The sequence below is a fragment of the Setaria viridis genome, chromosome 8 (assembly GCF_005286985.2).
Source record: "Setaria viridis chromosome 8, Setaria_viridis_v4.0, whole genome shotgun sequence".
NCBI lineage: Eukaryota > Viridiplantae > Streptophyta > Magnoliopsida > Poales > Poaceae > Setaria > Setaria viridis.
In genome coordinates, this window is record NC_048270.2 from 35,073,580 (window position 1) to 35,132,163 (window position 58,584).

General features: G+C 46.3%; 8 protein-coding genes and 1 pseudogene across 8 annotated transcripts; 7 read left to right on the forward strand and 2 right to left on the reverse strand.

Moving 5' to 3' along the window:
- The first annotated feature begins 637 nt into the window (after positions 1 to 637).
- Positions 638 to 1,264, forward strand: LOC117834581 (BTB/POZ and MATH domain-containing protein 2). The gene has a single exon (XM_034714129.1). The coding sequence runs from the start codon at positions 638 to 640 to the stop codon at positions 1,262 to 1,264; it is 627 nt and encodes a 208-aa protein (XP_034570020.1).
- A 2,331-nt stretch (positions 1,265 to 3,595) lies between these two features.
- Positions 3,596 to 4,750, forward strand: LOC117834582 (BTB/POZ and MATH domain-containing protein 2). Its single transcript, XM_034714130.2, has one exon. It carries the CDS (start codon positions 3,627 to 3,629, stop codon positions 4,716 to 4,718), a length of 1,092 nt encoding a protein of 363 aa, XP_034570021.1. The 5' UTR covers positions 3,596 to 3,626; the 3' UTR covers positions 4,719 to 4,750.
- A 12,717-nt stretch (positions 4,751 to 17,467) lies between these two features.
- Positions 17,468 to 18,359, forward strand: LOC117834583 (BTB/POZ and MATH domain-containing protein 2). Its single transcript, XM_034714131.2, has one exon. The coding sequence runs from the start codon at positions 17,763 to 17,765 to the stop codon at positions 18,357 to 18,359; it is 597 nt and encodes a 198-aa protein (XP_034570022.1). The 5' UTR covers positions 17,468 to 17,762.
- A 1,503-nt stretch (positions 18,360 to 19,862) lies between these two features.
- On the forward strand, positions 19,863 to 21,568 carry LOC117834585 (BTB/POZ and MATH domain-containing protein 3). Its single transcript, XM_072290318.1, has 4 exons — positions 19,863 to 20,036; positions 20,351 to 20,423; positions 20,510 to 20,653; positions 20,697 to 21,568. Exons 1-4 carry the CDS (start codon positions 19,863 to 19,865, stop codon positions 21,566 to 21,568), a joined length of 1,263 nt encoding a protein of 420 aa, XP_072146419.1.
- Positions 21,569 to 25,406: 3,838 nt separating this feature from the next.
- Positions 25,407 to 26,541, forward strand: LOC117834586 (BTB/POZ and MATH domain-containing protein 2). The gene has a single exon (XM_034714133.2). The coding sequence runs from the start codon at positions 25,435 to 25,437 to the stop codon at positions 26,539 to 26,541; it is 1,107 nt and encodes a 368-aa protein (XP_034570024.2). The 5' UTR covers positions 25,407 to 25,434.
- Positions 26,542 to 28,888: 2,347 nt separating this feature from the next.
- LOC117834587 (BTB/POZ and MATH domain-containing protein 3-like) lies at positions 28,889 to 29,767 on the forward strand (annotated as a pseudogene).
- Positions 29,768 to 30,859: 1,092 nt separating this feature from the next.
- On the forward strand, positions 30,860 to 32,229 carry LOC117833905 (BTB/POZ and MATH domain-containing protein 1). The gene has a single exon (XM_034713501.2). The coding sequence runs from the start codon at positions 30,992 to 30,994 to the stop codon at positions 32,066 to 32,068; it is 1,077 nt and encodes a 358-aa protein (XP_034569392.1). The 5' UTR covers positions 30,860 to 30,991; the 3' UTR covers positions 32,069 to 32,229.
- A 6,695-nt stretch (positions 32,230 to 38,924) lies between these two features.
- Positions 38,925 to 42,500, reverse strand: LOC117866215 (mitochondrial ATP-independent inner membrane protease subunit 1a). The gene is made up of 4 exons (XM_034750372.2): positions 41,996 to 42,500; positions 40,389 to 40,499; positions 39,561 to 39,613; positions 38,925 to 39,457 (listed from the first exon to the last, which is right to left on the reverse strand). The coding sequence occupies exons 1-3, from the start codon at positions 42,356 to 42,358 to the stop codon at positions 39,563 to 39,565; spliced, it is 525 nt and encodes a 174-aa protein (XP_034606263.1). The 5' UTR covers positions 42,359 to 42,500; the 3' UTR covers positions 38,925 to 39,457; positions 39,561 to 39,562.
- A 6,362-nt stretch (positions 42,501 to 48,862) lies between these two features.
- On the reverse strand, positions 48,863 to 54,924 carry LOC117833483 (oligouridylate-binding protein 1B). The gene is made up of 12 exons (XM_034712991.2): positions 54,538 to 54,924; positions 53,176 to 53,237; positions 52,836 to 52,938; positions 51,280 to 51,356; positions 51,131 to 51,192; positions 50,901 to 50,988; positions 50,696 to 50,771; positions 50,572 to 50,602; positions 50,364 to 50,477; positions 49,983 to 50,068; positions 49,720 to 49,893; positions 48,863 to 49,440 (listed from the first exon to the last, which is right to left on the reverse strand). The coding sequence occupies exons 1-12, from the start codon at positions 54,712 to 54,714 to the stop codon at positions 49,141 to 49,143; spliced, it is 1,350 nt and encodes a 449-aa protein (XP_034568882.1). The 5' UTR covers positions 54,715 to 54,924; the 3' UTR covers positions 48,863 to 49,140.
- Between the last annotated feature and the right edge of the window lie 3,660 nt (positions 54,925 to 58,584).

Below are 58,584 nucleotides of genomic sequence, written 5' to 3' on the forward strand. Positions count from 1 at the left end.
CAAACGTATCTAATCTCGACATGTGTTGGTACAGATAGAGTCCTAGCGGTGCACACCAATTGCCTTCCGGATCCTTCTCCTCTGGCCAACAATATAGAGATGCTCTCCGGTTCATACCAATTGGATCCACCGCTGTTTTCTTGCTACATCAGCGCACCGGCGGTATGCCCTGCCCTAAACCTGCCGCCTCCGTCGTCGGCGCCGGTGATGGCGGTGGCACTGGCACGTCGATCGTGTCCGCCGAGACCGCCACCGGGTGGCACGTGATAAAGATCGAAGGATTCTCCAAATTGCTCAGAGGATACCATGTTGGCATGTCCACCCATTACGGTAATTTCAGCGTCGGAAGACATAGCTGGTCCATCGAATGCTATCCTGGAGGTTTCAAATGGAAAACTGCCGATTTTGTTTCCTTTGGTCTGTATCTCCATCGTCCTGCTAGTGCCACTGATGATGTTGACGTCAAGGCAGGATATAGGTTAAGCATACTCGACAAAGACGGTGAGCCAATGTACACAGAAAGTTGTATAGTGTCAGGACCTACTCGAGCAAAGGATCATCATGGGTTTTGACCGATTTTATCGAAAGGAAGGATTTGGTGTCGACTTATCTCCGTTCAACAAATGATAGCATCTGTATGAGGTGCGATGTCACCGTCGTTGAGGATATCTGCGAAGAGAGCGTGGTGCCGCAGTCAGACCTTCACCAGCATCTTGGTGACCTGCTAGGAAGCGAGGTTGGAGGGGACGTGACGTTTCAGGTCAGCGGCGAGGAACTCGTCGCGCACAAGTACTTGCTCGCAGCACGATCTTCAGTCTTCAAGGCGCAGTTCTTCGGCGGCCAGATGAAGGATAGGGCTGCAACTCGTGTTCGGATAGCGGACATTGAAGCGAGGGTGTTCAAGGCCATGCTACACTTCATCTACACCGACTCCCTGCCTGACGATGGAGAAGACAAGATAGTGATGGCTCAGCATCTGCTTGTGGCTGCCGACAGGTATAACATCGGGAGACTAAAATTGATCTGTGAGAACACGCTGCTCACGTTTATTAACACAAGTGTAGTGGCGACAACGCTTGTTCTAGCGGAGCAGCATGGATGCCATCGGCTTAAGGAGGCGTGCCTTAAGTTCCTCAAGTCTAATGACAATTTTAAAGAAGTGGGTGGTGATGACTACAAACATCTTATGAGAAGTTGCCCGTCTCTTTTCGACGAGCTGCTTGCTGAGCATGGCCTGTCAGATGAAGGCAACAAAAAAGATTAAAGCACTATCCTTATTGTAAGTACTTGCCATTTGTGTCCAGGTCAAGAACTCAAAGATTATATGTGGTTCAAGTTAATCTATGATTGTTATGTCTGCGTCTCGATTAAATTCATATTCACCCATTTATTGAATTGTCTTAATATGGGAATTATCTTCCTAGAGGGTTTTGGGTGCTTATGATGTTTCTTGGATGCGTGATCAGGCACTAGTGCATAACATGTACTTGAACATGCGTCAAGCTGGCCTGTGTGATATCTTCAAAAACCTAGAATTGGAGCAGCAAAATAGCTGAAGACCCTCATTTGTTCTTACAAAAATTCGACACGATATATGCATTCCTTTTAAACAAGTACTTTCATTTATCATTCTACTGTTATTGTCTACTTTGGGAACATCTATATGTCGAGATATTCTTCGTCGAGACCTCGGGCCGCTATTTATACTGGGTGCATGTTTTACTGGTAGTATCCACGGTTGAAGGCGCAATAGTGCTTAACAGATCCTGCATGTGGAAGCGCAAATAACTATACTATTTACGGAAACGAATGTTTTTATGTTGGTGTTTGATGAAATTATGTTTTTTCTCATTATAAACACAGACATAATCACCATGTTGCATTACGCCTACAAGATGTCAATACCAACGAGGTGTTTTTTACATAAGTTGGTGCGATTACATTCGTATTCAATTTCTCCAATTGTTTACATTCTGCTAAGTTTTGGTCCAGGAGGGTATGCCTCTGTATGAGTAACTGCACAATGCATTCATCTGTCCTCTTGTTTATCTCAAAGGTAGCAATTTTTAGATAATGCTCTCAAAAGGTATCTGGTGTGTGCAAGTACAGATGGTTACCTTTTCTAGCTGAAAACCAATTAATTTTCTCCCAGGAAGGCTCTGGCAACCAGGCGTGGTGCTTATCTTGTAGTAGCAGCAGCAGCAGCAGCAGCACTTGATGAAGCGCAGTAGTGCTTAACGGATGCTTTGCTTGTAGGACTGCAAAAAAAAGTTAGTAAAATAAGCAGAGACCAATGTTGATCCGAAAGCAAGAACTCATGCTTGTCAATAAGGGGGCATAACTGAAAAACGGTCAAATAATAAAGAAATAAACATTACTATGATAACCTATTTGATAGTCATGACATCAGACATGAAGTCGTGTTCTCTCCGATCGCAGAAAAAATAAAGGGTCATCTAAAATGTATCCCAAATTGCTTAAGGGAGTCCCCACAAACAATTTCAGCATATAGGGGACCATTGGTGCGGAAGATTTCCTAAACCCTAGACGAAACGAAATATTTATTATATTCTAATTAATTCCTATTATATTATAAAAAAGATACAGATAGACTAAAAAAAGGACTTCATTTAGATTTTCCAATTTGGAAAATCACATGTTCGTTTAATTCGTATGAACCTAAAAATACAATACAATGACTTAGAGAAGTTCCTACCACGCAACTTTGCATCCACGTATCTCTCCCAAAATATCGGATCCACCTGTCAGCGGGTCAATCTATTATTTTAGTTCTCCTTTCCCTAACCCTCTTTCTCGGCTCTCCACGAGTCCACTACACTGCGGGGGCCGGTGTTCGGGGCTAACCGGCGAGGAGCCATGGGTTTGGGGCGCGCATGAGGCAGACCAGTTTGGGTGGCGGTATGGGGTGCGCATGAGGCAGACTGGCTTTGGTGATGCCTGTGCTTTGAGGCGAGGGGCTGCACGAGGAGCAGCGCGTGCGCTCTTTTCCCAGTGTGGCTGGCATGGTGTCGAGCAGGCGACGACAGCCGCCTACACACGAGGAAGAAGCAAGGGTGCCTTGGAGAATATGGAACGATATGGCAGGTAGTCTCCCCGTTCTTGAGGAGAGAGGATTTCTTGAGGAGAGGAGGCTGTTTTTAAATCTCCCAAAAATGCTTGCAAAGGAGCTGCTATATGAGTTGTATTAGAGGCGCTGGCATGAATATTTGTGTTGGTGGTGCTAGCTAGCCTACTCGATGTAGAACTATACTAATGAAAAAGATCGACGGTAATGCAGCATGTACGAAACTACTTAAAGAAAGTGTGAATATTTCCTACCCAAATACAAACTGAGTGTTTCTTTGATTGGTTTAGGTTACCAAAATACAAACTGAGTGTTTCTCAAAGTAAAAACAAACTATGTATGTGCTGGATGGTAAAAAAGTTACGTATAAGCGTGTTCGGATCGGAATATGATTAGACATGTACGAAACAGAGGAGGATCGGAATACGAATTCGAACCGCAACAATCTCATCCAATCACCAACATATAAGTTGCCCGGCGCTCGATTCTCCTGTGCATCTCATTGCAAAAACAATACCGACTGCTGGCCACTTGACAACGCATGGAGCACGACGCGATGCCACCCTCTCCGCCGTGTTCCGCCGCGGCCGACGACGGCTACAGCGCGTCGATCGCCGAGACGGCGACCGGGTGGCACTTGCTCAAGGTCGTCGGCTACTCCCAATTCAAGGGCATCGGCGTCGCCAGGCGCATCAAATCATCAAGCTTCCTCGTCGGAGGGCACAGCTGGTGCGTCATCTTCTTCCCCGACGGTTCCAGCGAGGAGACCGCCGAATGGGTATCCCTGGGGCTCCGTCTCGAGCGTCTTGGCAGCACGGACGGCGGCGACGTCCTGGTACGGACCAAGTACAGCTTCCTCGACCGGGTCGGAGAGCCCATCCCGTCTTCCACGAGAACGGGCACCAGTTGGCTAACCTTCTCGAGGACGTCCCAGTCATGGGTCTACTCACAGTTCATCAAAAGGGAGGACATGGAGTCATCGTATGTCAAAAAGGACAAGTTCTGTATCAGGTGCGACGTCAGAGTCATTGAGAACTGCTGCCAATTGTCAGCCGCGGTACCACCATCGGAAATGCGCCGGCATTTCATGGACCTCCTAGCCAGCGGGGTTGGAGCCGATGTCGCATTCGATGTCGGCGGTGAGACGTTCGCGGCGCACAAGAACGTGCTCGCGGCACGGTCGTCTGTGTTCAAGGCGGAGTTCTTCGGCGGCACGATGAAGGAGAACGTGGCCACCCGTGTGAGGGTCGACGGCATCGAGCCGAGGGTGTTCAAGGCCATGCTCCACTTCGTCTACACCGACTCGTTGCCGAGGTTTGACCGCGGCGACGAGCTTGTGATGGCTCAGCATCTGCTCGTGGCGGCGGACAGGTATGACATGCAGAGGCTAGCGTCGATGTGCGAGTTTGCTCTCTGCTTGTTCATTGACACGAGCGTAGTGGTGAGTACGCTTGTGCTTGCTGAGCAGCATGGATGCCGTCGGCTCAAGGAGGCATGCTTCAAGTTCCTCAAGGATTCTGGGAAGTACAAGGAGGTTCTGATGGGGGATGACTTTGAACATCTGGCAAACAGTTGCCCCTCTCTTGTCGACGAGCTGTGTGAAAAGTTCGGTGTGTCACCTCTTGGAAACTGAAGCAGCAGAATAGTATTGGATCTTCTACCTGATTTTTTTTCTTTGTTTCTTTGGGCCCTTCCAATTATCGTACTGGGCTGTACACTGTACTCTATCTCTGCGTATCTTATGTTTGCTTACAGATATAAACTCCAACTCGAATTTTCTCAAATTTAAAGTTACATCAAACATCCATGCGTAACGTCCGTGAATTCTGTAGTTGCACATAGTACAATAAATCTCGAAACTACCGTCTCCTACCCATACACGTCGTCCTTGGGTTCCATTGTCACAAAACAAAACTCCTCGGCAGTCGGTAGTTTACTCCGTCTCCGGCGGCACCATGTCGACCGTTTCCGGCGAGGCGGTGGCGATGTGGTCGGGCGTGATCACGGTGGAGGGGTACTCCGATCCCAAACCAAGGGAGTCCTCGGCGTCGGCAACAGCTTCAACTCCAGAGCGTTCAGTGTCGGAGGACACGGCTGACGCATCGAATACTATCCCGACAGCTACACCCGGACGAACGCCGACTGGATAAGTTTCGGTCTCGGCCTTGATCGTCGACGAGGAGGACGTCGAGGCGCAGTTTGCGTTCAGCCTGCACGACCAGACCGGAGCGCCTGTGCCGGCGTGCACGGGAGCCAGCGCCGTGTGCACTTTCTCCAGCAGGGATCCGTCAAGGGGCTTCGAAAGGTTCATCGAGAGGAGGGAGCTGGAGTCGTCGCCGTGTCTCAGGGATGACAGTTTCAGCGTCAGGTGCTGTGTCACCGTCCACAAGCAAGGCCGAAGGTAAGGAACCCATGGTCACCGTCTCGGCGTTTCATGACCGGGCTACCGAGGTGGAAGAGGATGTGATGGTGATCGGGGTTGACAGGAAGATGATGGAGGAGCACGTGAGCACGCTCGTTGCAATGTCATTGGTGGCTATAGATGAGATCTACAGCTTGAGGGACTAGAAGGTACGACGATGGTTAGGGAGACGGATACGTGACAAGGAAGCTTAGAGTGTTCAAAAAATTTAGAATGATGTCAACAAATTTGCCTACATGCACTACCGGAAACAGTAAATTCACCGAGTGTAAAAATTTTGCCGAGTGCATTCCTTCGGGCACTCGGCAAACGGCCTTTTTGCCGAGTGTATTTAACTCGGCACTCGGCAAAATATTTACACTCGGCAATGAGGTCGTTTGCCGAGTGCCATAAATCCGACACTCGGCAAACCTCTCAGTGACACACGGCAACATTCCGACACTCGGCAAATCAACGGCGCGTGCATCGCACGTGCGCCGTCCGTCACCGGACTGGGGCGGCCGTTAGTTCTTTGCCGAGTGTTGGACTCCGACACTCGGCAAAGACAAGGTTCGCCGAGTGCCGCCCTCCGACACTCGGCAAATAGAGAATGTCGCCGAGTGGCAGCACAAGACACTCGGCAAAGGTATCCATTCGCCGAGTGCCTAGGCCTGGACACTCGGCAAACATAGTACTTCGCCGAGTGTAAAATTTTGGCACTCGGCGAACAAAAAAAAAAATCCTCCCCTAGCCTCCACACTTTTTCTACTCCCCACGTAGGACATTTTGTAATCCATAAGAAAAGTTGGTATATTTTGTGGTCTGTTTGCTATTTTTAATGAAATGATTGCATTAATAAGAATTTTTTTATTCATGTCAGATTTTAACTGCATGTACATGAAATGATGGTTTTTAATCAGTGGAAAAATTATATCCATATTATGGAGTCCGGATTGAGTTCTCAACCAGGAAATGAAAAGAAATTGTCAACATTGTTTTTAAAAAATGCGACCACGAACGTGTGGTTGAATGGTGGTTAAATTCTAAAAAAAGCAAACGAAATCTGAAAATCACAAGATTTGTCAAGATGTCATGATATTATGTAGGTTCGCCGAGTGCAATGTGAAAAACACTCGGCAAAGATTGTAGGTTCGCCGAGTGCAATGTGAAAAACACTCGGCAAAGATTGTAGGTTCGCCGAGTGCAATGTGAAAAAAACACTCGGCAAAGATTATAGGTTCGCCGAGTGTCTGCCGTCTGACACTCGGCAAAGGAGCCGTTACCGTCGCTGACCGTTAGCATCTTTTTGCCGAGTGTTATACTTTGCCGAGTGTATTGTGGCACTCGGCAAAGCGTTTGCCGAGTGCCCGATGATCGACACTCGGCAAACTCACTGTTTGCCGTAGGAAACTTTGCCGAGTAAACTTCGCCGAGTGTTACACTCGGCAAACCCTTTGCCGAGTGTAATTGGCCCTTCGCCGAGTGCCCCAGGCACTCGGCAAAGTTACTGTTTCCGGTAGTGATGGCATCTTATATACTGAAAATGAAACTAGCAATAGGACTGCCTTAAACATGTTGTGGTCGTTTTACTGATTCGTGGCTCTTGGGTGCTATGTGAATAGGTACTTCATTGTTGTAGATGATATATGGGAGACATCAACATGGGACGTACGGGATCAAAATCGCTTTCGTCGACATTAAACGTGGAAGTAGAATGATAAACAGCTACGCGTAATTCTCAAGTTTCGATGGAGATTGGTGATGTTTATACAATAAAACACCTTTCTGATGATAACTCAAGAAAACTATTCTATTCAAGAATATCCGGCGACAAAGGAAAGTGCCCTCGGAGTGACGAAATGGCTGAGGTATCTGAGGAAAATTATACAAGAACTTGGTGGTGTACCATTATCTATTGTTACAGTAGCTAGTTTGTTAGATACTAAACCAGTAGAGGACTGGCCCAAGGTCTATAACTCAATTGGTTTTGAGCATGAGAACAATAAAGTTGTGGATATGATGAAGATACTATCTTTTAGCTACTATATATGACTTACGTTCTTGTCTGAGGCCCTGCCTACTGTACCTGAGTATGTTTCCAGAAGATAATAATATAAGTGAAAAGGATTTAATACTAATGTGGATGGCTGAAGGTCTTATCGAAAAGGGAAAACAGAGATGTGTTTTTGATGCTGGAGATAGCTATTTCAATGAACTCATTAGTAGAAACATGATCATACCAGTAGAGGAGGAAAGATCAGGGATTATAAATGGTTGCCGTGTCCATGACATAGTACTTCGTCTCATGCGTGACTTCTCAGAGGTCACATGCACAGGGGCAATGTTCGTCGATTAGCTCTCCTAATGTTCAACAGAGATATTATTAAAATAGGAGAGAAGTCAGAGGTTTGTTATAAGGACATGTCAAGAGTGAGGTTATTTCATGCCACTTTACGCGAGACAAACATGATCCCACCAGTTTCTAGCTTTCATGTTTTGCGAGTGCTGGTTCTACAATTTTGTTTTGGTATGGAACATGTTCAACTTGAACATATTGAGAAGTTACTCCATCCAAGGTACCTTGAACTATCACATGTATCACACAAACGCACCGGTAAACTCCCGAAGAAAATTTGCCGTCTGAAGTTTCTACAGACATTGATATTGACAGACGCTGGGATATGATACAGGAACTGCCGGTGAGTGTGAGACTGCTTACGCAACTGTTGTGCCTACGTGTTGATGAGAATACCAGAGTGCGGAATTGCATCGGGAAGCTGACGTTTCTAGTGGAGCTAGAGATCTACCATAGAGCCAATGACAAGCACTCTACGAGGAGGTTTGTGAAGGAGTTGGGTAACCTCAGAGATCTCAAGATACTTAATACTAGGGTATATCTTCAGGATCAATGGCAGGGAAGAGATTTGTTACAGGCTCTAAGCAACCTGCACAATCTCCATTCTATAACTATTCAGCTTTGTTTCAGGGGGAGCATTTATATATATGGAAGATGTGAATATGGGACAAAGTTTCACCCTTTCATCAGGTCTCCGTATCCTGAAACTATCAGACCTGAACTTCCCGAGGCTGCCAGAATGGATTAATGCTCAAAATCTTTCCAACATCTGCGAGCTGTCTGGAGGAGCAGGATCTCGCAATCCTGGGGAGGTTCCAAGAGCTCCGTTGTCTCCAACTACAGTTTGTACAGGGGGCTATGCCATCGCTTGAACACATGAATTTCAGCGTCCCTGTCGTGAACCTGAATAGTGCTAACATTGGACACGACTTTCATCTCTTCGATCAGTGAAGGCCGGCATTACTTGTGCTAACGCCTCTTTGACGGAGGTTGACGAAGCGGAGGCGGCCCGGCCCTCAGCCGATGTCCATCCCAACCGTCCAACTCCTGAGCTGAGGAGAAGGGTCGATGAAGACAAAATGGGTCCAGTGGATGCACCTATAACGATCCTGCTTCGAAAATTTTATAAATGGATGCAGGATGAAGAATCTTAATTCCACACATGTGTAAGGTATGTATTGTAGTCCAGATTGCGTTAATCAATTATCGTCCACTGCTTACGTACATAGTTATCTTACTGTCTGTCTTAATACTCTGCAATGGTACAAGTTTTCAATGATTCAGCGTCTGTATATCTCAAGTTTGTGCATTCACTTTCTTCAATTCAAATTTCCTCCTATTCTAAGTTCAGGAGCTCGTTTGCATTAAGGAACTGAGGATGCTCACTGCAGTCTCCACACAATTTCGGTTCTTAATATTTCAAGGTTCCATCATGGTAAGCCGCTGGTTTTATTTTTCATCAAAATTAAAACGTCTCCCCTCGCCAACGCCCTGACAAGCAAAAGTGGCTGGAGAATGTGGAGACGAGATGATGATGGACAGAGGTGTGCTTTCATTGAGGTTGAGGAGAGGTGCCGAGTCCCCATGATATACTCACGTACATAACCATGTCTAATGATCTGTTGTTTCCTTTTCTATTATTCTAACTCAAGCAGGGAGATGACGAACAGAAATGGAGGTCTCACGGACTTGCAGTAATGATGCCGCCAAAGAGGACAAAGTTCTGGTGGCTCTTGAGCCGACGCAACTCTATCCCATTTTGAAAGTACGACTGCATCTCCTGCTCCGAATATGTTGTACTGTATGAGATTTGTTTCCGTCTGAGGCACAAATTTCACCCTAGCAAGTTACCTCTGCAACTATGGGTTTTTCTCGGTATGTATACCAAAGTTAAGAGCTAAGACCGTGAGGTCGTTTTCGAAAATTTCAATCTCCCCCAACTTCTAAACGCGATTTACATGCTCAATCACGTCAGCCCTACTTCTCTGATTCAGTAGCTGCATAAACTCTGTTTTTAGGCACCATCCCTCTCTGTTTCGAGCCGTTGGATCCACAATGCCTTGCGTTGCAACTTATCACAAACCATTCCAATTTGTTCTGTCTTATAAATTCCGATTTTGGCTTTCTCCTCCCCTGGAGTTACTGATGCAAGACAATTTCTGCAGGATCGGTGGCACAACTCGACGGCGCTTGGTTTTTTTTGGTAATCTTGTCTTGTGAGGCAGCCGTTGTATGCTTATGTTCACCAAAGCTTTTGGAATCTACCTGATCATAGTACCAGTGTACTACTGTTTCGGACCTGCAACATTTTTGTCCATGCTGAACTGCTAGTCTCTTCACTTTGCTGTAGAATGTTTGGGCAAGATGCGGACGGATTTATGTATGTTGACCTGAATTTGAGGAGGCATCCATATATGTTGTTTCGTGTTCGCCTCGTTTTTTTCCACATTTTCTGATGAAATTATTGCTCATTGTTTACCACATTCAGCTAGTTTATTTGAAGCATTATGTTTACAATTTAGATAGATGGACTCATGGACACCAACCCTGAAGCCAGACGACACCTGGTTTGCATGTTCCGGTTTGTTTGTTTTGCTCGGACATGAATAGAGAAACGACTTTCCATCCACCCCTTTTGTCCCGGTTTAAAGTTGGCCCGGGATAAAAGGTTCACCAACCGGGACTAAAACTCAGTCACTGGTGGGAGGCTCACCAACCGGAACCTTTTATCCCGGTTGCAAAGGCTAATGGGAAAAAAAGACTCTGAGAGGTCTTTTATCCCGGTTTGAAACACCAACCGGGATAAAAGACCCCCCCCTTTTATCCCGGTTGGTAACACCAACCGAGATAAAAGGGTCAAGAGCCTTTTATCCCGGTTGGAAACACCAACCGGGATAAAAGACCCCCTTTTATCCCGGTTGGTGTTTCAAACCGGGATAAAAGGGCCCCCAACGAGGTGACTGGAAGGTGACTGGAAGGGGATTAAATCGTGGGGACCCTTTTATCCCGGTTGGAAACACCAACCGGGATAAAAGGGGGTCTTTTATCCCGGTTGGTGTTTCCAACCGGGATAAAAGGGTCCCCCACGAGTTAATACAAAAGGATAGTATCCCCTACATAGTCAGATGTGGTGTGTAGGTGGGATGGCAAGGAAGCTACGCGCGAGGCTGGAGGTTGTGGGTTCGAATCCCACGAACCACGCACACAACCCTACCAACCGGGATTAAAGCTCACTTCTCTACCAGTGGGATCAGGGGATGAAATTAAGGATTAGTTGGTGTTTCCGATGTCAGTATGCAGCAACGGTCATCTTTTATACTCTTCGTTTCTCACCACATTTTTAGAAAATGGAAAAAGTTCCGGCCCTTGTGACTGTACACAATCAAGTTTACAGTATTTTCAGCTCAAGCTGATCATAAATAAAATGGTAAATAGTACGCAAGTGAAGGAAAAAATCAAAAACAAAGTCAATTATTGCTTCTTCATCCATTCTTAACAAATATGTCCAAAGCGACCATCTCCAGTACCTTGCTTGCTAAGAGGACAAGATCAAAATCACAACTAATATGCTCCCCTGGAGATAGCCCGCGTGAAAGAGGTAAACAGTTTCTTTCTCAAAAACCAAATCATTGCGCATACATCAAATTGCCCACATAAGAGCTGCCACACTCACAAAAATCAAAACGTCGATCTTTTTTCCTTATGCCTATTAACCAATTGCTAAGCATATGTGTTATAGACTTTGGTGGGGTTAACCCAATAGCTATATTAACAACTCTCCAAATGGTCTTAGCATGTTGACACTCAAAGAAGAGATGCTTAATTGTTCCATTACTATCACAAAAGCAACATTTTTGGCTCCCGGACCAATTTCTTTTAGCCAAATTAACCTTTGTTCAAATAACACCTCGTTCGAGGTACCAAAGGAATATCTTTATTTTCAGAGGTATTTTCAGCTTCATATAAATTTGTTGGTGAAGAAAAGGTACATATATAGATTGCACGGTGAAACTACCGTGTCTATGCAAGTCCCAGGTAAACTTGTCGCTTCCATCTGAAAGCTGGTACGAGGCTATTCTAGCTACCAAGTTATTCCAGGCAGTCAACTTATCCCCAATTAAATCTCTTCTAAAAGAAATGTGATTTGATTCATGACATTTGCCACTGTAACATGAGGATAGTAAACTATATTGTACAGGTTAGGGAATTGCTCTTTTAGTGGTTTAGAGTCTACCCAAATGTCCTCCCAAAATCTGGTTTGCGACCCATCCTTTATTTTGGAAGTTCCACAACCCAGAAAATCTTCCCTGACAGACCTTTCCAGAAATGCTAGTCTCCAGGTTTAATTTTTACCTGAGAAAGACACTTCGAGCTTAGATACTTATTTCTAAGTAAAGTATGACATGTACCATCTTCATTTAGCAGTTTAAATAACCACTTGCTAAGTAGACACTTGTTTTTAATCCAAAGGTCAGGTATTCCCAGACCACCTTGATCTTTAATTAGGGTGGCACAAGATATCCCATCTGGCTAGGCGGTACTTTTTTTATCATTGTTGCCTTGCCAAAAGAATCTGGATCGATAGAAATCAAGTTTTTTTAGAACACCTTTGGGAAGTTCAAAGAAGAACATCATGAACATCAGCAGGATGCTTGAGATAGAGTTTAATAAAACCAGTCGTCCCAATAAGATAAATATTTAGCCTTCTGGGTACTGAATCTTTCGTCAATAACACTCCAATTTGCATTGTGGAGTTTATTATGGTGCATCAGGATTCCTAAACACCTGAAAGGGTATGAGCCTAGTTCGCAACCAAACAATTCAATTCAGTACATTATTGCTCATATTGTTTGGCTTTACCATAGGAGAAGATCTCACTTTTGTGGAAGTTAATTTTTAAACCTAACAATTGTTCAAAAACACAAAGAAGTAGCTTCATATTTTTAGCTTGCTCTAAATCATGGTCTATGAATATGATTGTGTCATCTGCATATTGCAAAATAGACAATCCGTCTTCCACCAAATGCGGAATCACCCCACTAATTTGGCCATCATCCTTAGCCCTCTTTATTTTAGAGCATATCTGCCACAATATTAAAAAGAATAGGTGACATGGGATCTCCTTGTCTAAGATCCTTTTTGTCTGAAAGTAGTGTCCAATATTATCATTAATTTTGATGCCTACGCTGCCTCTCCAAAAACAAAATTTTCAACCCATGAACACCATTGCAGGAAAAATCCCTTCATTCGGAGTGTTTGTTGTAAAAAGGACCATTTTACTTTATCATAGGCCTTTCCAAAATCAATTTTGAGAATCACACCATTTAGTTTTTGGTGTGTAGTTCATGGATAGTTTCATGTAATATCACTACTCATTCCATAATATTTCGACCTAGCATGAATGTTGTTTGGGAAGGCTGGACTACTTTACTAGCCACTCCCATGAGCCTATTTGTGACCACCTTGGTGAAAAATTTGAAGCTCACATTTAGTAGGAAAATAGGTCTATATTTTTGTATTTTTGTTGCATCTTTTATCTTTGGGAGCAAGGTAATTACTCCAAAGTTAAGACTGTACCTCAGTACAGAGGTAGACGCTCATTATAAAACTTAGTTGTGTATACTTCCATGCATTTTCCCTCTAGTTCAAAGGTGTTATCTGCAGTTGTACACATGTACATCTTGCCTATTGAACTATGCAATAAATTCAGTTGCTCATTCATAACATGGTAATAGAGCCTAGGTTTTCTTGTGATCCCCGTTCTGCCATCACCGGCGAGACGCCGATGAGCCACTGCAGGTGACCGGTCCAGGCAGCTCCATGCCTCCATCTTCTTTCCCCCTCCCATTTCCATCCCTTTCCATCTTATGTGCGGCAGATCGACAAGGTGGCCACCACCCGCGGCGGCTGTGCCCCTGTGTATCTGTGTGCTAGTGCGGCCGCCTGCAAGCCTACATGCCCCTGCATCGCCGTGCTTGAAGCACGGCCCCATGCGGCTGCCCCCATGCCTACACATTTGCAGCCTTGTAGCACCGTCCCGCTCCTTGCATCCCTGTGAGCTCCTCAGTCCTCCCTTCCACCTGCTGCTGGCGTCGTGCTCTCTTTGCTGACCGGGTGCTATACCTGTCCCTCAGTATGCAGTTGTCTTCAATGGTACCAATTGAGGCAAGTTCGCTTTTCGCATGGAGGTTCACATGGGCGTGTAGCAGTGATTAGACTATCTCACAAGTGCCTGCATTTGCCCGCTGTGGCCCATCCTTCCTTCCTGAGAGAATTCTCTCAATGCCATTGAAAATTATACCACTTCCCTCGTTACCATTAAAATTCTTCAGTTCCCTTCACTGCCACTACTTCAATTTTCCATTCCCTTTATTGCCATTTCCGTTAATTGACCATTAAGTTGCTGTTATGTTGAGCAGAAAAGACAACTTTGCCCTCTCATCAGAAGCTTCCATTCAATCCTATCATTTACCACCCAGGGATGGCGGCGCGGAATGGTAGGGCTGGAGGGAGTGGGGTAGCATCGAGGTAATGGGGCGCGGGAGGGAGAGGGATGGGGCGGCACTAATGGAGAGAGTGGCGGCGAGGAAGGCAGGAAGCGGAGGGAGAGGGGCGGCGGTGTGGATGGATGCGTGGAGGGGAGGGCACGGGTGGAATTTGTGTCTGGTCCAACTAGGTGTGGGACCATGCTGTCGTAGGAAGAGGGGTAACCTAGGGACTGTAAACAGTAAGAAAAGCTCATTCCTATGGTGGGTCCGTCTGGTCAGCGAGACCAAATTTAACACTCGTCGATGGTAATGGGAGTCAAGGGATTGGAAAATTGATTAGTGGCAGTGAAGAGAATTGAAAAATTTTGATGGCAACGAGGGAAGTGGCATAATTTTCAGTGGTATTGAGGGAATTCTCTCTTCCTTTTCCACGGCATATGGGGGCATTGCTAATGATCCTGCAATGGCTCCTCTCCTTGAGAAGTTCTAGAGTGAGACAGAGAGCTACTTGGCTGCATCCTGCATGAGGAGGCCTGCGCCAAGGCCATCATGTTTGCCATCATGTCTCTTCACAGCCATGCCACCACACTACACCTCATGTGGCCTCACCTTTGTCATAATTAAAACATTCATAATGACGGCCTTGTGCATCTTGTGACCTCCAAAAATAAGAGAAATAGTAAATGATAGGAAGAAATCAAAAATAAAGTCTATTATTTTTCTTCATCCATTCTTAACAAATATATCTAAGGCGATGATCTCCAACACTTTGCTTGCTAAGAAGATAGTCTTCATTGCTCCCTCATGCTCTAATTGGGATCAATATTGTGGCCAATATGCTCCCTTAAAGATAGCCTGCATAAAAGAGGATATGCGCTAGTGACTTTGGCAGGGTTAACCCAGTAGCTATATTCATAACTCTCCAAATGATCTTAGCATGTTGACAATCAAAGAAGAGATGCTTTATTGTTTTATTACGATCACAAAAACAACATTTTCGACTCCTAAACCAGTTCATCTTAGCTAAGTTATTCTTGGCTAAAATAACACCTCGTTGAAGGTACCAGAGAAAAATCATTATCTTTAAAGAAATCTTTAACTTCCAAATAAATTTATTATTGAAGAGAATACCCTGGTTAATGAGATAATGGTACGTAGATTTTACAGTAAATTACCATGTCTGTGTAAGTTCTAGGTAAAATTATCCCTCCTATTAGAAAGAAAGCTGTTGAGTCCAAATTTAAGCTACAAGGTTATGCTATGCAATAAGTTTATCCTCAACTAAAGCTCTTCTAAAAGATATATTCGATGCCATTTGGTTCATGACATTAGCCGCTGTAGCATGAGGATAATATACTATATTGTAAAGACTAATCCTAGTTCACAGTCGAACAATGAGGTATATTCTTGCTCATGCAGCATATGTAATTATTTGTGTAAATAATTAACTTACCTGTATTATATTTGCTTGAGTTATTTTGCATTACTCTTAGATTTCAAGTTTTTTTATTTTTAATTCACAAACTTGCTAATGCAATTTCTAACTGGCACATATATGTGCTTATACGTGACGGTTGAAAAGTGTACTATCACGTATATGAGCACCTGCTCTATATAAGTGGGAGGGGAACCCTAACCCCTCTCCACCTCCACCCGTCGCAATCGCCCCTCCTACCTCCCCACACCGCACCTCTCCTCCCCCATCTCCACAGTTTGCCCCTCCTCCTCCCCCACCTCCTCGCCCCTCCTCACCCACCTCCCCGCACCGCCCCCTACTCCCCCACCTCCATACGCTGCCCTTCTCCACCCCCAACTCCCCGCACTGCCCCTCCTCGCCCACCTCCTTGCGACCCATTCTCCTCCTCCGCCTCCCCTTGCCATCCCTCTCCTCCCTTAACCTCCTCCTCCTCCTCATCCATTGTCGAAGAAGTAGCCACCGTGGGCACGGCGAGGGAAGTGATACTCCGCTTCTCCGTGAGGGTTGCTTCACGCGCCCTTGACGCGGTGGCCATAGCAAGTGGCAGGCGGCCATCAAGTCACGGGTGAGATACGGTGCTGCGGTGGCCTTCACCGCTGCGGCGAAGGCCAGTGCTTGTGATAATGACCTCCATCGCCGTGGTGGGGACGGTGGAGGTTCGCCCGGCTTCGTGATCGCAATGTAAGCGATAGAGGCGTTATGAACGAATTGCACTTTTGCCTGGTTAGGCTTTTTTGTTCAGCATTGTTATGTTCTTTTTGTTATCAAGATGAACTGCTATGTTTAGGTTGTGTTACTTTAATTCAGTAGTAGTTTCAGTTGTTGCTCATTTTTTGGTTACCTTGATAGTGTTCTAACCGGTAGTTATAGGTTAATAAATATGATGGTCTAATTAAGCACCGGTAGGAGTAGAACCCTCAGACTTAGGGCAAGTACATTGCTACATGTCAGCGGTCTCATAGGTCGTCTCATGCAGTGCCACGTAGGATTTTTGATGATGTGGAGGAGAGAGAAAGAGGTTGTTGCTTCGTGAAACAACCACCTCATGAGCTAAATTGTAGGACTACGAGACAACTTAACAACCATTGTACGAGTTATTGTTGCCATGCAACTCATAATATTTTATTTTTCTTATGCACAAATTAAGGAATTATATACCACTATCAGACAACTTATAGGACAACTCATTGTACGAGTTGTCTGTTGAATCGTCTCAAGATTACGTGTCAATGCATGAGACCGCCTATTAGACGACACCAATGTACTTGCCCTTAGCGGCACTAAATAAACACCGGTACAAAAGTAACGGCTCCTAACAAAAATCGATTGCAATTCGCACAGCACACGTTTATTTTTGCCGATTCCCTCATCGGCACGGACAACGTACTCTCATTCGCATCGGCTTCATGGTGCCAGGCCCTTCACCAGCACGAATGAGGATTTCGTGTTGACACGTGTGAGAGTCTCCGTAGTAGTAAAGAAAAAATACCGAAGGTGGTTGGTAGTACCGGTTTGCCAGTTTTCGGCCGTACCGGAATTTTTGGAATTTCGAAAACGGCCCAAATATTTTTCTAGAGATCGAACTGGTTACTGAAGGGTAGCAGAAGTCATTATTTGTCACAAATAACGAAAAAGGAGTATACGTGCATGTGGTGCAGTTCCGAGCACTTTCCAGCTAGGTTGCATTGGTGTCTTTCCGTGAACCCGTCCAAATTGTTGTTGTACACGACTGTTACGGGACCTTTCCTACGTAAGGTGAATGGAGACTTGTGCATGGATTTTGTAGGTGCACATAGGACCCTTGCCGTGCACGTCCCCATACGAAGCATGCATCGACAACTGCTACAAATACACGACCATTGCCTCTCCCTGAACGTCTGCCTCGTCTCCCGTTTGCCTTTCACCATTGCCTTTCCTTTTCTACGTAGTAGGGAAAGAGAGCACCAATAATCCACATGGCTTCCTACTCCAACGCCGCCGCTGGCGTCGACTGCAGCGAGTCGACGCTCTCCACCGAGACGGTGACCGGCTCTCACGTCCTCAAGATCAAGAGGTACTCCAAGACCAAGGAGGTCCTTGGCGTCGGCGAATGCATCAAGTCCAGCGTGTTCACCGTCGGCGGCCACCGCTGGTACATCGAGTTCTACCCACACGGCTACAACGAGGAGGAAGACGACTGCATATCCTTCGTCCTCTTCCTCGACCACCCTGATGATGACGTGACCAGCGTCAAGGCCAAGTTCTGGCTCACCTTGCTCGACCAGGCCGGAGAGCCGGTGCCGGGGTACTCGGCGGCGATGGGCCTGTGCACCTTCTCAGGCGCTGTGCCGTCGTACGGCTGCGAGCGGTTCATCGTGAGGGAGGAGCTGGAGGCGGCGCCCTACCTCAAGGACGACAGCTTCAGCCTCAGGTGCGACGTCACCGTCTTCAAGGAGATCCGCCATGTCACCGACTCCACGGAGCAACCAAGGAGAGCCCTCGTGCCTGTTGGACTCATCTTCTTCTTGATGTCATTGTTAGTTGCGTATTATTTGGTCACGATCATGTGTTAGCGTACGTGTTGCATGGATCGGAGTAGTCTGGAGTCAAGTTAGTTTTTTTTTCATTAATCGGTCTCGTGTGCTAATTTGTCTCCAGGGATGCTTGCAAGCATGCAGATGCCTTGGTGTTTAAATCCTCGTTCGTGCAATGAGTTAGAGATTAACCTAAAAGAGACTGTTTCTCTTCGTTTGCTTTGTGAGTCTGTGCTCCCTCGAGTTCATTGTGAAACATTGACGGTAAGATTTAGGGAACCAATCTGATTTAGCAAACAGGCTAGATACAAATTCCGTCGTCCAGGTAATTGTTTAACAAACATCCTCTAACGTTGACTTAAGATATAGGAAAATCTTCCTCGACGGTTTTTTATTCGTCAGCCGAATCGTTAACTCCACGTGTCCAATGCATGGCCGGGCTTTCAGATGGTGGGGGGGCTTTGTGGGGCTTTCAGATGAAGGCTCTATTTGGCTCCATATGCTTTGGCCGCAACGGTGAAGGCCTTGTTTGGTGCCATATCCTGAGATCCTCCACCCTCTACGGGTTCCGGTTGCAAAGCCTTGCGTCGCATCCGTATTCTTTTGTGTTTTTGTTGTAAAAATGTTTAAATCATCTTCTCAATCAATACAACTTATGCAGTTTTTCTTACCGCTAATAGATAAACACATATACGCTCAGACACGTACACCATGGACCATAGGACAAAATTATCGTATAAGAGAATTGCTAAGGTACTCCCAAATCACCATGGACCGTCCATTTAGTTAGATCTGAATAACTACTACCTCCTAGGAGGTAATAGATGAAATATATATTTATATATTATTTTATTTTAGAAAATAGGATAAATAGGAAAATACCTCTCTATTAGATGTCACGTGCATATATATACAAAATCTAACTTTCATACATGATTAACTTGACACGTCAGTAAGATGTAACAGGATGTAACATTTTAGAAGTGATCTAGACATAATTTATTACAACACTTTTGTTTACTGGAACGTGACAAAACAGACACTTACTCCTTTTGCAATGTGAAAAAACAGTGAGATCCCTAGCATGATTTTGTTGTAACGATATTTGTTGTAGACCATCCCTAATGTGATTTCTTGGGTAATATTTTTTATCATGAACAAAGGGAAAAGTGACATGTGCAACTACTTGGATAAAAAATATGTACGTGACCAAATAATGTTGAGCTTGCCCAATTAAGAAATATAAAATAACATGTCATTGATTGCAACCAAAAGGAAACAAATTGCATGTCCACCTGCATGCACATGCATGTCGTACTGCTCCTCCTAGATGCAAGGAAGAGGTGATAACCCGGTTGTTTCTTTCTTTTTTTCCTTTTTAATTATTTCATCTCTCCTATTTAGGGATTCAGTTTTAGCGAGCATCTCCAGCAATCTCCCAATAAATGTTTCCCAATCCAACTAATACGAGAGTCACAACTCCTCCTTTATTTAGGAAGAGTTAGGGTGAATTATTGCTGCACTTCATCTACACCGACACACATGGCCAAGGATCTACTTGTGGCGGCGGACAGGTATCGTATGCAGAAGCTGAAGTTGATTTGTGAGAACACGCTGCACGGCTACGTCCACGCGAGCACGGTTTTGGCTTTTTCGGGGTTAGCTGAGAAGTATGGTTGCAAGGGTCTCAAGGAGGCATGCTTCAAGTTCCTCAAGGTTCCTGGCAATCTGAGGAAATTCATAGAAAGTGATGGGTTTGAGTGTATGGCGACTGGCGAGGAGTTGCCCCTGTCTTCTTAAGGAATTATTACTACTCGGCAGTCTCGATGCCAGACCTCTTCAACTTAAGTGTATGTTAATACCTGTTTGTGCACTTGAGATGGTGGACTCAATAGGCAAGGTGTAAAAGGTTACATGAGTTCGGCCACTAGTGCTTTATCAGATTAGGACTCGGTGACTAGCTTGTTCATAGCACTCAAATCACAATCCGAAAGGCATTGTAAACTCGTTTCCCTTTCAACCACGTTTAGCGTGACTCTTCCGAGCCGGCAGAGAAACAGCCGGACCGTGGCCGCAAAATATATCAGAAATCCTGCCAACAAGGTACCTAATTGACGACACCGTGTCCCATCTCATCAGCATCTAGTAGGCTTAGGCGCAGCCCATGCTCAGCTTTTTCTATCAAGCAGAGAGAATACAGATGCCCAGCTCTCCCGGCCCTGCCATCGTCGACCCCGGCCGCAGCAGCGCGTCGACCATCGCCGCCGACATGGAGACCGGCTCGCACGAGCTCACCGTCCGCGGCTACTCGGGCACCAAGGGGCTCGGCGTCGGCAAGGGCATCCTCTCCGCAGCGTTCAGCATCGGAGGCCACAGCTGGTGCATCCCACTACTACCCCGACGGTTACAACGTGGAGAGCTCCGACTGCATATCCTTGTACCTCCAGCTGCTCGTCGACGATGATCAAGGAGACAACGGCGACGTCAAGGCACAGTTCAAGTTCTGCTTGCTGGACCAGGGAGAGCCCGTGCCATCGTACACCCTGACTAGCAAGAGGCAGGAATTCGCCCGCATCAAATCTCACGCATGGGGTTGGGCCAAGTTCATCAGGCGCAAGGAGTTGGAGGAGTCTCCTCACATCGAAGACGATACATTCCGGATCAGCTGCCATGTCACTGTCCCCAAGATCCGGGCCGAGGAAACCCAAGTGCACTTCCTCACATCGCCTTCGAAGACGGACCTGCACCGGCATCTTGGTGATCTCCTAGAGAGCAATGTGGGAGCGGACGTCAAGTTCAGGGTCGGCAGGGAGACGTTCACGGCGCACCGGAGCATCCTCGCCGCTCGATCACCGGTTTTCAGGGCGGAGCTCTTCGGTTGGATGAAGGAGAAGTGGGCGGCTCAAGTCCGGATCGATGACATGGAGCCGAGGGTGTTTGGAGCCATGCTCCACTTCATATACACCGACTCGTTGCCTCAGATAGAAGGTGACAGGAGGGTGATGGCGCAGCATCTTCTCGTTGCGGCAGACAGGTACTGCCTGGTGGGGCTGAAGATGATCTGCGAGGACATGTTGCGCAACTTCATCGACACCAACACGGCGGCGACTACTCTGGAACTGGCTGAGCAGCACGGCTGCCGTCGTCTCAAGGAAAGATGCTTGAACTTCCTTAAGAATCCCGGCAATACAATTGCAGTTGGTTGCCCCTCTCTTGTCAAGGACCTTCTTGCCAAGGTTTCTCCCTGATTATTCCTTGACTTGAGTGAGTGTCATAAGGACTCATTCTTTTTCACATGTAACTATATGGTTGACTTTAAAATAGTAGCTACGGGTTTTCCATAATCTCTAACTCTCTCAAGTGTCATATGTGTACCATAAATGACCAAAAAAAATACTATATTTCACTAACCTCTCTGAATTCCAATCATTCACTTGATCAACAGCTCTTCTATTAAATTAAAATAAAGTAAATAAGAAATTCTCTTTAAAAAATGAGGCAGCTTGTGAGAACTAAGTGCAGCTTAGCTGTGGTAGGTGTTGTGCCCATCAACAACGAGGCGCAAGTGGTGACTTCATCAATCTAAGGATCTACCAGCTTAGTCTCTCGAGGTGTTCATAAGTGGTGAGGTTGTGTACCTGTATTTATAGGGTTGAGTGTATGTGCATGACTACACGTGTGTATGTGAGCGTCTGCGGCGTCTATGCTGTGTTTCGCAAAAAAAAGAAAAAGAAAAGAAAATGAGGCATCTCTTTCATTCGCACATCCAAACTTACTATCTCCATTACAATCTCCATTACAGGATCACTATCAGTATAAACTTTTCGTTCTACTACCTTCATATCGTTGTATTTGATATTGGTTAGTTTAAGAATAAAGTAGTCTACGTCAAATATTATAAATTAGATGGAGTACATACAAAATACATCAGACTTCAAGGTAAATAGGATGTTTTCACGTGGGTATCATAACTTGTGCTTCCTTAGTTGACAATCCATGGAACAACATATTCAAATGTTATAGTCACTAATTGATTAATTAAGGTCTAATTCGGTAAGTCCTTGGACTAACTAAAACAGGTTATCAAGGCAAAAAAAAAGCTATTCTGTACATGACCAAAATATTTTTTTCCGTGCGAGCTGAGCGTAGCTTAGCTGGTAGGGATCCTGGTGGTGCAACCTGCACTACAGGAAAGCTAGAAATTGCCGAGTGTATCTTTTTTGCCGAGTGTTTTTTTTCGAGCACTCGGCAAACAAGCTCTTCGCCGAGTACCAAGCCAAAAACACTCGGCAAAAAAAATATACTCGGCAAATCGGGGCTTTGCCGAGTGTCAAAAAAAAATACTCGGCAACCCCCCCCCCTTTGCTGAGTGTCAAAAAAACACTCGGCAAAGAGAGGGGTTTGCCGAGTGTCAAAAAAGACACTCGGCAAAGAGGGGGGTTTGCCGAGTATTTTTTTGACACTCGGCAAAAAAATAATTTTTTTTCCTCTTTTCGCCATGAAATTTTTTCTACTCCCCACATACAACATGTGGTACTCCATGTTAAAATTTGGTATATTTTTGGATTTATTTGCTATATTTATTTAATTAATTGCATTTCAAGGAAATTTTTGGTATAAGTCAAATTTGAACTGCAAGTGATTCAAATTATGGAACAAAATGAGTAGAAAAATGATATTCATATTATTCGGCCCAATTTGAGACCTGACCCATGAAATGACAAGAAATTTCGAACAGCTTGTTCAGGAAACACGACCACGAACGTGTGGCAGTGGTATTTTTAAATTATAAAAAAAATAAGCAAAGTCTGAAAATCATGAGATTTGTCATGATGTGATGATATCATAGGTGGAGACTGTGGAAAAAAATTGAGAATATTTTGCACATTTCGTCACATACGATGTTTACAAACCGAAGCATCTCAGAAGAAGAATAGTAACGTTGAGAAGGATTGCATAAGATTTGGAGTCAAAATGACGGTCGAGTTTTGATTTGACTACAAAACTTTTTGTATAGTCAATAGAGAACATATATTGGTTCGTGTGAAAATTTGATATTTTTTTGAAACGGTTGGATATTTTTTAAATTTTTTTCAAAAAAAGTTTGCTGAGTGTCCTACGTTGGACACTCGGCAAAGAAACACTTTACCGAGTGTCCACATAGGACACTCGGCAAACCAGACGCCCCCCCCCACTAAACAACACCCCCCCACCCCCCACACGCAGACCCCCGGCCCCCACTCTCTTTCCCCACCCTCCACGCGCAGACCGCTTCCCTCCTCCTGCCGCCGCCGCCGCCGCACGCGCGCCCCCCCGGCCCCCTCCCTCCAGCGCCCCCCCCCCCCCCCCGGCCCCCTCCCCTCCCTCCAGCGCGCCCCCCCCGGCCCCCTCCCCTCCCTCTCCTCCGGCAGACCCAGCTCCCTGCCGCCGCCGCCGCCCCGACACCCGGCCCCGCCGCCGCCCGCCCCCTCCGCCGCCCGGCGCCTGGCCCCGCCCGCCGTCGCCCCCTTCTTCCCCTCCAGATCCGGCCTCTCCTTCCCCGGCTCCCTCCCCTCCGGTCGGATTCGCGCCCCCTTCTTCCCCTCCGGCGCGAATCCGGCGGCCCCCACCTCTCTCCCCTCCGGATCTGGTGCGTGGCAGCGGGCGGCAGCGGCGGGCGGCAGCGGGAGGCAGCGGCGCGCGGTAGCGGGCGTGGCGGCAGCGGGTGGCAGCGGCGGGCGGCAGCAGGCATGGCGGCAGCGGCGGGCGGCAGCGGCGTGGTGGCAGCGGGCGGCAGCGGCAGGCGGCAGCGGGAGGCAGCGGCGGGCGGCAGCGGCAGGCGGCAGCGGCGTGGTGGCGGGCGGCAGCGGGCGTGGCGGCCGGTGGCGGCGTGGTGGCCGTGGCCGTGGATGGCCTGGGCGTGGTGGCGGCATCGCAATGGTTGAGACGGCGGCGGCGGCGGCCAGCTGGACCTGCCCCCGGTGGCCGGGGTATGTTTTTTTTTATTTTTTCTGGAAATATTGTTTGCCGAGTGTTTTGTGCCACTCGGCACACCCTTTGCCGAGTGCCCGACCAAAGACACTCGGCAAAGTTAATTTTGCCGAGTAAAACTTTGCCGTGTGCTCATCGCCGAGTGTTACACTCGGCAAACACGTTGCCGAGTGTTTTTAGGGTTTCGCCGAGTGCCTGGGGCACTCGGCAATTTGTAGCTTTCCCGTAGTGCTATCTACCCAGGTTTAAGTTCTCAACTCAACGAAAGCAGCCATTTTCCTGGATTTAACCGATGCTATTCTTTTAGTGGTATGCGGCGTGCCCGTCGACAGCGAGGCACCAGTAGTTACTTCGTCAATCTAGAGGATTTGCTGACTCAGTCTCTCGAAAGTACTCATAGGGGTTGCGTGCGTGTGTTTGTTAGGGCGAGTATGCGTGCGTATATGTGAGCAGTACTATGTGATCCCTAAAAAATATTTTTGTTTTCTAATTTTGGAGGGCATAATCAGAAAATATACAAATGGCCCATTGTACAGATTAAGAAAATAACAGCAACGTAGTATAAAAAAAGATCAAGAAAAAATATCTCGAATTTCCAAGACCAAAATATTTAGTGCATCCTTGGCAAGTAAAGACGCAGTTAGCGGGAGGTTAATACAGAGAGAAAGAGGGCAGGTGGAAACGTGAATGACTCACCACTAATTCCCAGCTAACAACTATATTCAGGTTCAGCAAATTCCAAACAGGACATAAGTATAATTTGGGGGGCCTTAATTTTTTGGAGCATGTGTAGTAGGTAGCCCATGCTGAACTTACTTTTGTGCAATTCTGAAGATGCCTTGGTCTTCTTTTATTTCGTTAAGAAAATCTGGCATACTTTGTATTTCTCCGTTCCAAATGTCCTCTCATACAGGTTTCCTATGTTTTCAAATCCTCTTTTATTTCAATTTCTCTGTTCCGAATAGACGTAGGACTCGATGATGTATCCGATATGAATAAAGAAGTTGTACAACGTGACACTTCCGAATCGGCCTCGGAGTATAACCGGCCTGTTGCCACAAATATGTGAGATCGTACTAACAACGTACTACCTAGTTGACAACGCCGGGTCTCAGCTAGTAGTAGTAGTAGGGCTATCCGATCCATGCTCAGATTTTTCTCTAACAAACCGAAGAGAACGCAGATGCCGAACTCCTCGGCTCCTGCCGTCGTCGACGGCCGCCGCAGCAGCGCGTCGACCATCGCCGCCGATATGGTGACCGGCTCGCACGAGCTCACCATCAGCGGCTACTCCGGCACCAAGGGCATCGGCATCGGCACGTGCATCAAGTCCTCAGCGTTCACCATAGGAGGACACAGCTGGTGCATCATGTACTACCCAGACGGTGAACAGCAGGAGAGCGCCGATTGGATATCCCTGTATCTTGAACGGCTGGATAAAGGCAAAGACGACGTCACGGCGCGATTCAGATTGAGCCTACTCGACCAGGCCGGAGAGCCCGTGCCGTCAGTCGATTACTTGAGCGAGCAACGCACGTTCACCAGCGCAACAAGGACATTGGGCTACCGTAAGTTCGTCAGAAGGAACGGGTTGGAGTCATCATCTTTTCTCAAAGGCGACAGCTTCCGGATCCGATGCCATCTCACCGTGGTTAAGATCCGGGCGGAGACAGCCCGCGTGCAGTTCCATGTCCCACCATCCACGGACCTGCACCGGCATTTCGGTGATCTACTAGACAGCAAAGTGGGAGCTGATGTGAAGTTCAATGTTGGGAGGGAGACGTTCACGGCGCACCGGAACGTCCTCGCCGCTCGCTCGCCGGTCTTCAAGGCGCAGCTCTTCGGTTGGATGAAGGAGAAGAAGGCGGCTCAGATCCGGATCGACGACATCGAACCGAGGGTGTTCAGGGCCATGCTCCACTTCATATACACCGACTCGCTGCCTGAGATCGACGAGGGTGATATTAGGGTGATGGCGCAGCATCTTCTCGTTGCGGCGGACAGGTATGGCTTGGAGAGATTAAAGTTGGTCTGCGAGGACGTGTTGCGCAACTTCATTGACACGAGCACCGTCGCCACTACTTTGGCGCTTGCTGAGCAGCACGGGTGCCATGGGCTGAAAGAGGGGTGTTTCAAGTTCTTAGAGTCTCCGGGTATTATGAAGGCAGTCGTGGCCGCTGATGGCTTTGATCATCTCATGAGCAGCTGCCCCTCAGTTGTCAAGGAGCTGCTCGGCAAGGTTTTTCCTTGACTCCGTCCTCGACTTGACGGATGAAGCTAAATACACGGAGTGCCAAATTTGGTATCTCTGTGTTATAATTCGACCTACCTCTCCAAGAATAGTAAAATGAGCTAAAAATATTAACAAACATATGAAAGGACGATTTTCTGCCGGATCAAATATGAGTTTCCTGCCGATAATAATAATGTATGTGTAATTGTCACGTTTAGTGACTGACAGTCCAACTAGGGGTGCCTAAGTGGTAGATTTGTAGGCGGCGGAGATCACAAGACCAAGAATTCGAATGGTAATACAGAAGGGTGAGGTTTAGACAGGTTCGGGTCTTTGGAAAGTAATACCCTAAGCTAAGTTGTTAACTGCTGGCTAATGGAAGCCACATAGGAATCCCGCGCCGAACTGGATTCCGCTGTGCACTCTAACATCTATTCTAGTCCAGTCCTCATGAGCCCACCAAAGCTCATCACAGAGGTTTTTTTTCTCAGTTTCATCAGTGCTGCTGATTTGTGGACATATATGAGGGCAATGGTTGTTATATATAGTTCGCGAAAGGCATATAAACATATGAAGGGTCATTGTGATATTCACCCTGTGTTTTCTCCTTGATTTGAAAGGGTTGCCATCTGCTTTAAACATAAGATTTTCTTTTGGCTCTTAATTAAAGACAGATTGAACACAAGAGAGGTACTAAAAAGGAAAAAACATGGAGCCTCAAGGCTATAATTGTGTTCTCTGCCCTGCCAATGTGCAAGAGTCAGCTTTCACTTATTTCTACAATGCCCCTTCTCACAGCAATGACAGAATTTGCTTACTCTCCAAATCCCAAATTCCGTTAACCCCTTGGACATATGGAGTAGCCAGGCAGCTCGACGGTGAACCCTCCACCCGTCTCAGTGATGTATGCGGTGGCACGGCAGCCTGGCAAGATCACCATGCTCGACGATGCATGCAGCAGCGGCTGGTGAGGTTCAAGAACATGCATGGAAAGCAAGGGCAACGACGCAGCGGGTAACAAGCACCGTGAGGAACCTAGTATTTTCATGTGGTGGCAAGCGTGATGATCCGGCATGCATGCATCACTCCGGCAACACTCAGCAACAAGCACTCCTTCTCAGTTCTTAGTAACGATGGTAGCGGCAACTATGCTCCGGTGGCAGTTTAATCGAGCGCGGCGGCCCATTCCTCATCCTTCCTCCCACAAAATGTTAAAACTATTTTCCCTCTGTACACAAGTTCTTCATGATGCAGCAGTACGAAAATAGAGAAGTAAATGTTATTTTTGTTTAGGAGGACACCTCTCCTTGCTTCCTTTAGAGCTTCCTTACTACAATTAGGACGTTGACCAATGTCATGAAAATAAAGTAGTTCTTTTGATAAAGAAAGCTATGTAAATTTTCAGGGTCATTGCATCGACTACGTACAACCATGGTGAAAACACTCGCGACCTTTGCACAACCCGGATACACAAAGCAACACCAACATTTTATAAAGAGATGCAGAGACTCTAACGGCAACATATACATGGTTGCACAAATTAAAATAAAATATGTATGGCAAGCTGTCCATTTATTAGGTCACCATCTGGTATCTGGAAGAGTATAATCTGATCGATGACATTAATAGGTTCCTACTATATTTTCGTTAAGGACATGGTGATCATGGCAAACTTTGTCTTCTCCTTCTCCAGATGCTTGGAGACAAAGCATGCATACACTGAACAAATACGTCAAGAATGGTTTCTCCAAAATGGCTTGCAATGATAGGTTCTAGCACTGCTCTAACCATGTTAGAAACATTCATGGCACTGCACGCTGAACATCATTGCCTTCTGTGTCATCATAAGGATCCCAGTTTGCCTCGAATAGTTTGATGTGATCCAATTCAAACATGCAGCTTTGCATTACTACTTCCCTCACTTCAGCAATAGATGGTCCATATAGAGGTAAATTGAATGAGTCTAGTTTTTCTCTCTCTCTACAAGGCCCTATATATTATCATCAATATCATAGTTAATAAAACTTTTTAAACAAATAAAGTTGAATGGACAAAGAAAATGCCAAACTAAATATATTTATATTCCGCTCTTATTTACCTTTGCGACAAGAGATTGCAGCGATATAGCAACTAATCCAAAAAGTTAGTTAAACTTTTTTAAAAAGTTGAATGGCAAAGAAAATATCAAACTAAACTATATATTCCACTCTTATTTACCTTTGTGACAAGAGATTGCAGTGCTGTGGCAACTAATCCATGAAGTTTGTTGAGATCTCCATTGTATACATCCTCATCCTTCCTCCCACAAAATGTTAAAACCATTTTACCTGCATACACAAGTTCTTCATGACGCAGCTTCAGGAAGATGGAGAAATCCGTATTGAACTGCTCTTTGAAGCACTTCACTACGACCCGATTTCTAGCACGAGTTGATCCTGATTTTCAGGCCGATGTCAAGGCCCGGTTCAAGTTGAGCTTACTCGACCAGGCCGGGGAGCCACTGTTGCCGTACAGCCATGAATTCAAGGTGATGAGAACGTTCAGGAGCACACAGAGCAGTGGTAGCTGTGATTTCCTCAAAAGGAAGGAGCTTGAGATGTCGCCGAACCTAAGGGACGACAGCTTCAGGATCAGGTGCGATGTCACCGTGTCAAAGGGAAGCACAAGAACCACCACTGTACAGTTACCTGCGTTGCCGCCGTCTGATCTGCACCAACATCTTGGCAACCTCCTGTCTAGCCAAGTGGGAGCAGACGTGGCGTTCGATGTCGGCGGTGAGACGTTTACGGCGCATAGGTACGTCCTCGCCGCTCGATCACCGGTGTTCATGGCGGAACTTTATGGAACGACGAAAGAGACGACGGCGGATCGCGTGCGGATCAGCGATGTCGAACCGGAGGTGTTCAGGGCGTTCCTTCACTTTATCTACACAAGATTTGTTGCCTGAGGTAGACGAGGCGGTGATGGCTCAGCATCTGCTTGTGGCGGCAGACACCTATAACATGGGGAGGCTCAAATTGATCTGCGAGCGCATATTATGCATCCACATTGACACGAATACTGCGGCTACTACACTGGCACTGGCTGAGCAGCATCGGTGCCGGTTGCTTAAGGAGGCGTGCTTCAAGTTCATGGCTTCTCCTTGCAATTTCAAAGGGGGGTCATGGCAAGTGATGGTTTTGAACACCTGATGAGAAGTTGTCCCTCTCTCCTCAAGGAGCTGGCTGCAAACATTGCTGCCTAGCTTCATCCACTTGAAACTTTCAAAACTTGGAGAGGCTTATTTCTCTTTACATGCAAAGTAACACAAGAATTTCTTAGACCATCGTCCCTTTTAGAACTTTGTAGACTTGATGTACATGCAACATGCCTGTTCTAATAATGGCTTTTTCTATATGTTAAAATTTCTTTCACTACAAAATCACTCAAGTTATTTTTCTTCAAACAAAGTAAACGCTGACATACATGCATAAACACCTATGCCTACGAACGATACATATGAACACCCCCGATAGATAGCACCGACAGATTTTAAGGTTGAAAAAATCACTATAAGCATCTCGCTCGGTGTCAATAGCCACATCCTGTATCGCTAAATGAATAAATAGCAAAAAAATTCTAGTGAACCCAAATAGACAGGTTCCACCACAAGAAACCTAACAATTTAATTTCGAGTTTAAACTTTTTTCCTCATTGGTCTTTGTAATAATGGTGAACATGAATTTGTGAAACTAGTACTGTGATATATAGAACTTGATTGAAATCTTTCTACTTATGTTTAAAAGAAGTTTCTCGACCCGGTTACAAATTCTCGACTTAACACAGGTACGGTGTTCAATTTTTTCCAAATTTTTCCCAAGAATCAATTGCACTCTTCTTTTGATGGTAAGGCAGCATGCCACGACTACGAGACGCCTGTGGTGATAACTTTGTTAATCTCAGGATACACTGGCCTAATCTTTCAATCGATGCTCATACAGGTAGATTTCCATGTATGAATTCAAGGTGAATAATATGCGTCTATATATGTGAGCTTATGCATATGTATTGTATATTTTCAAAAATTAAATTAAACCTCCCGGTTTTAGAAAGCAAGAAGTAGTAAGCCCAAATAAAAAAAATTCCAAACTATCATACTGAAACTAAAACAATTGGTCTAGTTAAATCTGCAGTTGCGCTAGCCATCATACTGGGGACGCACAAGGTCGATGGTGATGCAAGCAGGATATTCCAGAGGTCATAAAAAATTGACAAAAGTAAATATTGAACATAAAGTCCACGCGTGTATGACCAGATGTACAACTCTAATCTCATCGATCCACGGAGGATGGGTCCAAGTGTCCTACGCATCCACGGCGCACGCCAGTCGATCTATAGTTGCGGCGCGCTCGGTCGTCCGTATGACCCGATCCATCGCATTAGAGACTTGCATCGCGCCGCCGCCAACAACAAGACGATCCGGTGCGTGATGTCGATCTCCTCCTCTTCCGCCACCGGCGATGGCGGCGGCGGGAGCACGTCGACCATCGCCGCCGACACGACGACCGGGTGGCACGAGCTCAAGGTTCCGGGCCACACCAAGACCAAGGGAGGCGTCGGCAAGGGTATCAACTCCGCCACGTTCATCGTCGGAGGGCACAGCTGGTACATCAGATACTACCCCGACGGCAACAACGAGAAGAGCACCGATTGGGTATCCGTCTACCTCTACCTCTCAGAGTCTGCCGCCGCCGTCGATGGCGACGTCAAGGCGAGTTACAAGTTCAGTATCATCGACGACGACGCCGACGCCGGTGAGGACCTCTCATCTTACACCAGGACGGGCAGTTACTCCTTTTGGAGCCCAGGGAAGCCACGGGGGTACTATAAGTTCGTCAAGGCGACGGACATGGAGTCTTCTCTCAAAGGCCACAGTTTCCGGATCAGATGCGATGTCACCGTCATGAAGGAGACCTGCGTGGATCCCACTGCTGCCAAGTCTCTCACCGTGCCACCGTCAGACCTGCACCAACATCTCGGCGCACTTCTGGAGAGCGAGGTGGGAGGGGACGTGACGTTCGATGTCGGCGGCGAGCAGTTCACGGCGCACAAGTACGTGCTCGCTGCGCGGTCGCCGGTCCTCATGGCAGAGCTCTTTGGTCCGATGAAGGAGAACACCATGTCCAGTTTACAGGTTCATGATGTGGAGCCGAGAGTGTTCAAGGCCATGCTCCACTTCATCTACAACGACTCGCTGCCGGAGATAGACGAGGATGATGAGGTTGGGATGGCGCAGCATCTGCTGGTGGCGGCGGACAAGTATGGCTTGCCGAGGCTGAAGGTTATGTGTGAGGCCATGCTGCTCAAACACGTCGACACAAGCGCTGTGGCGACTACGCTAACATTGGCTGAGCAGCATGGTTGTGAAGGGCTCAAGGAGGGATGCTTCAGGTTCATGAGATATCCTGGCAATACGAAGGCGGTCATGGCGAGCGAGGGATTTCAGCATCTGAGGACCAGTTGCCCCTTTCTTATTGAGGAGATGCTTGCTAAGCTTGCTCCCTGACCCCTTCAACTAGCTTGAAGGGGATCAACTTGTAAGAGCACTGTCTGTGATTCTTTTTATATTCATATGAACTACTATATATCTATCTAGTTATATGTTACACAGATCGTGAAGCTAATTGATCAATTCTAATTTAAAACAGGAATTGTTTAGTTTCATGATATTTTGTTTTCAAAACAGAGGTTATATATGCCATGCAAGTACTGGTCGAATACGAACAATGTTTTGAGTTATGTTTTTCATGTTACGTTATATGAATACAAGGAAAATACAACTCATGTAATACTTTGCCACCATCTATGACCATCAAGGTCTATCATCTAGGGCATAAAAACTTGTTATCTTGGTGCTGTCAAATTAGTTTTATCTGGCTACCGGTGGAAATTTGCAGGAATACAGCTTTCGACCGTGTACCTTCGACAAGCAGGAGGGGGTGAAGGCAGTAATAGGTAGAAGAGGTCACCGTGGAATCCTGATTCATTCCTGACCATGTTCAGGACAGCCACAGCCATGACGGGAGCACAGCCTGCTAGACCAATGCAATTTATTTAGTCCCCGCTCACTTGGCTAATATTTTCTCTTTAGCTCACACCATATACAAGACAATACTTGGGCTGGACCCGGGCTGCATCTCCCCAGCTAGCCTGGGCCCTAGATCCGCCACTGATTGTTCTATAATTCTAGTGCAATAGGACCCCTTCTTAGAGCTTGGCACAGTGCCTGTATTTTTCCGACAAGGCCCTGGCTGTGTTCACCGCTTGCTGCGTTGGGATAGGATGGAGGGCAATAATAGACTCGAGAGCTAGTAGAAGAGGTCACCGTGGAACCCTATCGTTCGTGGCCCATGCAACTGTAACGATGGCACGTTACACCTAAAAAGGGTATTGAATTATGCCTAATCTCCTTGCCTAGACGCAAGGTCAAGGTCTGTGGTATGGCCATCGCTATCGAGTGTGGAAGGTGATTGACAAACAAATGCAATTTCATAACTAATCCAATATATCAACCCCATCCACTTGTTCTTATGATTTTTTTTATCACATGATGTTATGTGTAACCATAGGTTATACATGTTTTTACTAGGATAAAGTCTTGCCTAGCACTCGTGAGCAAAGACCCAAAGGCATTGCTGGCTTCAGTAGCATCAAGACAGTGACATTTTTACTTTGACAATATTGACTGCACCGAAGAGGAGCTTACAACTTCGGCTATGGTGAAGATGAAGTGTCTACCTCATCTACTTCGACTACATCGGCTATGATGAAGAGTGATCCGAGGTTATGCCGAGGCACAACCTAGTTCGAGATGTGAACATTTGACAAGTATCAAGGCTCCAAAGGTATTTAAAGCCGAAGAGTGAAGAAAAGAAGCTTCTGGGACGAAGACTTCCTCAACTACGAAGCCTGTCCACCTCGGTTGGTAGATCTAAGAAGTAACGAAGGTAGAAAACAAAGCTTCTACCCACAGACTTACTTCATCACCGAAGCCGAAAACAACTACTAGATTGGTTGTTATTGTCATGTATGTGTTGATCCGCTAAACGTGCATGATTTTTTCTCCAATTCTTTTCTCTCACTGGGTTTTTGGATGGAGCTTTTAGTGAGGCGTGCGAGTGGATGGTCATGAGAGCGCTCCTCGTGATCAAAGGCATAGGCTTGTTTGGTCCACTTCATATGTATTCAGCTACTTTGCTTTGTTCTACCAGCCAAACCATAGTAGTTGAGGTGCTACTCTTGGAGGAATGGCCAGGAACCACAGTAGTTGATGTGCTACTCTTGGGGGAATGGCCAGGCCAATGTAGAAAATGGACCTTATGTAAAGGTTCAAGGGTGCATTGGTAGATGTTGTAATCACCAAGGGGTTTGGGAGCAAATTGCCACCCCCTCCCACCTCCATATGAAGGACCCAATGAGTCATAAGGACGGGACTCACTTGAACACTCCTCACTTGTTCTCACATGATCCAAATTGCCCCTTTGCCATTATTAAAAAATATAATAAAAAGACCCCTATACATCCTTTGAAATTATCCACTTTTATTATTTCATAATTAAAATAAGCCAAAATTTATTATTTATATGCACCTCTACCATTAAGTGTTTACCCAAAATTTTCTTATGCTTTCTTTGCATTTACACACCAACGAAAGAACGAGATACACATTCAATCCTACATCATAAGAGTATGCGTTATATTTCTGAACAAAGTAGCGAAAGTTTAAAGGAAAAAACTGTTATAAATCAATCAATAACTGCCAATTTATGAGTACATTAACAGGTAAATTAATCAAATATATTTGTAGCCCTCATAATCCGATAGACCACTTCATCTAGTTGATCATGCAGACGCATATGTGCAAATTGGATGGCCACTTCATCTAGTTGATCACATAAAAGTAAATGTGCAACTTGTGCAACTTGAATGACCACTTGATCTAGTTGATCACATAAATAATGTAAATGTGCAGCGAATTGAGCATAGCTCACCTGATAAGGTTCTTTGTGGACCTGCCCACCAGGATTCGAGTCTTCGGCTTGGTGTTGGTGCTCGCATTTTTCTAAATTTATTTTAGAATTTAACAGGAGATATTCTTTCAGTGCTAGATGATGTGCCATCGATGGTAAGGTGCTAGTGGTGACTTCGTCAATCTTGAAGATCCGCAGGCTCAACCTCTCTGAGGTGCTCATAGAAATAGGTTGAGTTTGGGTGCGTTAATTTGAGCGTCTGTGCAGTGTTGTACTGTGCTTTGTAAAAATATAAAAGTAGTGTGCAACTTGGATAGCCTAATAGGTAGCCTAGCTTACTTTTATTTGCGTATGGGTGTGCTTGTATATCTGTCATAATCAAGACAAGGCGCACCGTGGAGCTTGATTTTCTACGCGTGTATTTTTTTTGGCGCGAACAGTTTTGTTGATTTTGTCCACGCAGCTTAAATTTAAGAGGTACTACGTAGATCATCACAGTGAGAACGATAGCTGCCGCTTGAGACTTGACTAAGAAATGGCAAAGGGACGACCCCTAGTAGTAGGCCGGTGGTCCTATAAGATACCTCCAACGGTGTTCCAACTTCGGTAGTGAAGTGCAGGAGTCCTTCGCAGAGAGAGAGAGAGAGAGAGAGAGAGAGAGAGAGAGAGAGAGATGGTGCACGCCGCGGTGATAAGCCTGGTGTCTACAGTGGTGGGAGCGTTGTTAGTCGCCGTAATCACTTCAGCCAGCCGGCGCGCGGTGCAAGAGTGCAAGGAACACAAGAGCGTGCCGGAAGAGGTGGAATCCCTCGTCGAGGAGCTCAGAGCCGTCAGTGCTTTCCTCGAAGAGATTGAAGACGGGGATGCAAAGGCTTTGTCCAAATGGAAGAAGCTTAGGGATGTGGCCGAAGAGATGAAGACCTGCATAACGGACTTCAAACGCCTTGAGGCCCACCGCGGCAGAGGCCTCGGGGGTCCGGAGTACCATAACATCGCAAGGACTGCCAAGAAGCTCAAAGCTAGAGCACGCGGTGTAATTGAGCTTGAAAATATCTACGACCGCAAAAGTAAGTAATGTATACTGCTGGTTCGGAAAGCAAAAACGTGCGTACTTCAATCAAAATATGGAACTAGTAGTAGCTGTTCTTTATTCAGCAGCACGCACGAGCGTTTGTACGACTTGGACATTTATGGTACCTAAAATGGCTATGGTAGTTTCTATGTAGGTATTTGTGGGTGCCTCTTTTTTAAAAAACAAAAACAAACTAGATGTGTCCTGCACGATTTTGCGGGCTAGATATTACTTGTCCTTTAATAATATATTGTATTTGTTCCTAAATATGTAGGATCTTATATAGCTGTCATGGTTCCCGATTTACAGTTTTTTGTTATTTTTATGCTAACCTTTTCGAAATATTGAACTCTTAATTATGGGATTTAGAAAGAGAATGCAATGAGCTTGATGGTCTTTTTTTTCCCTCATCTAATGGCTCCGGTTGACATCAAGTCTCGTCCTACTTGTGGCCACTGTCGGGAACTTCTCAGCCGCCAATTTAGGTCCATAGATGATTCATCTTTGCTCACCTCTTGATGTTGCTCTGAAGGCATCCGCCCCCATTTTTGTCGCCTAAGTTGACAACTTGACAACGATATTTGTGCTACAGAGACTCTACATAGATTGATGGTGCGTTCAGAAATTTAGGTTTAGTGGATCACATATAACATTCTGATTAGCAGCGAGAGATTAAGAGCCCCATAGTAGGTACATCCAAAAAAACAAGTCACGATTCAAAATTTGTCCAACAAAACAATTCATTATTCCCTACTCGTATGTGCATGTGCATGCAAGAACTAATTAGCACCAAATATGGTAAATAAATAGTAGTAACTAAGGTCATTTTACATTCTTTGTTAAGTAAATAGTGGTAACTAATTAGCACCAAATATGGCCGGGACGCGCGTGCTGATGACGGTCGACGGCTACTCCAAAATCTTGGAGGCGCTCGACGCCGGCGGCGGGAGCATCAAATCCGAGAGGTTCCGCGCGTCGGAGGGCACAGCTGGTACATCGAGTACCGCCCATTCGATTTCGACGAAGACGAAGAGGAGGACGGCGACTGGGTGGGCGCCTACCTTTGTCTCGATCGCCCTGGTGCTAACGATGAAGTGAAGGTGCGGCACGAGCTGGCCCTGCTCGACCGTGATGGAGACGTAATTACGTCGATCCAGAGCTTATGTACCTTCTCCAGCACATGCAATCGCGATTACACCAGGATAACGCCTCGCCTCGCCTCTCCTCGAGGACAGCTTCCAGGTCAGGTGCGACCTCACCGTCATCGAGGAGGCCGCCGCGGCCGGACCTACACTGGCACCTCGGCGGCCTCCTCACTACTGGAAAACTAAGTGTTCATCCCAAGGCTCAGTACCAGTTGCATTTTGGTCCGGTACTTATATAAGCATTAGTACTGGACCTAACGGCTAGTCCTCAACGAGGCCACCGTAAACCCTTTTAGTATCGGGTGGAGGCTTCACCCGGTACTAACGTGCAACCTTTAGTACCAGGTGAAACCTCTACCCAGTAGTAATTTGGAGTTCACTGGATTGAAGTTCACCGCACGCATCCGCTCCTCACCATCTCATCCGCATGCCTCCCTCTCTCTCCCGAACGGCCCTCCTCTCTCCCTTCTCCCCTCACGGCAGCCTCGCTTCTCTTCCTCCCATTCTTCCAGGCGCGTCCCTCCCCTCACAGCTGCTCCTCCCTTCTCCCCTCCGCACGCCCCTCACTGCGATGCCGGTGAGGAGCGGCAGCGGGGCGAGGTGAGGTGACAGCACGGCGGTGGGGGAGCGCAGAGGTGGAGTGGCGGGCGACGGCGCGTGAAGCAGTAGCGGGCGATGGCGCGTGGAGCAGTGGGATCTGCAGGCCGGCGTGGTAGGAAAGGGTGGAGGCGTGGTGCGGGCAGCAGGATCTAAGGGGTGACGGTGCGATAGAATGAGGTGTGTGGCCTCACCTCTCTCTCTCTCTCTTTCTCTCTCTGGGCGAGGGCGGCCAGCGGCGCGAGGGGGCTAGCGGAGTGCGTCATGAGGGCGGCCAGCCGGGCGAAGGGGTCAGCAGGGGGTTGCGGGGGAGGCGAGGTGGCAGGGACAAGGGTCGGAACCAGGCTTGGTCGACAAGGAGGAAGGTCAGTCGGCGGTGATGAGTTAGAAGGGCGGCTCTCTCTCTCTCTCTTCAGTGCGGGGCTCAGGTGCTGTGCGGCCGGGTCTCTGGTGCTCAGGCGGATGGCGGTGGGTGCGGCCGGGGCTCCGGCGCTCGGGCAAACGGCGGCGAGGTGCGACTAGAGCTCCGGTCGGCGGATTTCTTTTTTTATTTTTTAATACCCCTTTAGTACCAGTTATTTGATCCGGTACTAAAGGACCCCCTTAGTACTGATATAGCAGCACCGGTTGCACAACCGGTACTAAATGGGGGTTTGGGACCGGCACGATTCCCCAGCAGTGCCTGGCGAGCCAGGTGGGGTTGGACGTCACGTTCCACGTCGGGGGCGAGATGTTCACCGCGCACAGGTGCGTTCTCGCCGCCCGCTCGCCAGTATTCATGGCCGAGCTCTCGGCCGGAGAACGCTGCCACTGGCACACATGTGCGCATCGACGACATGGAGCCGAGGGTGTTCAGGGCTTTGCTCCACTTTATCTACACCGACACACTACCTGAGGTGAAGGAGGGTGACGACGACAAGGTTGCCGTGGCTCAGGGTCTGCTCGTGGCGGCGGATCGGTACGGCGTGGAGAGGCTCAAGTCGACCTGCAGCGAAATGCTTTGCACCTGCATCGACGCGCGCACGGCTATGACCTTGCTGCAGCTGGCTGACAGCCATGGCTGCCGTAGGCTCAAGCAGGCGTGCATCAGGGTCATCAAGGACATGCTCGCCAAGGTGGCGACTCCCTGATGATGTCGTCTTCAACCAGGAAGAGGCAAAGATGTCTCTATTTCTATTCTATCAGTGCTACTGCTAGTTAAGTTCAGTCTCATGCTATATATCCTTGACTAAGTTCATTATCAATGCCAGTTCTATTTGTAATCTACTATATGCAGCTGCTACTATGTAAGTTCAGTATCGCATTACAGTTGGCTAAGTTTATGACCAATGCAAGATTTTTGTGGTCAATCTAAATGCATGTCCACTCAAGTTTGAGAGATTTTGTAACTATTTGCATTTGTGCAAGGGGTCATTGTTCTATTCGAAAAGCTTGCAGCATTAACTGTTTTATGTTACTGTAACAATCTAGCGTTAGTGTTACGTTTTCCTTTTTTTTTTAGGTAAAAAGCCACTAAAGTTTTCATGAAGACGTCATGTCACACTCCCCAGATTATAATGGTTTGAATAAGCAAGATAATAACGCACAAATCAATCTATTCTCCTGCAAGCACAGGTTCATAATTCTGTTCAATGACTTGGGTTCAGCCATGTTCCAAACTCACCTCAACTTACATGAATCAGTCAGGTATCCATGGTTCTGTTCTCTACCAAAATCACTATCCATAAAGTTACAACCCAGGCAGTAGCACAAGAATTTGTAACAGAACATGTGCTGATTGGGTTTCAGGCCTGAGAACTAAAATTGCTACACACTGAATCAAAAGAGGGGGCATCAACATACACACTGCTTCACTACAAAAATGTGACATGAGGTATCCATGGTTCTGTTCTCTACCAAAATCACTATCCATAAAGTTACAACCCAGGCAGTAGCACAAGAATTTGTAACAGAACATGTGCTGATTGGGTTTCAGGCCTGAGAACTAAAATTGCTACACACTGAATCAAAAGAGGGGGCATCAACATACACACTGCTTCACTACAAAAATGTGACATGAGATCTCGCTTCCAAATTGAAGAGTGAACTCTTGACATGTTCAATAATCTTCTCTGGAGAAAAATAGCAAACAAAGAAGTTAGCACAAATGAAGATTAGAGAGAGCCAGTTTTTTTAAGGAAAAAAAAGACAAACATAAAGAGAGGTTGAATTCACCTTTATGGGGACTGATTTGAATCAATCGATCCAAAACCCTCCAGTGGCCACACCTAAGATTGAACAAAAAATATCAATACTCCCCCATTTTCACCTAGAGGGCAAACATGCAGTGATAAAATTCTAGGGTGATGGCCCACATGATGATTTGGTAGCAATGTAGCATTTGGATTGTGCTAAGAATTATAAAAACATGTTAGCATCAAGAAGTAGCAAGTTCAAGCAGGTAAATCTGCAGAACAAATAGAGTATGAAGAAGTATGTTCCAATTTCTATGTCCCACAAATCAAGATTTGAAGTTTATTATAAGCTTCAAAAAAAGAAGAAATTGTATGTCGATATATCAGGGTACAAACATTATGACCTATAATTAAGGAAGTTCAACCCAATACCCTTTTTTCTCCTATTTACATCCTGGCATTGGGGAGATATGATGCCCAGTTATTTTAGGGAACCTCCAATACTGCATGAAGTGACCGTGCTGAAACTGGAACAATAGTATTTATCCTCTTAATACACACCAGTAAAATGTATTGCTCCGGATTATTATCATTGGACAACATTGATGAGTTATCCAGGAATTTGAGATTAAAGCATGGGTACATAAGATGATAAGAAGATACTGAAGCCCTTGAACTCAACGCTTTACCAAAACATGTCAGCAACCATGCACTTGCAATATAGTGTTAAGGTGCAATTTTGTCTTTTTCCGCAAATTTAAGGTAGTTGCTAGTTGCTTGCGTCCATGGAACCATAAAGCAAAATATTGGTTCCAGAGATTCCACCATATTAAATTAATGGGGATGCAAAATAAATAATTGAGCTTACCCGACAAAAGATCTTCCCTGTAATGAGACCATAAGGCACAGCTCCAAAATGCCTTGAATCTCTAGAAGCATAAACATTATCTCCCTGCACCCAAACATGACCTTGTGGTACCTATAATTACATCACCAAGGCAAGAGCATGAGGTGACCATACATGTTTTTAAACAAAATAACCATAAGCCATAAAAGAAACAATTGAGAAATAAACAACGGCACTCGTCATGTCCGAATATCACACCTGGAACCCGCTAAAGCACCAACATTGAACATAAACAAATGTTGGAATTTAACGACAGGGATGTCTTTCATAATATTTGACAACCAAACCTCAACAAGCCAATTTTTTTCTGCTATTGGTTGCAATCATTTGAAACACAACTGTAGGAATTGTATCTTCTGATGGAGTGATGACTGATAGCAAAAGAAAACAGAAAAAAACAGTTTGGCCAGCATGGTAGCATGCAATCCTAATTAATTAAGTATCATATTGGTAGTGATTGTTTTTAGAGTTAATAACACCATGTCTCATACTGAACCAATACCAACAGTCCAGAGTTGAGACATTTCTAAGATCATGCACAGATTTTGAAGTGGAGCTCACATAAATGTTTCCAAGTTCGATGCATCTCTAAGCAGATATAAAAATAAGGGAATTTCAAATTAAACAAAGCACGGAACTCTTAATGTCAAACCCACTAAATTGATAAATTCATAATGAATATGGACATAAGCAAATGTCAGAATTTATACAGGAATTCAGATAGTTTTGGAAAACCAAAACTCTGTAAGCCAAATTTGCTCAGTGATGACTGACAGTAGCACTACCACAGAGCAAGTTTTTCCCATCACATCACACAATCCTAAGTATCTAATCGAATCAGCAGAAATATTTTTTGGGTTAATAACACCATATCTGCAAAAGGGTCTCTAGTATAGTGGTTAGAGCACCTGGGTAGCACTCAGCAGGCCCAGGTTCGACTCCCCGTGGGAGCGAACTAAACGGGTCTGGAATAAAAAAGTATAAAAGAATTGGTAGGGGCTTCCCCTGCTGACTTGGATCAAAAAAAAAATAACACCATATCTCATATTAAACCAGTATCAGTAGCTCAGGCACTACATTTTCCTAAGATCAGCACAAATTATGAACTAAAGCTGATAGAGATATTTCTCCAAGTTTGGCGACTAGTAGAGTCTAATTATCAATTACCAAAAACACAAATGTCACCACTTCAGCAAATGGCATCACATTACACTCATGGAAAAACACTCGCCTTTCTTGCATCTCAATTCGAAGCAAAAAAAAATAGTCAAAACTACTACATCATCTTTGCCGAAACTTCTTCAAATCCACAATGCTCACAAACAAACCAAGAAAATTAGATTGTCTGCTAACACCTCAAGAAGCACAACAAATACTGTAATAAATTACCACTAATGACTAGCTACTGCCCGCAATAGTATGCCAAGCATCTAGAATTGCGTCAATGAATCACACCACGCAACCAAATTGTAATAATCTTTAAAGCAGCAAGAGCATCAGCTGAGACTTAATCCAATCACGGAGGCAGCATAGCAAGCAGCTCAAAACTCAGCCCAGTATCTACTCACCACGACGGTCTTGGCGGCGTCGCTGTTCCCGGGGTCGACGAGGTAGGTGACAGAGTCGCCCCCCATCCCGACGACGCGCTTGGCGACCGCCTTGCGCGGATCCTCGGGGGAGATCATCAGCACGACGTCCCCGGGCCCCACCCGCCCCTGCCTCACGCTCACCTTGTCCACCGCCACCACGTCGCCCGCCAGGTTCATCGCCGGCAGCATGCTGGGGCCCCGCACGATGGCGAGCGAGCAGAGGTGGTGGTCCACGACGTGGACGGCGCAGAAGGCCTGCGCCACCAGCAACGCGCGGGAGAAGGCCTCCCCCGCGATGTTCCGCCACGGGATGGCTCCGAGGCGCCGCACGAAGGCCGACATGGCAGCGGCGGCGCTCGCGGCGAGGGGCTCGGGCGGCCGGCGGGGCGCGGCGAGGGCGGCCGTTGTGGGGCGCGGGAGGCGCTCGCGGCCGGCGGGGGGGCGCGGGTGGCGCTCGCGGGCCGCGGCGAGGGCGGCCGGCGGGGGGCGCCGGCGGCGCTCGCGGCGAGGGGGCGGCGCAGGGAGCCAGGAGACAGATTTTGGTGCGGCGCAGGGAGATGGATGGAGTGGGGAGTTACATGGGTTCTTGTTGGGCTGGGCCTAATTGTTAGGCTGAAATGTACATCACGGGGCCCCGTGGGTCACCCGCAGGTGGACTATAAATCCGGTCCCGCACCCGCCATGTGTCAGGTCCTGAACCCGAGACTCGCGGGGGGAATTCCGAATCCGCCCCCGCTACCGTCGAGTCTGAAACCCGTGAGTCTCGGATCCACACCTAATCGATTGCCATCCCTATGTAGAAGGGAGCACCCGCGGATTCCAAGGTCGTCTCCTAATCCTCCCTATTCTTTTGGGCCTACAAATTACGTGCTGGTGGGCTCATGGTCGAACACTTTCACGTGGGCTGAAACCCAGACGTAGCTTCCCATATACTACCTTTTTCTTCAGAAAAAGTGCTTTTAACGTCCCTCATCTATTGTCAAAGCCTAGCTTTCATCCCTCATCTGCAAAACCGGGTATATGACATCCCTCAGCTGTCAAATCCAGTTGAGTTAGGTCCCAAGGTTGTTTTGAAGGTGGTTTCACGTGACGTGGCATAGGCCCCACATGTCATACAACAAGTGGCGGTGGACCCTTTCTTCTTCATCCTTTCTTTCTCCTCCTCCCTCTCTCTCCCTATGAGCGGCCGCGTCCGGCTCTCTCTCCCCCACGTTTGCTCGCCCCTACCCGCAGGTCCACTGCCATCTTCGCTAGCCCTCCCAGTGGCCGCTCATCCCCCATGCCCGGCAGCCGCTTGTCGTCCGCACCTAAACCCGGCAGCCCTCTTCCCTCTCCATCGCTTGTCCTCCGCCCAAAGGCCCAGCGAATCAAGAGCCCTCATCCCTCTCCGCCGCATGTCCTCGGCCCAGAGGCCCGACGAGTCGGCGATCCTTGTTCCTCTCTAATGGGAGGCCCCCGTCCCTATCGGCTCGTCCTGCTGCCAGAGGTCAATTCGCACCGTCGTGGTTGGAGGAGCAGAAGCTAGTCGACGGTGCAAAGGTCAAGCGGAAGTTAATTCACACCCCTACTCCGGCAGTAGCTCATCGACCGAACCCGAACCTTCCTCACCTCGCGCTCAAACTCCACGACCCGTTGTTGACCAAACCAATCTACTCCTTGCCGGCAATCGTCGAATTCCCAACCACAGTGCACCACCGAGCCCCCATGACCGCCATCCCTTCGCCGGCACAATACGCCCATGTAACACCTCGGGTGTTTAAATTGTAATTACACTTAATCATCTGCATAAACATGAGCATCCTGGCATTGCAATTGCTTAAACCCTTTTTATTGTTGCTTATTGTTCAAATGCAAAAGTATGAAGTAACTTAAGTTTTTTGCAATATAACTGTGGCTCTTGTTATTTTATTTAAATACTTGATACAAAATGACCAAAGGTAGAATTTTGCTTAATTTTGGGTGATGTGTGCCAGTGATAAAAATTCAGTGAAGTTTCAATTTCAACTGTTTTCCTTTTCAAATTCTGTACAAACCTGTTGGGCTCTGCAGTTGGTTCAAGTCTCTTTTTGTTCTTTGTGATTTTATCTTTTCAATGGGTATTTTTGGGGGGATTTTTGACCAGCTGCACCTTGCTCTTTTGAAGGAGAAAGTTATTTTCAAAAAAAATGTTTAGGCCCACTAGTCACTCCTTCTCCCTCCTCCCATCCCTCTGCTCCTCTACCGCGGGTGGCAAGGCAGAGCTCACCGCCACACGCCAGCGCCCACGCCACAGGGCCCACCACCCTCCATGGCTTCGCAGTCAACTGCGCGTGCGCCCGTCAAACCCTGTGCGCGCCATACTACCGTCGTCCTGTCACCATCGGCTCCGCCGCCCATGCTGCTGACACCGATGCCAGTGTCTCCTCACCTGCGCTTCCCACTGCTCGCACCTGCCCTCGCCACTGCTCGCGCTTGCCCTCGCCTTTGCTTGCCAAAGCCCAAGGTATGAACAACGACCGCCCCGCAACCTTATCCTTTCCCCGGTCGCCGGCTTCCTCTCTACCTCCTTTTTCTTCCTTTCCTCTTTCTTCTCGAGATAGAAACAACCCGAGCAAGCCATTCCACCCGCTGGCCAAATCTACCCAGTTCCCTTCGCCAAAACCAAATCACCACCACCCACAATTAGCTCACCTCCCCAACTCTCTCCTCAACCACTCCTTGCCCATCGCCATGCACCCAATCATCGGGGCTTGAAGTTCCAGTGCTGCCATTGCCCCCACCAGCACAAGTTCCACCTCACCGTCAAACTACCCCTTACCGGCCTCCTCTCCTCCAACCAACAACCAAAATCGATCCGTGGTGAGCTCCTGGTCGTGATACACCCGCGGTTTCTTGGAGATAGGCTAGTTGCCATGCTCAATTTTGAGCTCACCGCCAGAGTACCGCCGCCGCTAGCCGCAGGGTAGGGTAGGGCTAAGGTTCTGGGGCAAGTAGAGGAGGAGGTGCGCTAGGGTGAGGGCGAGGTGCCCGGGAAGTCATCTGGGTAAGCACGCAACCGCGCCTGTGCCGGTGCACCACCGCCACCGGCCGTGGGCATGCCCAAGGTTGAAGAAGGGGCGGGGTGTTGTGTGGAAAGCAAATAGAAGCTTAGAGGGTCATGCATAAAGTGTATGGGTTTAAGTGCTGAGGTGGAAAACATAAAGGGCCTTAAGTGTAAGATCTAGGGGCTGTAGTGAAAAAGGAAGGGCGGATATGCTGTTAAGGTTTATTTCTGAGGGCATTCATGAAAATGTACCCTTTTCTTTGTCGTGTTTAGTTTTGTTTGAAAAGGGCTGAAACTTTGAAAATCCCTAGAAAATTGTCGAAAAATGCTAAAAATTCAAAGTAAAGTGTGTTAGGTCTATGATGACCTGTTTCACCTAGGAAAAATACTTATTATGGTGAACCATTGTTTCTGATGCTGAATAAAGTGCATGTTGTTTAATCTCCTTTTATTGGAATAAATAGCTCTGGTGTTCTTTAAATCTTGATAAATTTTCAATAATATAGATTAGTGATTAAAACTATTCTGAGAAGTTTATAGAACCAAATTGCTGATATAACTCCAGTTATAATTCATTCTTCATATCTACCATGTCACCATGTTTGATTTTTATTAAATTCCGTGTTAGTCCAATCATGCTGAAATTTTTATGGTAAATTTTTTGGGTGATTGGAAACCTCCCGTAAATCAGGCATGTTCATATAACAATAGAGGCTTCCTGAACATTTATTCATGTTGAAAGGTAGCTTATTTATTCAAGTTACTTGCTGCTAGAATTTATAGACCTACAATTTTTTTATGCTCTTTATCAGTAGCATATTCCTCCCTGAAATGGTTGCCAGCGAAATCATTATGGTTACTTGCATATGTCTTTTGTTTAACCTCTAGCATGTTGTTCACCATAGTTCATTCATAAACATGTTTCTTTTTGGTAGATAACTTTATATTTATATACTCTACTTGATCTTTGAACCAAGTATGATTGAGTTGTTGCACTCTTTAAACTTAAGGTTATGCGTGTGTCATCGTCTTTCAATCAACTCATACATATGCATTGCCATGTAGATAACCCGTTAGTTGACGATCTTTATGAATTGATCGCCACGTCCGAGAGTGAGCATTCCGAAGCCTCTCAAGTTGAAACGCCACAAGACTTGAACCAAAGTTCAGAAGAGCCCAAGGCTAGTTTCGAAGGCAAGCATCGGAGCATGACCACTAATTTCAAAACTATATAATGTTATTACTTACGTAATTTACATTTATGCATTATGTTCCAAGAAGTTGAATGAAACCTTAGTTGCATGATCCCTAGGACTTCCATGTTCCAATATTAGTATGCGTAGGTCGATAGAAAGGCCGTGCTTAATTAAGATGGTAGAAGTCGAGTGATTGTATGTCACTCGTGAGATATAGGCCATGTTCTACTTATGGCTAAAATGGAAATGAATGGTGAAAACGAGAAAGGTTGGAGACCAGACAGAGATAGAAATGTTGTTGGTTATTGTTGTTGGTACGCTCCGCCTGTGTCGATTAAGGCCCGTTTGTTGTTGGCCCTGTTGATTAAGTTTGAATTGTACTATCCTCATACCGAAAGTAAGAGGTAGTTGAAACTGGTAAAATCTAGTACCATATTGTGCGATAGTAGATTGAGTTCGGTCCAGTTTCCTATTCGTATGCTAGTCAGTAACTCACATCTGGCCTGGGGAGGTACTGGTGGGGATTAGTACTTGAGGGTTGCAGGATGGCTCAAATGTTGTCGCTCTCTAAGGGAACTGGTTGTCGGGGCATGCATATGTTGTGTGTCTAGGTTCACCTTGCAAGGTTATAAAATCGGATTGATTCACCGTCGCTCTCAGTTAAGAGAACCTTGATCACTGAGTCACATCATAGTAAGAAGTGGAATGAAAGGAGATGTGAATGATGATGATATGTTATATGTTGATAATATCCTTTGTTGATTAATCTTGTATACCATGCTTGATCTAGATGTTTATGCAAACCTAGTTGGTACTTGTTACTTTTAAACTTGAGCTAAAATATTGAAAGTAAGGATCCACTCTTAGTTGCTTTCTGGCAAAACAAACCCCTCAGCCAAAAGCCTTGCATACTATGAGTCGGCTAAGTATATACCATAGTCAGATAAGTCTTGCTGAGTATTATGCTTGTTGATTACTTTCAGGTGCTAGCGAAGAAACCTTTCTTGAAATGAGTGCTATTCTACATTGGGCTGGCTGTCCTTTACCCGAAGGGTGGTCGGTTGAGTGGCTCCCGACCTCGCCTTGAGGTAGTCTCGTGTTGGATGACATGTTGTCGGGCTACTCATGTCGTCACGTATCTTCGTTCGAGCTTTACTGTTTTAGTCTTCCGATGTGTTTTATTTAAATAACTCTGGTTTGTAATCTATCTAGTTACTTAGAACTCGGTTTGTAAATTAATTCGTGTACCCTATGTTTGCAAACTGAAATGCCATGTTGTATCATCTGCGCTCGTCTTCATGTGAGACTTGTTGCATATTGTTTCGATCGAAATATTCAGTGATTGAATCGGGCTTGACCCAATAGATTGTCAGATTACACCATTTTAAGTGTGTATTGACTAGATTACTATTAAAAGGATGGTTAGCACACTTAAGCCGGTTTAATTTGGACGGTTCTGCCACATCCTAGCACCGGCCATCTTCCTTCAATCACCCCCGCCAACACCTAGCTAACATCCATGGCTACCTCCTCGACCTATCCCCGCCGCTTGCCATCCCGTCCGCGGATGGGAATAGACGATTCCCCGCCCGCCATTGCTGTGCCAAGACCGACCTCCACCCGCACGCCGATGACCACCCTCTGGTCACCATGTTCGCTGTCCAATTGCTCAAACCAAGCCACGGTGAGACCCTGGCCCTCATGCTCGCGACCTTTTTCCGGTTTAGCTCAGTTGCCGCACTTGATTTGAAGCTTGCCGATGGAGCGCCGTCGCCGCTAGTCGCAGTTAGTGCTAGGGTTTGGGTTTCGGGGAGATAGGAGAGGGAGGAGGTGCGCTAGGGTGTGGCGAACGTTCTAGGGTAGTCAAAGTGGTGGAAGGGGAAGCCCCTGCGTCGACGTTGCTGCACCACCACGGCTCACCGGTCGCACGCCAAAGGTAGAAGGTGAGGGACCTGTCTACGAGGAGAAAGCAAGGAGAAAGGAAGTCTAGGGGGCTATGAGTAAATGTTTATCCACGTGGACCCATGCTTATGTGTCGCCACGTAAGCATAAACCACCCTCAAAACGGTCTTAGGACCTAACTCAACTGGATTCGCAGACGAGGGATGTCAGATACCTAGTTTTGCAGATGAGGGACGAAAGTCAAACTTCGACAGTAGACAAGGGACGTTAAAAAAAACTTTTTTCCTTTTTCTTCAAGAATTAGCCCAACTTTTCCTTCAAGAGTTTATTCTTCAAGGAATAATGTGTAGCACTATGAAATAATTTTGCATACAACTCTGCCCCAATTAAATACGAATACAGCGAAAGCTACGAGTACACGTTGATCCGGCACCGCGAAATCAAAGCTACGAGTACACGTTGATCCGGCACCACGAAATCGACGATGAAAACATAGCATGATTCTCCCTGTGCCAGAACATAACTACATTTAAATTTTTCCAAAAAAATTTAACTTTGACGAACAGTATCTCAAAAAAATAATTTATTTTAAATAGAAAAAGTTACATATTATAATAATAATAGTTAGTTTAACGATTAATCTACTAAGTACTAACATCATTTTATGTTATTACTCGTAGCTAAAATTTAAAACATTTGACTTTGAATAGGAGGGAGTATGAAGGATAACCCAAACACAGAAAATTATACTAGAATGCCAGGGTAACACCCAGACTTGGTTTCCATGTCTCTAGGAATACATATGTTCTACGCGGGGTGTCGTATATATATAGCTGGCATACAGGACAAGTTACTTAGATTAAGGTAAATAAAAAAAGAGGTCCTGGTAAGGATTCATCATCTACTATATAATACTACTAGTATATGTATATGGGGGTGTACTGGGGCATCATCCTCCTCGCAGAGACAGGTAGCTGGTGCCTCATGGGGTAGTCGTCGTCACTCTAGAAGTACATGAGCTGTTGCTGCTGCTGCTGCTGCTGGGCGGCGGCAGTGGCAGCATTGATGCCCTGGAAGCCACCATCGTAGATAGCCTGGCTGGCTCCGGTGTCCATCCCCAGCGTGGCCTGCTTCAGGGCGTGTTGGCCCATCAGGGCTGGGTTCGCGGCGATCTTGCTCAGGGCCAGACGCTGGTAGGCCAGGAAGTCAGTTGCGGAAACACCGGCGAGGAATGGAGATGGCGCCGGAGGGGGAAGCGGCGAAGATGCTGTCCCTGGCGGAGTTGGCTTGTTTCCCCAGGAGCACTGCAAAATTTCCCAGGCAAAGATGACAATTCATCAACAGACTGATCAATGTATTGGTAACAGATACTAGATTACTAGTGGATGGACAAATTTAATCTTGTTTCGATTAATGGTGTAATACAATACCATGAAGATGCACCAACACCATTACTCTCGAAAAAAATAAGGGGTTGTTTAGTTGATGGTGCTCTAGGTATTGAGATTTCAGTAAATACTGAGAATGCAACTGTGTTTGAAATTCTCAATAGAAAGGAAGTCTGAAAAGTCTGAAGGAGATACCCTTATCGGCCTCCCGCCAATCAGTTGACCATTGCCCATCTGAATTGCCAGTGCCGCTTCCTCATGGGTGCTGTACCTCACAAAGCCAAAGCCCTTGTCACGCGTTACACGGACCTCCTCAATTAAGCCAGCCCCAAGTGAATGAAAAAACAGGTGAACATCATTGTTGCTGGCCTGATAGGTAATTGAGAAACACGGCAGGCATTAGAAAAGCCTATGCATAATCAACATAAATAGCGGATATTCCATTGAAAGAGTATTACCTCATGAGGAAGACCACCAACATAAACAGTGGTAAAGAGTGGGTTGTTTTCAGGACCAACTTCATTTGGATTCTCCTGTCCAGCTTCTGTACAACATTAAAAGATTGAAAAGAAGTTGCTAGTCAGTAGTTTCAAGCCATAACTGCAACAAGTACATCATTATAAAAATTCCCATTTTACCTACAAATTTAAAATTGCAAAAACTATTGCTAGAATGTAGTAAGCAACTAAATCTCTTCAGAATACTTCTAATTTATTTATTTAAAATTATTACTAAAAGTTGCACATAAGACCTTTGCTGAGTTGGTCGCTACACATTATACCATAACATATAAACTAAGGAAAAAGAGAAGCTCAATAAGTCAAGGCACATGTATTCACCTGATGAACCATTTGTCTGGTCCACTTTAGTGTCCACACTTTGTTTCTCTTCACCAGCATTAGCGCCTTTCGTTGCCCAATTGCAACGAATTTGGCGGTTGCCAAGCCACTTACCTGCCAGTAGAGAAAAAACAGGCGTAATCACTTCGTGAAAGGTTAGGACGCCAAATTGGAACATAAACTAGAAACATGGAAATAGAAAACTCACCGTTCAAATCATTTATCGCATTTTGAGCATCCTGTTAATAAATAATGACACAGTAAGATGAAACAGCAGGTCCAAAGTTTTAAACAAAGATGCACAAAGGGCTTAAAAATCATGATTACACTACCTGCTGGTTCCTGAAAGAAACAAAACCAAACCCTCTGGATCGTCCTGTTTTCTGGTCCCACATAACCCTAGCATCTCTGCAAAAGTTACCAAGCTAAACTGGTAAACAGATATTTCATGTACTCGCTACTAGCAAACTACTCTGCTAACAATGTCAAGGGTTGACAAGCAGATGATGGAGGGGAGATGAGTTAGGCAATGCTTACGAGCAGGTAGAGTATCCAGAGAAAAACGCAAACAAGGCGGCATCAGTGATTTCAGGGCAAAGGTCCCCAACAAAAATATTAAAATGGCCTGCACAGATGAAGATTCATCACCACAGCTTAGCATCGGAATTCAGAAACCATACTTTTACATCTATGTATCTGCATGACACTTGAAAGAACAAGTAAAATACAAATATAGAATATAATGTAATCATCTTTCAGTTCCAAACCTGATGTATCCTCCCTCTGAGTACTTGTATATGCCCAATTGACTTTTATTGGCTGACCATACCTGGTTTTGGAGGGTTCTTAGAAAATTAGAGACAAAGGGCAGGACAGAGTTCATGGAACATAGCATGCACAAACCCAAAACACTTACAGTTGTCTGCCATTGAGAGACATAATTGCTAGTGCAGCAGATCGGCGGTCATAGTAGTCAATGAAACCAAAAGACGACTGCAACATCAGAAGGGAAAGTGTAAAGATCACATTATCACAAACAATATAACTAATATAGGCTAAGGTAACCTATAGTAAATCATTAATAATTAACAGATTAAACAAACAAAATGTGATTTCTCAAACTGTAATCTTAGGATAAAAGGGATAGTGATCAGTAAGTGTGTGTGTATTGACAGTGCTACAAATATCATAACTGAGACATTACTATTTTGGTCCATTCAAAAGTGATTTATACCGATGAAATGGATATGTCTGGCATTCAAAAAAATTGTTGGCTCAATACAGGGGAGGGGTGCCGCCTAGGGTTGGGCGCGCCTGGGAGGTGGAGGAGCGGAAGGAAAGTCCCGGGACAGATTGATCCCGGTCTCGTGATACCATGTAAAGAGATAGAATAAGGGGAAACACCACACACCCTAATAAATGGGGGTGACCTTTAATATATAGCCAATATGGCTTGGTATACAAGGAATACAAACAGTATACATGGAAAGCTATAAATCAGCTATACACGGCTATACATTGCCTAATAAATACCTTTTAACAACAGCATTCTTGCATCTCGCTAAAACAATATGCCAATTCAAAGGTGCCAAAAAACCTCAAAAAGCAGATTTATGTTTTGATCGCCAGATACAATTAATGGATCAGTTCTAACGGCAAACAATAAACGCTAGTATGTTTTGAACTGCTATAACAGCCCAATTAATTTAGAGGTTGGTATGGAAGGACTCATGTGGTCCCACACTTCTCTCTGGTTTACTTTGACCCCATAAGTTGAATTACCAACATACACAATAACAATGCGTTTTAGCACTAACTCTCATAATATTTTTAAAGTGATTAAAAAATCTATTTAAATATTTCAGTTATTTAACTAATTGTTGTACATTATTGAGTACCAAAATAACTAAAACTATTTAAATAAGCATTGAAATCATTAAAGCAGGTAGTTAATTCATTCAAACAAGTACCAGAGACAGAAAAAAAAAATGGAAAAGCATGTTACTGGTGTGTATTTCCATGGTAACTAGAATTGTGGAGGAAAGCAAACCAAAACAAAAATTAAGGCAGTCTGAAAAGGAAGGCTGGGTTTTCTGGGGTTCTATGGGGGTGTTTGGATCCCCGGAGTAAATTAGTCCCTGTCACATCAAATGTTTGGACACTAATTAGGAGTATTAAACATAGGCTAATTACAAAACCAATTTCACAACCCCTAGGCTAAATCGCGAGACGAATCTATTAAGCCTAATTAATCCATGATTTGACAATATGGTGCTACAGTAAACATTCGCTAATGATGGATTAATTAGGCTTACTAGATTCGTCTCGCGATTTAGCCTAGGGGTTCTGCAATTAGTTTTGTAATTAGCTCATGTTTAGTCCTCCTAATTAGCATCCGAATATCCGATGTGACAGAGACTAAACTTTAGCTCCAGGATCCAAACACCCCCTTTAAAAGAAAGAAAGATCCACCTTTTCTTTTCTGATGAGCTTGCAACCTTCTACTGGACCAATACTTTGGAAGACTTCCTGCAGTACTGCGTCCGTCACTTGAAGATGGATATTGCCAACATACCTATCCAGAATATGATCAATGAGCACGAAACATAAATAACATAGAACCTGTGGTCAACATTAATTTGCAGGTTTGCAGCATGAAGTGAACAATTTGATTGTCTTTGGCAAAACATTCTGCATTAGAACATTTGAGAACTAAGGAAGCAAGGCTATATTTTTATGGAGATGCTTTTAAAAAAAATCAACTTTTAGCAGTACAGCAGTCCTAAGGCAAAGAAACACTCCCAACACTTACACGCTGCGGCATGTGCTTGAATCAAACCCAGGAGGAAGGTTTCCGCTAACTATGGGCTCTATCTGCAAAAAGATACGAGTGTAAGCAAAAGTTTTGCATGAAGAACACAGATACATATCTGATTTCAGAATACAATTGGCATTCGCCTTAAAAATGAAGAACACTAGAGTTAAGCAAACAGATAAGTAAAGCTGTATGCCAGAAGCCCAGAACAAAACATACAGTTTCATGGAGGATTTCCGAGATTAATGCTCACACGAAACTATTATGTACCAATGTCATGATTGTAGCGTGGCTGGTGAATGAAAACAACAGATTAAGATTTAATACGGAAGTGCTAACTCCAATAACAAAAGGATGCGAGGGAACATGCACTTCAACTTAATTATTGCACGTCTACAAATAATCATCACCAGTGCAAGTATACTTCTTTATGATCAAATAGATCAAAAGAACAAAACATATCTATAATTGGTGACACATTTAGCATTCAAAATTCAGGTGACCTTACAGGAACTCATATAGATTTCATATTATAACACCTTGAATCAAATTAAAAGCATCATGCTGTTAAAAACGCCAAATTTTGCACAAAGTATCCCTTTTCGTAGCACGCACATAGAGCTCCACCAAATTCGCCATTCCGTTTGTAACCGGTAAATGTTGCAGTTTGCAAAAGCTTCAAAGTGCCTCCTTTAAAAAAAGAAAAAAGGGCCTTGCTTCCCTCATCAAGCATTACTATCCAACAAGTAAATGTCAACTGCAAGTAGGAACTAGTTTGCCCATATTACACTAAAGCAAGACTATGTCTGGGCATGGACAGACCTTTCTAAGTTTGGTTAAACTAAAAGGCGAAGAAAAAAGAACACCCAGGTATCACAACAATCACTCCATGTACAATGCCTGCTGTAACATGATCTGAGACTACCCTAAATAGTCACAATCCAACGAAAACCCTTAATCCAGAAACCCTACCTGAAATCTAAATCCTTTTCCCCCGCACGCTCACGCACCGACACCGAGGACCGCAGAATCGTGAAAAATGGCGACGAAATTGAGAAAATCCGACCGCGGACACCCGCCGAGTCCTTCACAATTCCACCCGAAAACCCCCCGAATCCCCGTAATTCCACCCGAAAAACCCCCGAATCACCACAATTCCACGGGAAAACACCAAGCCCGAGACCACCTACATCCCACCCACCACTCCCTCGAATCCGAAACCCCCCGAATCCCAACCCCCAATCGATCCCCCCCCCCCCCCCAAAACACGCGCAACCCACGCCCACCCGCATCGATCGAACTGGAGGAGAGGCGGCAAAGAAGAAACACAGATGGGAAAGCGAGTAGAGGTCTTCCTACCTGCGGCGCGGCGAGGAGGCCGGGGTGCGGGTGTTGCCCGGGGAACAAGGGCGGCTGCGGCTGCTGCTGCTGCTGCTGCAGGAGCAGCGCCTGCTGCATCAGCTGCTGCTGCTGCTGCTGCGCCGCGGCCGCCGCCGCCGCCGCCGCCTGCTTCATCCGCTGCTGCTGCTGGTGCATGCCGCCGGCGAGCGACCGCCTTCCCCCGCCGATTATTAGTTAGGGTTTCGTCGCCGGTGGGGTGGAGGGAAACCCCAACGGGAGGAACAAGAAAAGAAAATAAAAAGAAAATAAAAAGAAAAAAAAGGAAAAGAAAAGAGAAAAGAAAACCCTCGAAGCCGAGGGGGGGAAGAGAAGAAGAAGGCGAGCGCGGAGGCGTTGCGGGGTGCCGCCGGCCGTCGGGCGCGGGGCGAGAGGATATTTCCGCGTGCGCCCGCGGAGGTTTTCGGTTCAGCCCCTGGGATTGCCGCGATTTCCAACTGCACCCGCCGTGTCAGTGGCTGGGGTGCTTCTAGAAGGGACTGGGTTGCGGTTACGGAAAAACGCGAGGGGGCGGGATGCAAAGTGTGGGTTGGCCGGAGGCGCGGAGCTCGGGCGCCGCGGCAAGGCGCGGTGCATGGACTGCGGTGCGCCGGGGGTGACGTGGCGTGGCGGCTGGGGCGGGGGACTGGTTGGTGGGCCCGCATAGCAGGGAGGGAGGGCGTGGGAGGGTGTACGTGAGCCGTGGTCACGGAGCGGGGTGTGGAGAGAGCGGATATGGGGCAGGAAGAGGAGCAGGACAGTGAGACAGGCCGGGGGATCCGGTGTGTGCCGGGCTCCGTGTGGCCTCTGCTGCTGCGATCAGGACTTGTGTCGTTGCGCACCACGTGGCAGGACGGTGCATGGGCTGATTTTGCGATCTGCATGTGTTATTAGTGAATTATTGTTTTTATTGACTCCTTAATTGTACGTTAATATCTGGATTTGATTAACGTTACTGGGATCCACCTTGGCTGTCCCTGTGGCTTCCAATATGCGAAATGACTGCCTTCCTAATCGTGTCAACAAATTCTACAAAATATTTTTACGGAAACAACATCGTGAGAGGGTGAAGAGAATAACATTATAAGAGAGGAAGCACACCTAACATGTGAAAGCTTCGTGATTTTTCTTAGAGCTACGAGGACATAAGCAACATGATTGAAATGAGCATAATCTCCCTGATATCCAGCTTCAAAGGTTCAGTGTTGTAAGACCTGCTTCATTGTCTTTTCTTGTAGCTACATGTCCTCTAAAAATGGAGTTTCCATTTTTTTGAAAAATGCAATCGGATCCACGTAATCCAAAACGTCGTAGTCACACAATTCATTTTTCAGAGGATGAAAAACTCTTAAATTCCTTTGGGGAAAAAAAACTCCATTCCAATAGGTCCTAAGAGTCGCGTAATTAGCTATCTCTGGCTACATGTTCTCTATATGTGAAGTGCTCCTTTTTTATCACACAATTAGATATACGTGATATGCACGAGAAACAAAGCATATACATCCGGGCATATAACTAGCTAAGGAGGTGTTTGGTTGCTGCACTGGACTGTAAATGAATCACAGGAGCATTTGAGGTGGGATCGCTGTTTTTTATCAAAGGATCTTGGTGCACAGACGATCTAGCAGCTCTGATCACCCCGGGTTAGAGAAAAAGTAGCTCACCAATCGCCACATGCGGCGCCTAATCGCCACATGCGGCGCGAGACGAGAGACGGATTGTTTGGTAGCCGACGCCACGCGCGTGCTCCAGCCGGATTGCCGGAACACAGGACTAGTACTCGACTCGATTGCTCGCGCGGCCGGCCGTGCACCCACCCGACCGCCAGAACTTCACGGCGGCGCTTGCCCTTTGGATCGCACCCGTGCTGGCAACGAAGAGCTCGTCGAGTCGTCGCCACGCGTCCCCCGGAGTCAAGAGGCTGCCCCACGAGAATAACCCACGGTTTCGAGGCAGAACACCAAGCAGTGCACGGATGATTGGTAGAAGAAACGAGAAGTTGAGTCCCTGCAACGTGCGTGAACTTGTTTAAGTGGCGATGCAAAGAGCACGTGCGAACCCAAGATTATTGCACCAAAGCATACGTATATTTCTCTAATCATCTCCAATCATTATTCTACAATCCAACTCCCAGTAAAAAAAAATATTCGGAGCATCAAAGCTTAATGTAACATGCATGTGAAAAAAATATGTTGCTTACTACATCAATTTTTATATATTTGTTTTTAAAAAAATCTCAAGGCAAGTGTGGCATGAATAATGTGCAGACTTGAGGATGCCACCACACTAGCTAGCAGGCTTTACAATCACAGTTATGCATGCAGTTTCTGGGTTTAGCTAGCTCCGAGGTGAAAATGGGTTTGTACTCTACACCAAGAGAATGGACATGATCACCGAAACAAACAAAAAAAAAAGGTGGCAGCACCTACGAACGAGCAATGGACGTGCATAGGACCCGTGACCGATCGTAGTTACCAGGAATCCAGGATTCACTTGAGCAGAGTACACACATCATACACGTCCCAACTCACACTCCGTCAGACGACCAAGGCATCCGATTCAATTCACGCTCGCAACGCCCACCTAATCACGATCGACGACGTACGCCACCGCCGGCCGCCGCTAGCTGTCGCACGCTAGCTCTCGCACACGCACTCATGCACCGATCCATCTCCCCGGCCAGCTCCTCGCGCGCCGGCCCGTCAAGCGGCCGGGGCGAGGGCGTCATCGTCGCCACGTACCCGCCATGCACGCGCCCATGGCTACTATACCTTCGCCTTCACCAACCGCGCGCGGCGCCACGGTCGGCTACAAATAGCACCCGCCCACACCACTCCGGCACGACAGCGCGCATCATCGTATCATCGCACCACCGCAAAACATCACCCTTCAGTTCAGCAGGTCTCTCGATCGGCCGAGAACTCGAGCTAGATGACGAAGCCGTCGGCGATGGCGTGCGCCGCGGCCCTCGGCCTCCTGCTGCTGCTGGCCGCCGCGGCGACGGCGACGGATGCGGCTGCGGCTGCGGCGGCGGCGTGCAACCCTGGGCAGCTGACGCCGTGCGCGGGTCCGGCGCTGTTCGGCGGCGCGGTGCCGGCGGCGTGCTGCGCGCAGCTGCGGGCGCAGCAGGCGTGCCTGTGCGGGTACGCGCGGAGCCCAAACTACGGGAGCTACATCCGGAGCCCCAAGGCGGCGCGCCTCTTCGCCGTCTGCAGGCTGCCCATGCCGCGCTGCGGCTGAGCTCTAGCTAGACGCGCGCGCGCCGTGTAAAACCTGTAGGTGGTTATATTACTCGTGGCGTGAATAAATCCGAGGACGGTTCGTTCATATGGGGTTTTATGAACTTGTGGTGCCCTCGAACAAAATTTGTGATGGCACACTTGTGGCTTAATTTGTTTGTTGCGGTTGTTACGAGCACTCCTCCGTACATGTGTATGCTTGCATTAGTTCCGTGCATATTGCATTCGTAGCGTAATCTTCTGGACGCGCTACATCTCCTCTAAATTGTTAAAGTAAAACTATTTTGTACCCGTCAAGTCCTTGTTATCATAACAATAGTATAATATACCAAAGATTCGTGCAATAGATGAGGTGTGCTCTTATCTCTCTAAATCTAGCGAAAAGGTCACTGATTCTTGCAAAAACCCATGGTGGCGGTGTGGATCCCTAAGCGGTCTCGAACTTTGATCTAAATTCTATCACACAACCTGGACGTCCTGATGAACATTGTAGTCGATTCCAGTTTGGATCATTACATATACAAGCGCAAAGGGAAACAAAGACACGCATGCATGGTTGAACCACGTAATATTTCCTTATCCAAAATTGAAACATAAACCTAAGACGTTGAAAAAAAGTGCCATGGACCTTCCCGTTCCTACACATTTGATATGGAAGCACTTGAATGCCACAAAGACAAAGATAGCCAAATTAAGCATAGTAATAACTTATATATACGCTCTCTAAACTCCATGTCAAGATCTACTAACTGTGGATGTGCTGGAAGTTGAGCAACATAGTGGAGGGGCA

Bases quoted from the DNA above. Each gene is read 5' to 3' on its own strand.
- LOC117834581 (XM_034714129.1), top strand. From the start codon at position 638: ATGAGGTGCGATGTCACCGTCGTTGAGGATATCTGCGAAGAGAGCGTG.
- LOC117834582 (XM_034714130.2), top strand. From the start codon at position 3,627: ATGGAGCACGACGCGATGCCACCCTCTCCGCCGTGTTCCGCCGCGGCC.
- LOC117834583 (XM_034714131.2), top strand. From the start codon at position 17,763: ATGGCTTCCTACTCCAACGCCGCCGCTGGCGTCGACTGCAGCGAGTCG.
- LOC117834585 (XM_072290318.1), top strand. From the start codon at position 19,863: ATGGCCAAGGATCTACTTGTGGCGGCGGACAGGTATCGTATGCAGAAG. The intron at 20,037-20,350 runs GTTCCTGGCAAT...AACCACGTTTAG, and splicing joins CATGCTTCAAGTTCCTCAAG to CGTGACTCTTCCGAGCCGGC. The intron at 20,424-20,509 runs GTACCTAATTGA...TCTATCAAGCAG, and splicing joins TCAGAAATCCTGCCAACAAG to AGAGAATACAGATGCCCAGC.
- LOC117834586 (XM_034714133.2), top strand. From the start codon at position 25,435: ATGCTCAGATTTTTCTCTAACAAACCGAAGAGAACGCAGATGCCGAAC.
- LOC117833905 (XM_034713501.2), top strand. From the start codon at position 30,992: ATGTCGATCTCCTCCTCTTCCGCCACCGGCGATGGCGGCGGCGGGAGC.
- LOC117866215 (XM_034750372.2), bottom strand. From the start codon at position 42,358: ATGTCGGCCTTCGTGCGGCGCCTCGGAGCCATCCCGTGGCGGAACATC. The intron at 40,500-41,995 runs GTGAGTAGATAC...ATGTAATTATAG, and splicing joins ACGCCGCCAAGACCGTCGTG to GTACCACAAGGTCATGTTTG. The intron at 39,614-40,388 runs GTAAGCTCAATT...GTTCAATCTTAG, and splicing joins CAGGGAAGATCTTTTGTCGG to GTGTGGCCACTGGAGGGTTT.
- LOC117833483 (XM_034712991.2), bottom strand. From the start codon at position 54,714: ATGCACCAGCAGCAGCAGCGGATGAAGCAGGCGGCGGCGGCGGCGGCG. The intron at 51,193-51,279 runs GTAAGTGTTTTG...CTCCAAAACCAG, and splicing joins TCTCTCAATGGCAGACAACT to GTATGGTCAGCCAATAAAAG. The intron at 50,772-50,900 runs GTAAGCATTGCC...TAACTTTTGCAG, and splicing joins TCTGGATACTCTACCTGCTC to AGATGCTAGGGTTATGTGGG.